The 72,089-nt window shown below is 32.0% G+C and overlaps 2 protein-coding genes and 1 long non-coding RNA gene across 5 annotated transcripts; 2 read left to right on the top strand and 1 right to left on the bottom strand.

The window, feature by feature from the left end:
- Window positions 1–17,298: 17,298 nt before the first annotated feature.
- On the top strand, window positions 17,299–18,055 carry LOC140872601 (uncharacterized). Its single transcript, XM_073275493.1, has one exon. It carries the CDS (start codon window positions 17,350–17,352, stop codon window positions 17,875–17,877), a length of 528 nt encoding a protein of 175 aa, XP_073131594.1. The 5' UTR covers window positions 17,299–17,349; the 3' UTR covers window positions 17,878–18,055.
- Window positions 18,056–33,760: 15,705 nt separating this feature from the next.
- LOC140872410 (uncharacterized) lies at window positions 33,761–35,371 on the top strand. 3 transcript variants are annotated; one of them, XR_012147820.1, is made up of 4 exons: window positions 33,761–33,852; window positions 34,110–34,212; window positions 34,685–34,788; window positions 35,221–35,371. It is a non-coding gene; the product is annotated as an uncharacterized lncRNA (long non-coding RNA). The 3 variants fall into 3 exon arrangements; XR_012147819.1 differs by having other exon boundaries at window positions 34,685–34,840; XR_012147818.1 differs by lacking the exon at window positions 35,221–35,371 and having other exon boundaries at window positions 34,685–35,210.
- Window positions 35,372–68,089: 32,718 nt separating this feature from the next.
- On the bottom strand, window positions 68,090–68,668 carry LOC140872507 (uncharacterized). Its single transcript, XM_073275351.1, has one exon. The coding sequence runs from the start codon at window positions 68,666–68,668 to the stop codon at window positions 68,090–68,092; it is 579 nt and encodes a 192-aa protein (XP_073131452.1).
- Window positions 68,669–72,089: the final 3,421 nt, after the last annotated feature.

The raw sequence follows: 72,089 nt of genomic DNA, 5'->3' as shown, positions 1-72,089 counted from the left end.
AGAACAAAAGTTTAAAATTTTAATTTATTATAAAGTTTATTTAATAATTCTTTCGCCTTATATAGGAACGAGAGATTTTTGTTTTGGCATGAAATCGAACTTACGCCTCTCTTTTTACCGGAAAAAAAAATTATGTCACGACAACATTAAAAGTGTTGACAACTCAAAATATATTTAATTTAACATATATAAAAATATAGACCATGAATTTCAAGTTCGTTAATCTCAAATCTCTTTCAACCAAACATATTCTTGCATAGTGGGGATTCACCTAACCTGAGAGCCCGTAAAAATATGCGTGATTGAATATTAAAATATTTCGTGCCTTTATTTTTGTGTATATTTAAAGAAATTTCAAAGATTTGTCATTTGTGTTTGCAAGTTGGGACTGCAGACTGCTGGGATAATTTGGCCACTAATATCTGCTTTTTTTTTTATTTTCTTTTTATTTTTTTGTGGCCACCCAGAAAAGGAGAAGCAGAAGATTTTATTTGAAATAAACTATCAAATAATTTTTAACCACATGTATTTCTCAGTATGTGTCATTATAATGATACAATTTGACAATTTGTTTACCTTTTGTTACACTTGCACACATCTGTACTTGGGAGATCTTTTTTCCCAGCCACAAGTGGCTACCGTGAACACTCGATGCAAGTGTTGAAGTTTAACCATATAAATAATTTTTCGTTCTACAAATTTGTTTATTTTTTTGGTCTTGGGCTAGAAAGTTTTAAAAACATAGTTTCGATATACTAATATATAATTTTCGGTTAATTTGATGAAATTATTAATGTGATACTAGAGGGAGTAATTAAGTGGTTTTGTACATGCTGCCCATGGGATAGTATCCCATATACTACCCCATGGGCAACGTGGCCCTCCATGATTGACCTAAATCAGTGGGTCTCACATGCTTTTATGTGGGACCCACTGATTTGGGCCAATCAGAGCCCTCCATGCTATCAATGGGTAGCATCAAAGCTTCCGTAATTAAGTTTAATGCTAGAAGTTCTCATATGTATTTTTTTTGTAAGACAGGTCAACTCAATCCGTATATAAAGTGAAAACTAAAAATTTTAACATAAAAAATTAATACATTTTCATGAGTCGAGTCTAATAGAAGATTCGACCGATCACATAATTAAACCATGAGACAATCTCACAAAATTTTTTGTACACTAGAAAATGTTAACATGACATCGAAAAATATTGATTTGTTCTAAAAAAATTGCTGGCTTTTCATATGTCACGTCATCCGTTGTACAAAAATATGTGTGGAATTTTTTAACATGAATTATCTCATTTGCTCTCTTAATTCTGATTTTTCCCCCTAATCTCTTTTATTTATATCATTTTCAATAACACTTCTTGTACGGTTATTTCAAAATAATAATGATAATGATAGTTATTATTATTTTGTGAAGTAGTTTAAATAGTTTTGAAGTAATCATAGACATCATGTTCGTGCAAATATTTATTGGATATAACAAAAGTAACATTTATTTTATTTCAGTTTTATATATTCATAGCCCAAGTCGATTTGAAATATTTTTAAACCTTATCTTGAAGAGTGAATCATCGGGACTTTTTCCCCAAGTTTTCACAATAAAAAAATTTAATTAGGTCTCATGTGATATTGTCTAATGGATATCATCTAATATTTATAATGAAAAATAATATTTTTCATCAATCTGGCCATGTGGTCCATGTCAGATATCCGTTTCACAAAAATAATCAGTGAGATGATTTCATAGGAATTTTTGCGTAAGGAATTAGGCACGATATATGCATCACTACTGTGGAATATTTTTCCCTAATTTGATTCACATCCATTTCATAAAGAAAAACCATAAGTAGGGAACTTTCACTGTTTAAGGATGTTTTATCCACTTCCATTACCAGTTCGAGAACTATTACCAATTTAATGCATCTATTCACTTCTTTAAAAAACAAAAAATGTAGCACTTTAAATAAAACAAGGGGAAAAGTATGCAACATTATTATCGAAAACGCATATTGTATAATATGTACAGTTTAGCTCGAAATATTCTTCTTCGTTTTTTGATTTTCCTACAAAAGGGGAGAAGTTGGGGCCAAATCAAGAGTTGAAAGAATAGCCCCCAATTAAATTTAATATTTACGAATATATAAGTTTAGCTTTTTCTTGCATTCCCAAAATTCAAAGTTTTTCATGTCATGTAGCGATTTATAAATTAGTTTAAATTGGTTTATCAGAATATTGGAATCATATGAAAAAAATGGGTAAATTTAATAATTATATCCTTATAGTTTGTTTTTATCCCCAATTTTTCCATGCTAATTACATCATCAAATTTTAGATTATGTCTCGACTTTGTCACAACGTCCTTGATCCTCAATAACAAGTAATTTTAACGCTTAAACTAGGGGTAGGGATGCATATTAAAAAATAGTTTATAATTGATTGTGAAGTTTTGTACTTGTTTGGGTTTGGAATCAAGAAAGTTTAAATGAATTCAAAGTTTAATTATACGAAAAATAGTTCATTTAGGGGTTAATTGTCAATCACTTCCTAAACCACTTTATAACTTATTTATAAATCCCTACATAAATAAAACTTACTTTCAACTCCCTGGAGATAGAAACTTTTGTTTCTAAATACCAATTTTACTCTTATCTTTTAAAAAAAATAAAAAAAATAAAAAATGAGAGAATGGATAATAAAAACAAAACTAATCCAAATAGTATATATATAAAAATTTAAATTAAAATCAAAGAACATAAACCATATCATATACATGCTTATGTTGATACAGGAGCAAGTATGTGTTTAGGAAGCAAGCATATACTTCCAAATCATTATTGGAAGAAATATGATAAAGGATTAAAAGTTCGAATAGGAGATGGATCAATAATCATGCTTAATACAGTAGCAGAAAAATTAAAAATAGAAATAGAAAAAACAAAATTTGTAATACCCATTATATATCAAATAGAATCAGGAATGAACATTATAATAGAAAATAACTTTTTAAGAGAATATCTTCCCTTTACACAATTTGAAGATCACATAACTTTAAACAAAGGATCATCAATGATTTACATTCCCAAAATACGAACAGCATTTCGCGTAGGAAATGAAGGATTTACAAAGAATTTTCATAAACGAAATACAAATCCAATAGAACTAAAAATAAAAAATATTTTAACGATTAATCCTGAAAAAGAAATCATGAGGAAATTTCATGATATTTTTTCTGAAAATCCTCAGGATAAAATTAAGAAAAGAAAACAATTCATTGCTTCAATAAAACTCAAAGACCCTAATATCACAATCCATGAATCACCAAGAAGATGTAACATGGATGATGTAAAAATATTTGAAAAAAAAGTTCAAGAATTATTAAAACTTAAGATAATCATTCCTAGTAAAAGTCCACACTCTTCACCAGCCTTTTATGTCACTAAGAAAGATACTGATAAGAAAAGAATGGTAATTGATTATCGAAAGATGAATAAAGCAACAATTATGGATGGATATTATATCCCAAATAAGAATGATTTACTATCTTATATAGGAGAAATAAAATATTTTTCCAGTTTAGATTGTAAATCAGGATTCTGGCAAATTCAACTAGAACCACAAACACAATTACTTACAGCATTCAGTTGTCCAAAAGGACAGTATCAATGGACTGTATTACCTTTCGGACTTAAACAAGTACCAGGTATCTTTCAAAGATATATGGATGAATCTTTTAAATCATATATAGATTTTTGTTGTGTTTATATAGATGACATATTAATTTATTCAAAAACACTAGATCAACACTATAAATATCTCATGACAGTTTTAGATATTTGTCATAAAGATGAAATTATACTTTCTGAAAAGAAAGCACAATTATTCAAAACAAAAATAAATTATTTAGGATTACAAATAGAAGATGGAAAATATTGTTTACAACCGCATATACTTAAGAAAATTCATGATTTTCCTAGTGAAATCAAGGATAAAGATCAATTAAGAAGATTTTTAGGATTATTAACTTATTCTGGAAATTACATTAAGAAACTTGCAGAAATCAGAAAACCTCTTCAGGTAAAACTTAAACAGGACTATAAGTAAAAATGGTCGAAAGAAGATACTAATTACATAGACACTATTAAAAAGAAAATAATTAGTAATCTTCCTGAATTATATTTTCCTTCAAATAAAGATATAATAATAATTAAAACAGACTCTTCAGATGAATACTGGGGAGCATGTTTAAAAGCTTATACTGGAGAAAGAAATTTAGAAGAACTTACTAAAACAGCTACTAGAAATAATGAAGAATTATGCAACTATACATCAGGAACTTTTCAAGGTGCACAATTAAATTATCATTCGAATGAAAAAGAATTATTAGCTTTAATATTCACAATTAGAACTTATGAAATTTATTTTATTTCTAAACCGTTTTTAGTAAGAACAGATAATATGAATTTAACATATTTCAAGACAAGGAAAATATCAAGAAATGCAGGGAGAAATGCAGCAAGGCTAATTAGATGGCAATTGGAATTGAACCATTATCAGTTCGAGATCCAACATGTCAAAGGAACGGATAATTCATTACCCGATGCATTAACCAGAGAACTTCATCCAAACTATACTATCCATAGTAACGGAATAACAAAGGAGATCCTAAGTGATCCAGAAAATGACTGTTAGTCATCCGAACATGCCTCAGAAAGCATGAAGAATATAAATTGATGAAATGAGATTTATATTCAGAAACATGAATTATTTTATGACTTTCAGTCATCCGAACATGCCTCAGAAAGCATGGGGAATATAAATTAATGAAATGAGATTTATATTCAGAAACATAAATTACTCCTTGAGTAAAATAATCAATTTAAGATTGATTCAATTCTTGCAAAAAAATTTATAAATGCAATGATACGCATAATAAAACTATCCGAATTACTCACAAAAAGAGTTATTTTACTAACCATTATATATATAAATATGTTTTCTTGTGCAGAGTATAATCAAGATGGAGCAACTAAGTCAATTAAAAGAACAATTGATTGAATTGCAGGAAGAAATTCAAATTCTTCAACTAAAAGAAAGGAATTTGAGTAGAAAAATTCAAAGGACAGAAGAAAAGATGATAACTTCATCATCATCATCATCCTCACCAAGAACACCAATCAAAATGACAACTCCATTTGACAAAATAATGGAGATAAAAGAGAAACAGTCAGTGGTCACAGCCAACATTGACAAAGAAAAAGAAAAGAAAAAAGAACCGGTGGACACAGCCAGCATCGAGAAAAATAAAAAAGAAGAAAGGACGTTTAAAAGTGCCCTTGAAAAAAAAGAAAGAAAGATGGTCAATCTGCGACCACAAAAACCAATTTTTGAAAAAATAAATTTTCCAGAAAAACTCAAGACTGAATTCTTTGAAACACTAAACTATTTGAGAATAGCCAAACCATCTGCAGAATCTTGGCTACAAACTTGTGACACACAGAGCATATCAAGAGCAAGAATACTGCAAGGTGCTCCAGTCCATGAAGTCGCAAGATTCTTTTCAAATGGATTATTAAGTGGATTGGAGGTCAGTCCCAACAATTAAGAAATAGAACTATTTTCATATTAGTTGAGAAATAGTATCATCCACTTCAAGAAAGCAGTCTTTAAGGACGATCCAGTATTAACATTGAGTATTCACTCAACCCTTCAAGATTGGGATGATAACAAATTTTATCAACCAATGGTATATATTCAATGTCGAAAACAAAAAATAAGTTCTTATTCGAAGGATCAAATGAAGAGAAACCAGTAATGGATATCTCAACACTTCCTGAGATAAGAATAAAGACATTGATTAATATGATCTCAAAGACAGAAAAGATTGATGGAAACTCAAAGGTTAAAATAAATTCTGCAATTAGTAAAATTTTATTAATCACTGGAAACAAGGAGACAATCCAAAAGAAAGAACAAGCCATGTTAGCTCAATTCGAAGCTCCAATCTATGAAGCAAGAGTTGATATGACCCGAGAAACCCAACAAATGTTATGTCAAAGACTAAGAACAATGATTTCCACTCACAAATATGGACATTGCCAACCCATTCAGACAGAAGAAGCAGATGTCAAAGAGGACAAACCAGCTGTCAAAGAAGACAAACCAATAAAGAAATGGTCCGAATGCACCAGTGATTCAGAGAGTAACACAATGTAAAAACAAATGAAATCGTGGACCACACCACATGTTAAAGGCATCCACTCAGATGTAAAATGAGCTGTTTTCATTATGTAGTGTCGAGTGGTCCCCCTTTTTTCTTTTATTTTTAATTATGTATGCATTTCTCCACGCCTATAAAAGGAGATGTTTTGTGCTGTAAAAAAGAAGTGAAGTTTGATTATCTCTCTCTTCTTAAAGTTTCTTACAATCTGGTTCATACAAGACGTATGAAAACTATCAGAAACTAAGAAACATAAAATCAGAAACAAAATAAGCCTTATGGCTAATAACTAAACAAGCAGGGCGTAAGGAGGATAAGGTTGAAAACCAACCATTGAATATTCATGGTTAGAGTAAACCTGGAGATCCATAGAGCAAGTACCAGTTGATCAAGTTATCTTTAAGGGAAAGCAAGGATTTGGCCTCTGCTCAAAACCAAGATTCATTCAAACAAGGTAACCTTCCTAAACCTCATGCAGCCCTTAATTCAAAGAAATAGTCAAAATACATTAATCATGTCATCATCCTTTATAATAAATGGAAGATTAATAATAAAAAACTGGTTCGAAATAGAAGATGATCATGAATATGATACATTTCATGAATATCGTTTAAATACTTCTGATTTAACCATATTTGAATCAATTTATCAACTAAAATTTGTATTAATAACCCATGAATGGAACCAAACTAATATGAAAACATTTATCTGTTATAAATGAATCACATATGTAAATCCATGAATCAGATCTGTAAATCCATGAATAAGAAAATTCATAAGAATTTTAAGAATTCCGCAACCTGGTATCAAAGCTTAAATAAAGCAGATTATTAATGCCTGGATTAACTTTAGATATTGAGATTAAAAATTTATTTGATAAAATAATCTTACTAAAAGATTTACGTCAAATAGATCAATTATGGAATAAAATAAAAGATCTCCAAACCTTTTATTTCAAAAATCATAAAAAAGAACATTTTTCAAGCAACTGGAAAATGATAATTCAAATTTCTGAAAACGATGAAATTTAAGACATAACAATATGTTATGAATAAGAACAAACTTTGTTATCGAAATCCGATCAACAAAAATAAAATAATAAAAGTAACAATTTTTACTAAATGAAAAATGTATGAAAATACAAAAATTAATATCTTTAATTTATATTCTCAAAATATAAATTTTTATATAGAAAATTGTGAAAAAAATTTGAAACATCTTAAAAATTGTCAATCTTCAATTGATAGTTTTGAAGATTTTCAAAATTTATTAGAACAGATAGATTCAACAAAAAGGCTTTTAATAGCCTTAAGAAAATTAAGAAGTTCTATCATCTGTTAAAATGACAGAAGTAACAATTCCAAATCAAAACAGTCAGATCGATGAATATGAAGAAAACCAAGAGTATAATTTGAATATTATATTCAATCAAAGTAAGTTTGCTGAAATACAGAAAACAAGGTTTTCTAATTCAAAAACAAATCTAATAGACCAACCAGGAATACTAAGTAAGATTTCAAATTTTATTAATCCCAGAAAAAATTAAATTTATTATTCGATTCGTACAAAAGAACGATCTTGTAAAATAAATAACAAATCAAGGTCTAATACTCTGAAGTTATTAACATCTTAAGATATTAATACCATCATGGCAAAAGCCAGTGAAAAAGAATGATCTGAACTGAAATATGTTCATATCGGAGGAATTGAAATAATAATATCAGCTCACTACCGAGAAGGAATAGATACACCAATTGAAATAACAGTTCGTGACAAAAGAATACGTAATTTCGAGGATTCTATCCTTGGAAAAATTGAAGGAAATTTATGTTACAAAAAGATGAAATTTTGTATTTATCCACAATACAATATATCTCTTTTTGATAAAAACATAAATGACGTTTTAACATTAGATTATTACTTTTATAGAAATAATCTTATGTTAACAGAAAACCATCCGATCAATATAAACTATGTTGTCGGTTTAGCAATAAGTAATAATTCTCAAACAGGAATAATTTCAACAAAACCAACTATTTGTGTTGAAAGAATGTTTGAAAATATTACAAGAATTGAACACCCTCGAAAAGCATTTATTGAAGAAATAAATCCCTATAAAAGATGGAGTTCAGATGACCTCCAAATCACAAAACAGTCTATACCAAGAAGATCATTATCATTTGCTAGAAATGATGAAGATATTCTTGATAAGATTGGAACCATGAATCAAAATATTCTTAAAATTAAACAAGCTATTGTTAATGAGTCAACCTCATCGCAATGACGTCCTTAATAAAATTAGAAAAAGATCTAGGAGATTTAGAAAATAATATTAATAAGATCAATCTATCAATACAAGAATTAGAAAAGAATTTCAAAGAATATATTGATTTAGCAACGACTAGATTAATAATTGAACAAGAAAGACATAGTAATGAAATATTAAACTATCTTAAGGAAGTTCTTCCAATAGATAAAGGAAAAAGAAAAATGGAAGAAGAACCACCATTCAAAATTGAATCATGATATAGAAATCCCCTTAGTTATGACAAACATAAGTATGGAGATGTTTAGTGAAACCGACTCATCTGATTTTGAACAAATATGAGTAAATACAGAAGAATTATATCATTAACATCAGGACTCAGAACAATACAAAGATATGGATATTTCAGAATTTGAATCTGAAGATGATTCTAGACCACGATTAAATCTACGAACGAATGTAGAAGGTAGTGGTGGAAGAGATGATGAAAAATTTAAATATAACAGAGACCAATACTCTGGATCTTATAAAGATGTTAGAGATATTCTTAGAGAATCAAAAACATCAGGATTTGTGAAACAGAATATCTTAGATTTAGGTTGTTCAACAGCCAAAGAAAGAAAATCAAAGATAGATCATTGGGCAAATGAACTATCAGTACAAATTCAATTAACACCATTATTAGACAAAAGTGAGAATATTCAAGTTTTAACTCATGGGATGATAAAAATGACACTGGTAGGAGCAGTAAGAACTTGGGCTGAAAACCTAGTATTTACTAATCTATCACAAGGAATGACAGGAAATCGATATTTCGAACTATTTGTTGATGCCTTGTACCAAGAATTTTTAGGAGTTTCTAATAATAATGCTAATTTGGTAGCTAAGAATATAGAACAAAATAGAGCAATCTTTATATTAGATAATATTAAATTATGAAATTTATGTTACTTAGAAGAATTAATTGTGATTATGAAACAAACTATTATCAATTAATAGATGCTGATAAAAAGGAACATTATAAACTAAGTATCTTTAATAAGATACCTAATATACCTATACACAGTAAAGATGAATTCTTAACTAGTTCTTATGCTAAAACTTTAGGAGGAGCTATTAAATTCATCAAAACATAATAACAAAGAAATATCATGAAGTAACACTAAATAAAAGAATCTCTAAATCCTACAAACAAAACAATAAACTTTGTTGTGACAAAATAGAATTCACAGTAAAAGAATACGGTTGCAAAACAAACATGTCACACAAATATTTAAAACGACAGAAACAGAATAAATTTAATAAACCTTATAAATCTTTTAATAAGAAATTTATTCTCTATAAGAAAAAGAAATTTAAAAAGAATTTCTTCAAAAAACCTTATAAAAGAAAATTTTATAAAAAGTTTGATAACAAAAAACCACCTTGCCCAAAGGGTAAAGGAAAGAATTGCACATGTTGGTTGTGCAACGAAGAAGGACATTATGCGAATGAATGTCCAAAACGAAACGAAAAAAGAATAAAATTAAACTTCTTGAAGAAATATATACTATTGGATTCTATCCTGTAGAAACAATTGAATTTTCATCCGACGATGAAAATATTTATTATCTTGATGAATCAAGTGAATCAGATTTTGAATCCGATTCCACATTTGATAATTCAAGAAATAATAATGATTAAAATAAACGACAAGAGCATTTTCGGAAAGACAAAAATGGGGAGTAAATTGAAAGTTATGTTTGATTTAGAGAGTTATCTACAAGTTGCCCTTCATTTAGTGATCTAATTTGTCTTGTTTTGTTTACCTCATCTAACTGGTCAAAATTAGATCTTATTAGGGAAATAATGTTGTTTAAATTTATTTTTTAATTAGCTTTATTTTTCTCCCAAAACATTAACAATTTTTCGTTTCAATTGTTAAAAAATAGACTTGGACCTAACTCAACCCCAAAAGTTTCTTGTCTATATAAAAACTCTCAGGATATTTAGGGGGGTGTATTAGTTCTAGACTTTTATTTACTCCATAAAAGTTTAGTGATATTCAATATGAACATTTGCAGAATTTTAAAAAGTCACGTGATATTCAAACCTGATTTTTAAAAACTCTACAAAAGTTTAGAGGTATTTAAAATGTCAATAGACTTTTAAAAACTCCATGTAATTTTATTAAGTACAATAATTAATGTCTAAGGTACAACAATAAAATGTCCATAATTTTTTTTGGTTCAACCTAAAGATTTGGATGGACATTTTCACACACTTTTTTTTTCATTTCCATTAAAATAGTCTATACACTAGCCTCATAAATACTAGTTATATTAAAAATAATATATATAAAAACATATATTTTTTATTTCTAAGAACCAATACACCTCCCTAAAATAAAATTAAAAATTTTATCATTCATAATTTTTTGAATTTTAACAAAATCTCACGAGATTTAAAATCATATTGATTAAATTTTTAAATAAAAAATTATTATACTACACGACAAAAACTTATAATATTTTATTGATTATAAATTAAAAATAACAATAATTATTTTTTACGATTAATTAATTATTTATTATATAAAATTTGATGTTTTAATTATTTTTTATATTTTTAAATATTTACGTAGCTTAATTTTTATTATAACTCAAAATTTACATTTTATTCACTTTAATATACATATGTATATACACATATATATATAATAATAATAATATGTATATGATTGATATATTGACGTAGTTTTAAAAATTTATTAACACGAATATATATATATATATATATATTATAAATAATGATACTATTTAAAATTAAATATATTAAAATTTTATAGAGTTATATTAATTTCTTAATTACAATAAATTTAATACTACTTATTATTTTTGTAAACCAAATTGATAAGTAAAAATTATTTATATGATAGATAAAAATATTTTAAAGAAATAGAATTATTTTAAAGAAATATAAACATAAGTTATTGACACTCGATTAATAATTTTAATAAATAAATCAAAATCATGAATTAAAAAACACATATGATTCTACAAAAAGTTTACAAATGTCAATAAAAGTCATGAAAAACAAATCTGCAAGATTCTGTGAAAGTCATTAAAAGTCTGTGAGACGAGGGACGGATCCAGAAATTAGAATTAGGGTGGACTTGAACTTAATTTAATAAATTATATACTATTATAAGAAAACATAAATATTTTATTTTATAATATATTTTGAAACTCATTTGAAAATTTCATGAATTTAGAGTAATAAAACAATAAATAAGACTCAAAACTTTCCTTTTTTTTTAACCACTACAATTTATTTTAATGCAACAACAAATAATTTCATTATTCAAGTAATATATTTTTCTCTCAAATCATAAAAAATATCACTTTTTAATACATTCATGACATCACACAACTATTATATGTTAAAAATTAATCTGAAACAAAAAAAAATATTTCATTTGTATTTGTATTTAAGACTTGAAAAGCCGAAGTCATAAGCTGAATTTTATAAAAAAATTTTAAACAATAAGCATAAAAGATTTAAAATTAAAAAAAAGATGGGTTGTGCTATAGCCTAGCACAACCTATACATAGATTCGTCCATGTGTGAGACAATTAACACGCCAACATGTCCTTCTTATAATATTTACTTGTCTTTGTCTATATAAAGAATAAAGAACTTCCAAAAAACACGCCAACACGTTCCTCTTAGAATATTTACTTGTCTTTTTCTATATAAAGAACTTCCAAAATATTTACCGAACCGATGTGAGATACAATTAACGCACCGCGTGGAGAGGGGGTGATGTGGCCCAATTATGGGCGGTCCAACACATAACGGTGGGTTTGGGCTCTGATAGCATATTAAAAAATGTGACTTACATATTTCAACCCAAAAGTTAGCTCAAAGGGAGAGGATTGTCCTTATCTATATAAAGAACTCCCAAAATATTTACTTAACCGATATGAGACACAACTAGCTAACCAACATTTTTTAACATTTCTATATCAGCATTTTTCCATGAAATGTTATGAATTTCCAGCATCACGTCAATAATCCGTTGAAATAGAACTAACAAAACTAAAAAAAAACTTCGGAAAATTAGATAAGGAAACCAAAAACATGACACTTTACAGAACCATTTTACGATTCCCCTCAAACCTTTTCACATTATATTTTTTTTATTAATTATCTTAATTAGAGAATATTTTTCTTTTGTATTGTGGAATTTATCAAAAATCATGATTCATGACAGATATCAAATATACATCTTGATGTAAGCAAAGCATAATTAACCTTCCTTTCACGAACAAGAATCAAGATGGAAATGAATCAATCCAATGTTTTACAAGAATATTTAAGTGTGAACTCGATCAGAAGTAGGAAAACACATGATCAATATCTAAGCCGTTGAAACATACTAATTTACTAATAACTATTGGTGTTGACGAATCGAGTGAAGTTGAATATTTAAAAACGAATTCTTGAATTCAAGCTTATCAAATCGTTAAAAAATTTTAGTTCAAGATCAAGCTTGATTCGAAATATTATTCGAACATGTTTGCAAACCATTGAAATTATTATTCATAAACAAAAACCTGAAAGGTTGGAAAATTTTTTATTTGATATGTAATTATATTATATTAATAAAATATTAAAACTCAAATTATATTAAACAGAAAAATTTTGGTTCGAAAAATATTCGAACACATTCGAGTTCACTGGACAGATGAGGCGAGGATAGAGAGGGTCATCTTCTTCATTTTCTATTTTTTTTTATCAAAATATTTTTACGCATTTTCTATTTTAAGTAGTAAATAGTAAAATTATATTATTATGTAAAAAAATATATATACACAAGAATTTAAATTCTCTCACTTAGTTAATGGCCATTAAAAAGTCAAAGTTAAATGATATAGAAGACACAACTACGTTTCGAGAATTATGCTTATATTTAAGCTATCTTACATTCTCTTATTTTCCACTAGCTATTTTACAAATCAAATCTCACCAATGTAATGTTGCCAAAAAACATAAGAAAGTGGGAGCATGATCTAAAGTTGAGGTATACATTCTATTGTGGCCCTTTTATTTATTTATTTATTTATTTATTTATTTATTATGTGTTTTTAGACAAAATTGTTTGGAGGTAAGGGGGATTTAACTTCCGAAAAGACCAAACTATCCCTTAAAAAAAAATTAGTTAAAAAAAGTTGGATAAGCCTAAAGAGTAAAGGTACCTCAGCAAGAATTTTTTGTTAGGTGCATTCTTAATTAGGTCATCTTCTTTCAATAGAAACTGAGAAAATGACAACTATTTTTTCATAGCAAGTCAACATTTGAAATTACGTGACCAAAGGGAAGAGGAAATAGAAAGAGCGTATTGTATAATATTTTTAAAAATAATTTCTTTAGATTTAAACACACTAAAAATATTTTGTTAACATTAAAAATTATAATAAAAAAATGAGATGCGTATTGTATAAAAATTTTGCGGGAAAATTATAATTTTAGTCATATAAGTTAATATGTTTTGGGTTTTAGAATTTTAGTCATGCAATTAATTTGTCAATATTTAATTTTCATCAAATAAATTGATTTTTGTCCTTTTTTTCCCCTGAAGCCTCTACATTTATTAACTTTATTTATTTGACATCGATACTCTCTTACATGACTCATATAAACATTATAAGCAAAATTAAAGAATATCGACATGTTTTCTTCCTATTATTTTGAAATATTGGTAGAGATGACAATGATCCGACCCCATATTAAACCCGCTCAGACGCGGCGGGTCCAGATCCGGCCAAGCGTGAGAGAGGGTCCTGGGTTTGGCCAAACCCACACCCCGAACCCGTCTCGTCCCATAAAACTGTGTGTATATATATATATAAATAAATACATATGTATATATTAATAATATATTATTATATTTTTATACTAAATAATTAATATTTTATCCATAAATTGAGATATTATTTTATTTTATTATGAAATACATAATATTAAAATACTATTCGCATCCACAAACACATTGCGTGTGTTGTTAAAATATAAATATTAATATTTTGCTGTTATTATATTTTTACTTCTAATATATTTGAATTTAAAAGTAAAACGGAGGCAGAAAAAATGGAGAAAATTATATACACGCGCGTGAAGTTTGAAATAGAGATAGAGATTTTATTCTTTTTTTTGCAGTGTATTTTAGATACTTCGTTTTAGCTTCACAATTCAATTTTAATTCGATTACTAAGTGATACTCTTCTTTAAAAATATAGTAAGATATCATTATATATTTATTATTATTAATTATTAATCAAATAAAATTTGATAAATTTTAGCTTGTGAGAATATTTTTTTTGTCATAACTATTATGAATATTGAAAATTAAATTTAATTATTTTTGTTTATTTTAAAACTTTTAAATTTTTTATGTGGTAGATTTAAAAATATATAAATTTTGACTGATCCAATTAGTTTAACCCAGATAATTGGATCCGTGGGGTTCTTGGGATGGGACGGGTCCCAAGTTTGGCTAAACCCGCCCCATATCTGTCTCATTGGCATCCCTAAATATTAGATATCCTTCTGTTTTATTTTTTTCCTTTAATTTTGTTTAGATTTATTTTAATATGCATTATATAGATTCTCACTACAAGAGCTACATATGAGAGTATTTGTATCAAATAAACAATATGGATGAGGTTTGTGGCGTTTTGGGAATGTTTTTTTCGAGTTATTAGAAGAAAATCAAACATTGACAAGTTATATTATTAAAATTCGAAACATACTAACATAGCTGACTAAAATGATATTTTCCTAATTTTGCATTAATACATAAGATAAAGGTGAGCACTTGTTCTTCCTACTGGGAGAACGATTGTGATACATGACACTTGAGTTGTTGCATGATTTTCAAGATTGGAGTTACACTCTTATGAAAAGCTATATAAGTTCAAATGTTCAATTATCATGGATTGCAAGAAATACAATTTTTTGGATGAAATTTGTTGAGGTGCAATATTATTCACCTGCTGGAAGAGCGATTGAGATACATGGTACTTAGGTTATTGTACAGTTTAAATATTGAAGTTAGATATATTTTTTGATAAAACTACAGAAACTTGATCTTATACATTTGTTTGATAATTAATTTTTTCAAAAAAAAAAATAATAGTATATTATCTACCTATTAACACAAATTTTAAATATTTTGTTCATTTTAGTTTATTATCTTAGTAAACAAACATATGTGACATGGTCTCATAGGTAAATTTTGTAAGATAGATATCTTAATTGGGTCATCCGGCTCACCCGTAAAGAGTACACTTTTGCATATGCAAAAATTTTTACTTCTTACACTTTTAGCATATGCAAAAATTTTTACTTATAATAATATGAGTAAGATTGACCCATTTCACAATAAACTTGCTCTATTTTAATTATCCAATTGCGTGAAACGAGTTTAAATTATAAAATATCTCCACACATGTGCACTAGTTGAGGTTTAAAAAAAAAAAGTTCTTCTACCACATTCAACACATCGACTCAATTCATGCATAGAATAATGTTATTATTTATTTATTCATCTGAATTTCATCTGAATTTAGGTACGAGATGGTAATATTATATACCATAAACTCCAAAATGGGACCCTTCTATCCCAAATCCAAGTGCCCATTGAGTCATCAAATAATAATAAAAAATTTCAGATCTTATTTTCATGTCCTAAAAAATAGATAACCTTACACCTGACCTTAGATTTCGTCACCAATCACAAATGCATTCTTGATTGGTATTGATATTTTTTAAAGTATAATACAATAATATAATTCTTGATTTGTTCTCTATTTGAATAAAGACTCCTAAAGCTCATTGACTTAAAGTAATTGGTTCAATTTTTTTCTCCTTTCTTTACCTCACAAGTCACAATACTCCAATGAGATTATCGATAAATTTTATGACATAAATTTTCGTCCAACCCCACTCATAAAAAATATTACTTTTATGTTAAAAAAAAAGTATCATTTTTAGTACAAATATGAATCGATCGATCTATCTCATAGATATATATAAATCCGTGAAGCTGTCTCATAAATGACATGCTTTTCTTTCTTTGACAATATTAGACTTCGTTAATAAGCAATTACATCCCATTATCACAATTTTTTTTTTAAAATCCCATTTTCACATTTAATGTATAATAATATACAAGGTTCTCAAATAACATCTAATTGTCAACAATTAAACTAAAATAATCAAAAATTAAAAGTTGATGTACCTCAAATATTTTATTTTATTTCATAAATTTCCTACCTTCAAAACCGCTTCAATAATAATAAAAGGGGTGTCCAAGTTAGTGGAGTAGGTGAACTCTTGGCCAGAGGTCAGAAGTTCGATTCCTCCTGCCAACACTTTCTTGGACTAGCCTGTCGCACATAGTTTATCCAATATGGTTTATCTAACTAAAATAGTTTGCAGACTATTGCGTTAGTCCGGGGTAGTCCGGAGGTTTACCCAGAGCGCACTGAAAGGTAGCGGCTGCGGGTTACCATGTCACAAAAAAACATTATATTATTAGTTTTTTGGAAAAAATACATGCCTCCAATCATTATATAACATACGATAATATATGCATATATCGATCGATCATCCATTATATTCTATCATGTTTCCCTTTAATGGTTTGTTTCAATATCTCTGCTTATGTAAGACTCCCCAAACTATTCCTCACTGAATTTTTCTTGTCCCATACAACAAACCTGGCCTCCCCCTATAAATTCCCTCCCACACTTTGCCCATTGTCACCCACAAAATAATAATAACAAGCTTGGAAAAAGAACACTTTTCAAAATGGATTATTTGGCTCATGACAACTCCTCAAACTTCCACTTGACAATGCAAACCAATTTCACACCATTTGATCATCACCTCATCAACAAATTCCCAAACCACTTCCCCAACCATCAGACGACTCTCCCCATGCCCGAAATCGTCCCGAATTCTTCTTCCGTCAGCAACAACTCAACCTCTGATGATGCTGATGACAGCGGCCAGTACTTGAGCAGCAGCAGCATCATTGATGAAAGAAAGAAGAGAAGGATGATATCGAACAGGGAATCCGCCAGGCGATCGAGGATGCGTAAGCAGAGGCACCTCGACGAACTTTGGTCTCAAGTTGTTCGTCTCAGAACCGAAAATCACAATCTTATGGACAGATTGAACGTTGTGTCCGAAAGCCATGGTAAAGTTGTTCAAGAAAATGCCAGGCTCAGGGAGGAAGCTACGGATCTTCGCGATATCGTGACCGAACTACAAATCTCCAATTCTTACTCCATTTTCAGAGATTTTCATGAAGACATCCCATGCAACACGAACTAAATGAATGTATATCGCTGCAAAGACTTGAGCCCGTGAAGCAAACCATGTTATCCACCTATGTACCTTCTTTTAATTTGCATCACTTCGTTTTTAATATTTTAATGTCAACCATTATTTTCTTTGAGTTTATTTCACTCTATCCCGCAAGATTAATCGATCGCGTAGTATTTTGGAGATCTTTTAGTAAGCGTTTATCAGTTTTTTTTTAACAAAATTTTGTTAAGAAAAAACTGAGAAGTATTTTCTAGAAGCTCCCCAAACGCTATCTAATTTGTGGTCTTTGGAAGAAGATATATGGTACCAAAGAATGAAGAAGTGTGCCATCTCCATTGTTTCTTCCAAGCGATACCATTTTAGGTGATATGTATGATTCGATGCTCGATCTGGGTATCTTTTAATCAATCATCTCATCTCACGAGCCAAGCGATACACAAATCAGAAGAAACTCTGATGCCCCGGCCATAAGGCCGGTTTATGTTATGCACTACTAAAAATCGAGGAGCTCTTGGAATATCCATTAGCAAGAAACAAAGGGACAAATGGTGGTGGATATATATGGTGGCGATAGTGGATCATACATAATTCAAGAAGCTACCGAAACAAGAGAAACACTTGAAAAGGCAGCGCACTATCGTTACGCTACCTACTGTTTTTCACTTTTAATTTTTGGGGGAGCCAAACAATATTAATTACGTTTTGGGTCGCATATATATATGCTCGCACAAGCACGATTACATAAATTTAGCTAGCTTCATCAGTAGCAGCTACTTCGCGTTCGTTATTATTAAATCTGTATTATAACACGACTTATTTACATATAAATTCAGACACCTTTCACGAGTCGAAGTCGATGTTACGTAGTCGTGTTTCGTACTGATGCTGTCACGCTAAGTGAAACCAGGAGCATCTTATTCTATCTACTTTAAAAAGAAGGAAAGATGGATTATTTCATTGACTTGTTATGTTGAGGAATCAGATGTTACATACTCCTCCATTCTCGGGCAAAAGTCTTTTCATATACCATACTAAAAATTCCTACCTAAATTATTACTCGATCTATAAAAAGAATATGGCTACTGATTTGATTGCCTTGTTAGATTATTCTAAAAATAAATAATAAAAGAATTGAATATCGACTTTAGTTAATATATTTTCTTTTTCTATGTGTCGGTTTTGTGAGAGATATCCGATCCGATTCGAATAATGAAAAATTACTATTTTTTATGTCAAAATTATTGTTTTTCATTGAAGATATGAATTGACTTACCCCATCTCATTAGAGACTTAATCATATTTTATTTTCCACATTCAACGATTTAGATAGGGATGTCAGTTTCATTCGAACCCGACTGAAAATCCGATATTCGACCCGAAATGGAGGATGATATAGAGAGATTTTTTGGACCCGATTAAATAATGAGTAATTAGGTATGGGGATTCTCGGGTTAAATATATGTATATATATATATATATGCATATACATTTAAGTTAAAAAAATTTAATTCTAATTTACTTTTGTTGAATGACGGTAGTTAGGGATGACAATTTTTCCCGCGGGTTCGGGTATCTGCGGAAAAAACCCAAAACGAGGCGGATTCAGGGGAGTATTTTCGGGTATGGGTTTGAATTCGGAGATTTTGAAAAATTTCCGCAACATATTGGGGCGAGCGAGTATGGGAATGTTATCCCCATCCCTGAACCCGCCTCAATAATAATAATAATAATAATAATAATAATAATAATAATAATAATAATAATAATAATAATAATAATAATAATAATAATAATAATAATAATAATAATAATATAGTGTACAAATGTTTTATCAAATTTTATTAAATCTAAAATATTATAAAAAAATTAAAACTAAAAGTATTATTATTTGGTTTATATATATTTCATGCATTATATATAATACATCCGTTTATGATAACATAATTTTTTATAACATAAAAATATTATTTGAATCTCATTCATGTTTAACTACACATATAAACTATTTATATTAATCTATATATATTTTATTTATTTATTTTGATAAATTTAAAAACAATATATAATCTTAATAAATTTTTGATACATAGTATTTTCTTTAAAATAATAATTTTTATTGATAGAAATATTTATTATTTAAAATATTTTTATTAATTTTAAAAGTTAATATAATAATAAAAAAAATTTACCCAAAAATTTTTATGTATTTTATCATAAAATTGAATAATAATTTTTATATTCTTATATAATAAAATTTACCAATATCATATATATATATATAAATATTTTATAATAAAATTTATTTATAATATATAGATTTTTTCTAGTATGAAGACGGGGATGAGGATTTGGTCCCCATGAAGATGGAAGTGAGAAATATCCGATAAAAAAATTATGGGGATCGGGGCGGGTATAAGGATAGAGTTCAATTTTGGGGATGCCCCATTGCTATCTCTAACGGTAGTTGGATGGAATTAAGAAAATAATTACTATAAATGTAACATTATTTTTGTAGGATAATTGTATTGAAATAAAATTTTTTATTATATTTTATTATTTCATATATGATGTTTAGTTTGTTATTATTTATCTTTAATTTTTTTACTTTGTTAGAATTTATCTTTAATTTTTCTGAATTTGGTAAATAAGAATAATTTTATCGAAATAATTCAAATTTGAAAAAAAAATACAATTGTAGGTGACAATATGGTATTTGAGTATAGTATAGATATCCGATCATCCGATGATATGAGATGATGATGAGGATGAATGTTGAACACTCAACGAGGACGATGATGAATATGTGATGGATACAATAAATAAATGAAGATAAGGACGGATGAATAGAATCCTATTCGAACACGACCCATAGTCATCCCTAGTTTTACATTGAATAATTACAAATGTTGGACTTTATATTTATGTTGGCCCGTAAACATCAATTGCAATCCTCTCCTACACTCCCTCCTACATATTTAATTTAGGTAAATAAATATGCTATACAATCTATTAATTGATTTATCAATTAATATATATTTCACATCTTACCTTTATTACAATAAAAAATATATAGTATTTATGGAAATATTAAAATATAATAAAATTTTTACTTTAAATAAATTTTATTTTAATTAATTAAATGATATTGAGTACATTGTAATAATATATATTTTTTAATATCCATATTTTTATACGTCTGTGTATATATATGTATTATTGATAATGAAAATATTAAAAATTGATTAAAAAAATAATTAAACATTGATATTTAAATTCAAATATAGAAAAATAATTATAATATAATCAAAAATATTTAATTATGGAAATATTGAGATATAATAAAAATAAATTATTTTATATACACGTATATATTCATATTATTCATAATAAAAAATTTAAGGATTTATTAAAATTTAAGATGAAAAAGTTTTAACAATACTAACTTCTAATACAATTTAAATTTATACTAAAATGTTAGAAGTTCTGTTTGATTATGGATATCGAATTTTTAATTTTTTTATTAATTTTTTTTAGTTTTATGCTTAATAAAATCAATTAAATTATTTAGATGAAACACAATTAATTCAAATATATGGAAAAAAACAAAGATATAAAATTCATGAATATCACGTGTCCACTCATTGAGTATTTTAAAACATATATACTAACTTAGGGAATCCATGAATATTACGATAAATATAAAATATCATTTTAAAAATATCATTTATGTTAATAATATAATAAATAAAATACATCAACTACGGATGTGTTCTAATCCATGACATCTTTTATTTTTCAGGCAAGTATTGATTTATGTCTTGGTTTCTGATATCTTTTTCTTGGCCTTCAGTTGATGAAACGTTCAAATCCAAAAGTCCAGAATTTCGCCGCTGCATGTATACATATCATAAGATATAAATATGCAAGATAATTAATAATCTACAAAGGTGATACTTGTAAGTGAATGAATCAACTGAAATGGTTGTGTCAAATCTACTCCAGATATGCTCCAACTGGAAAAGTGAATTTGAGAACTCTATCATTTCAAACAAAAAAGTTACTTCAAAACGAATGCAAATGATTTAATTTCATGAAATAAAACTGTGATTACTGACTAGATATCACAACAAGAATTTTATCTGTTCAATATTGATGTCAGTATCATTTATGAATGATGCCTTGTCTTTGTTACTATTTGACTTCCTCTTTTTTTTTGCTCTTTTCAAAGCAGATTTTTGCCGTTTTCCAGATTTCGTTCTTGAATTTGGTTTAATTTTAAACCCTTTTACTACAACTTCATTGCAACCACTCTCCAATATTTGTTTTTCAGAGCTTACTTTGAGACTGGGAGTTTGCTTTGGTGTTCCTCTATTTTCTAAACTCATATCTATCTCCTCAATCGCCTTAATAATAACACTTCTTGTTTGTTCATATGTCTCTTCTGTCAATGCAACATGTGTCACAAGTTGATGATGCAATCGACATAGTTCTTTGTAACGCATCCCAATTTTTACCTTTTCACCTTCTTCCTTTATCTCATCCAAAGATTCTTCTATTTTATCATTAGGTGGTGAAGATGTTCCAACGATCCATTTTTTTTGCCATTTTGGTCCATCTTTTCTTAATATAAAACTCAGGAATTCTCACAACATTTTTATAAGTGAATACTTTGAGGACATGAGAACATAATACGCCTGCAAATTCAAACTTTTTGCAACTACAATAAATCTTATCATCAGAGAAATCGTATATAACAGTGTGTTGATACTATTTACTAAAAGATGAGATCTTATAGTGGGATGTAACTTCAGATTCAGTAACAACTTCTAACTTTGAATCATGAGCCTTGCTCAACTCATTTTGAAATAACTGAAAGGTTTCATGCGTGTAAACACTCACTGCATGCTTTAGAATTTCAATAGGAAAGGAAAGTACTGGTGTACTATGGTTTGTCCGCAAATCAGCTTTTAACTCTTCATAGCGACGATCATCAACCAATCTCCGAAAATGTTGAAAAAACTATAACAAATCATTCTTATAATTTACATATTTTTTCAAAGCACCATGCATACTCTCGTTGCGCTGAGTAGTAGTCATATCTGCACAAAATGTTTGTCTTCCGTATACAAGCGCCCATTTTTTCTTAATTTTAAACATCCTTTCGAGCCATGGATTAGTTTGGAGATCATATTTATTCAGAATTTCTTGCCATGCTGTTAAAAAAACTCTTTCCTCCTCAAAGTCATATATGCAAGAACTGAAATCTTTTGAAAAATCTTTAAATTTTGAGAAAACAGAACTAAGATGAGTAGTTGTATTTTGATAGATGTGCCAAATGCACAAGCGATGGTATGTTTTAGGCCATTTTTCCAATAAAGCTTTTGCCATAGCTGCATCTTGATCGGTGAGAATAGTTACGTGAGTTTTTCCATTCATAGCCGCCTTAGCAAATGTATCAAAGAGCCACATGAAAGTTTCAGCAGTTTCGTCATATAACAATGCTGCACCAAAAATGACAGTTTGCTTATGATGATTGACACCAACAAATAGTGCAAATGGTCTTTCTTCTTTATTTTTCCTATATGTTGTATCAAAACAAACCACATCTCCAAAATATACATAGTCAGCCATCATTTGTCCATCTGCCCAGAAAATATTGGTTATAAGATCATTACTGTCAACTTGAATCGCATAAAAAAAATTTGGATCATCCGATAGCATCTGCTGCAAATATTCAAGTACACCTCCTGTATCTCCTGTTTGAATATCTATTGTTCTTTGTGAGCGCAAATAATTCCTATAATCCTCAAGAATAAACCCGACATTTTCACGACCACCAACTTGACTAGCAATATAACTTAAACCTGCTTTTGGTGCTATTCATGACTTGTCGATATTAGATATTTGTGATGCTTGTCCGTTATTTATGCTTCTTTGAGATCTCAATATGTGTGATTTATTCGGACTAACCAAATTATGTCCACTATGAGAAGCAATAAAACCAACGACCTTCAATTTACCCGTCTCACGTGCATTAATTTTTATTTCTGCATAACAACCAGTTCTTATTTCAGGGCGATGAGATTTGACACGCACATCTCGTTTATCTTTTCTTCTTTGAACTTGACATGAGCAAAAAAATGTCCTATCAATAATATTCTCATTGCTATCCTTGTGACATGCCTGTCTTCTAATGCTAAAATCGAGTGCCCTTGCATAATTATTGTAAAATTTATATGCCGCTTCTTCACTTTCGAATTCCATACCAACTTGTGGAATTATATTTGAAATATTGGTATGAAAATCATTAAGGACCTTATCATAAACTTCTTCATTAATATTTTCATCTTCCTTATCATCATAAATAGTGTCTAATATATTATTTTCTTGATCAAAGTCCAACCTACGAGATGTAAGATTGTCTTTCACGATAGTATCTCTATCCATTACTCCTGCACAATTATATTTAATAGAAATATCATCTACTTATATTTTTAGTTCATAATTATATATACTCCCTTTATTATTATAATTAAAAATAAAAATTAAAGATAAATAATAAATAAATACTATATATCTAAAACTAACAAATAAATTAAAAAAATTATCAAATAAACTTCCGATTTTTAGTAAAATATTCGAAACTTTTATTTCAATTATCAAGAGTATCTTACATAATATTCAATCATTCAATGTTGATATACTATGGAAGAAAATTGCATATATATATATATATATATATATATATATATATATATATATATATATATATAGATATCCATTATACAATTACATAAAAAAGAGTTGAAAAAAAAACTTGGCACGAGTATTTGCGATGAATTTCAAAAAAAAAATGGTTAGATAAACAATGTACCTTAATACAACAAGTAGTAGCAACAACTTCTTGGGACGTTATTTTACTTCAAAAAAAAAAAGACTTGCTTGATTTTTTGTAAACCGAAAAATACATATAATGTTTCTTTGCTTTATAATTGAATAACATATTTCAATAATTGTACAAGAGGTTGAAATTTTATGAAAAAAGATTATTTAACGTTTAAATTGAAGAATAAAAATATTGATATCCATAATTAAATATTGTTTATTATATTATAATTATTTTTCTATATTTGAATTTAAATATCAATGTTTAATTATTTTTTAAATCAATGTTTTAATATTTTCATTATTGATAATACATATATATACACACACGTATAAAAATATGGATATTAAAAAATAGATATTATTACAATGTATTGAATATTATTTAATTAAAATAAAATTTATTTAAATGTAAAATTTTTATTATATTTTAATATTTCCATAAATACTAAATATTATTTTATTGTAATAAAGGTAAGATGTGAAAGACATATTAATTGATAAATCAATTAATAGATTTTATAGCATATTTATTTACCTTAATTAAACATGTAGGAGGGAGTGTAGGAGGGAATGTAGGAGAGGATTGCAATTGCGTAAACATGGTCATTATAATTGCTTTGATAATTTATTTTGTTCGAAAATTAAGTTTATTAGGTTATAATATTTAAAGTATTCGTCGAAAAGATAATAACTGATATTTTCGTCGGAGATATTGATTATTGACGCACATCTAAAGAGATTTGTTGAGATAATAAATACTCCTTATCTTTTCGGTACGAGATCATCAAATAATATGCAAATAATTGACTAGATTATTGACATACAATGATAAACAAATATCAATTAATAATCAAGAGCGAGAAATAAATAAGTTCATCGAATCAACACCAAACATATAACATAGACTTATCTCAGTGCTGTCGTGATCCCAATTAATTAAATTAAAAATAAACTAAAAGTTTCGAGTTTTTGGGATCTCAATCTTTTTATCGTTTGTATTTGTATTTGTATTTCTCACACCAAAGATCTCTATATTTTTTCCTTTCTATATTTCTCCCACCAAATATATATAAGTTCTCGAGAAAGAAAAACTAACGTACAGTCAAGGACGACTTCATTTTTCCGCTGTATAATTTTTGCACTTACTATATATATTTTTATATTGAAAGTTATATACAAATTATAAAAAGTAAACTAACGTACAGTCAAGTACCAAACCTAAAATGCTGTGTTGGCGGCTCACGATCGGCTCGGTCTTCTGCTCTTCCGAATAATAATAATTATTTTTTTTTTTGGTTAAGGATTTCGTTTGTTCGATCCAGTTTTTTTGTTTTTTTTGTTTTTTTGTTTTTTTAAGATTCCTCAAGTTTTCGGAATCACCGTTTACGTGTTAGTTTTCAAGTTAAAAGACGATGATTTATCCTTCAATTTTTCAGTATTTGCGAAATCTTGATCTGCCAAAATATCATGTCAATTCATAATGTGAATAAAAACCTAATTTTGTATTCTTTTTTTTTTAATAATAGGTCCTGTTTGCTATCTGTTTTTTCGGTTTATTCTCTATACATTTTGTGTTCTATATTTGGTTTGAAACTTTTGAAGATCATGTGTGCATGCTCCCTCAACGAATTTTTTTTACATTTTTTTTTTTGCGTGGAATCAAGAATACATCAAAACGAAGCTTTATCAAAACATGTCTTTTTTCATCTTGTTGAACAGCATAATTTATTTCCTAATCATCTCTCAGCTTTGGGATGTCACTATAAGTGCAACATTTGCCAGCCCAATTACAACTCTCTCAGTTGCTATGTGCTTCTCCTACTCATGTCATCTCAAGTTGTCCAACGTTAATTTTATGTATATTGAGTGTGTGGATGAGTTGGACTTGTATTGTTCTGATATCACACATGATGGTTGGTTTCAATGGGATATTCGGAATCGGTTCGTTGGGTAGAGGAAGTAGTTAACTTTAACTTGAAGCATTCATAATGGTTTGAATCTTGCACCATATTCTTGAAACAAGGACTAGTGATATGCAAAACATGGGCTTGTGAATGTGTTAGATAGCCACAAAGTGTGTATAGATTAGATGTTCCCTGCCTGGGAACATTTTCTGTTTTGGTATCTGCTTTTTGTAATTTCACAACCTTGTTCATTTGTAACATTTTCGCAGCTAGATCAGAAGATCAATGCCTGAAGCGAAAAAAGAATGTTTGTTTTCATTCCCCTTCAACTTGCATTCTCAGCCTTTATGGAGCAGAGAAAGTGCTAGGCCTTTTTCCGAGTAAAGCACAATCATCCGACTGTAGAAAAGATGGACTATTCTATTCTTACTGAAGATTAACGAAGGGAAGGGTAAATTTAGTTTTGTTTTGGTCTTTCAAATGGTTGTTGCTATGTGGCCAGCGAGGAAAATATGTTTTATGATCAGAACTTGTATATTTATTTCCAAAAACTTATGGGGCACTTTTGAGCCCCTCATCGATGCAAAATGTGAAATTTCTAAGATGTCATAAACTTGTTTTCTCGCATCCTAGCACTTCCTTGTTCTTTCTCACTTCTGGGAACTTGTTGAAGCATTTTCTTGGAAGTGATATGTACTGATTCTTGATGACATAGAGAAAAAAAGGAGGCTAAAGATTTCTTATTGACTTGCATAATGAATCAGAATACAATAAAGAGTATTTATAACTAGGGATTACAATGAAAAAAAAATAGACTAAAATACCCTTAAACACTAATAAAGATAATATTATAATACAACTAATATCCCCCCTCAAACTCACGATGCAACAGCGATAAGCATTGAGAGTTTGTCAGACAGGAAACGAAAGCGTGAAGCCGGGTGTGCTTTTGTAAACATATCAGCAATCTGCAGAGAAGAAGGAACGAATGACAATGTGATGGTGCCGATCTGCAGGTGGTGGCGAGTGACATGACAATCAATCTCGATATGTTTGGTTCGTTCATAAAAGACTGAATTTCGTGCAATCTGAATAGCACTCTGATTATCACATTGTAGTGGAGTAGGGTGACAAAGAGAAATACCCATATCAGCAAGCAACCGACGCAACCAAACAATTTCACAGGTAGTTGAGGCCATTGCACGATACTCAGCTTCAGTAGAAGACCGAGAGATGACATCTTGTTTCTTGCTCTTCCACGAAATAAGCGAGTCACCGAGGAAAATACAAAATCCAGTGGTCGACTTGCGGTCCGTAGGATCACCAGCCCAATCCGCGTCAGAGTAAGCCCGCAGCTCTAACAAAGACGTAGAAGGAAACAAGGGACTATGAAACTGACACTACAAGAAATATATAAATCAACAACAGTAAAAAAGACAACGGTTTTATGCCAAAATCGTTGTCTTTTACTTTCTAACAACGGTTTTAACAAAAACCGTTGTCCTTTAGCGCTTTTTTGTTATCAAAGACAACGGTTTTTGCAAAATCATTGTCTTTCAAAGGTATAAGACAACGGTTTTTAAAAACCGTTGTCAATGAGCGGTTTTTTATGGAGCTACAACAACGGTTTTTTTAAACGGTTGTCTTTGTACAATGATTTATTGTGTTTAAAACCACGGTTCTAATAATACGTTGTCTATTTGCTTCCTTTTTTATAATAGGTTTTGGCTCTCGATTCCCCCATCATTTTCCAGATCTGGAGCTCCGACCTCGAAGCTCTGAGTACTCGCTCATCATGGCGGCCACTAACGCTCCAATTACCATGAAAGAAGCCCTCGCGGTAATTGTTTTAACTGATTGTTAAAATTATTTAATTTTTTTTAATCGTTTAGCTGTTAATTTTGTAATTTTTATTCGATTTTTTTTTATAATTGGTTGATGCGTGTGCCTATAGTTATCGCGACTTGACGTGAATTGGGCAATTGTGCCTTTTTATTTGTATTGTTTAGTTCTATTGTACATCTGTATATCTTGTTATGATTATGAGTTTTTTTGGTGATTTGAGATTGTGATTTTGGGATTGGATGTTTAGTGTTTTACGGTACATATTCTAGGATTTTGGTTAAAGGTAAATGAATTGTACAGAGCGTTCTAATTAATTTAAGTTCATTGTATGTGTTGTTTGCGACGAATCTCAATAAAATAAGATAGATAGTTGAATACATGAAAATACATGGTTATCTATTCTGACCCGAGTTTGCGTGGATGAGTTACTGCTGGAGCATTCTTTTGGGTCCTTAGCAACACGGCCTCAAGAATTCTATATGCATATAACACCTTTATATATGAAATTAGGTGGATATTTACTGAAATTGTAATTTTTTTACTTGGATCTATTTTTTAATGCATATCACATTTATATCTGCAGTTGATGGGAAACACCAGATGTTTCGAATTTTCAGCAAGTACTAGATGAGGTGACCCGTCAGAAAAATAAACTGGAAGAAGAAGTGAGACTTTACGAAGTCAATTGGACAGCTGACCATCGAGGCAAATCAGGTGTGTTTTTATTGTTTATTTTCTTCCATTGGAAGTTTATATTTGGATGAATAAATATAAAAAATCCTATATATCAAAAAATCATTTCACGTTTTTAATGAACCTATATTAGGTTTTTAATGTTCTTGACTTAATATAAAAAATCCTTTAACATTTTACTTTCTTAGAATTTCTTCTGCTCTATATCAGAATGTTTGTTGTATTTCATTTGAGGTCTTTGACAGTGATGTAACCGTTTGGTCTACTCATTGATTTGTTAAGTGTTTGGCTTGAAGCATTAGTGGTTACAAAAGGTCTGGAAGAAATGAATTCGCTTTCTGTTATTGTACCTCTTCAGAGTTTTCTACAACACAATTTTGCAAAGCATTAGTGCACTGAAGATAGCAGAAATTGATAGTCATTTTCTCTGTAGCAAGTAAAGAGGCTCGAGATTACACCTAATAAGTGCGGCCTATAGTTAGGTTTTGAAGATAGCACTGTAAAGATTTGGGGCTTGAGGTGTCTGAAGTTTTTATATAATATATGTAACTTTCCATATTCAATATTTTCTCTTTTCCCTGCTCATCATCAAGGAGAGACTGTTGGTCTTGAGCTTTTCAGTTAAGAGTAATTCTCATGGATTTACTTTCATTCTGTGGCATATGGCACCAGGTTGCCAGAGGTTGCATAAGAGCTTTTCAGTTAAGAGTAATTCTCATGGAACATCATCATCTGGAAAGTAATCTGGATGACGCACAACCAATCATGGACCTGGCACACCTGAGTTTCTCGTCGCCTCAGCCAATGCAATACAATGATTTCCAGGCAGGGGGCTACAATCTTCCTGCAGGTGGACAGCTCCATCATCGTCTGCAAGGTAATCCAGGCTTTTCTTGTTCGAATGATATTATGATTTTTAATTCTAATATCTTATCTTTTGCATCAGATAAAGACATTTGAAGAGACAAACACAGAATCTGGTTGTGTGAATAAAATTATAGGATTGAAATCCAACTAAAATACGTAATTAGTACGTGCATAGTTATTGGCGTCAACATTTGACGCCTTTTTCTATGATTAATTAATTCTATTAATTTGGCTCAGCCATTAAAGGGAATCTCGGAGATCTTGTTGGGTAGTGGTTGGCTAAATTTCTAGCACGACACTTTTAAAGAGATGTGGTCTACTAATTGTTTATTTCCCGTCAAAATCAAATTTTTTTTTGTTTTAGCAAAATCAGTCACTGCTAGTTAGTTCTTATAGGTACATGATATTACCTCTACGAAATTTGGTGCAAGAGAATGATACAAGATAAAGATAGGCGTACAGTTAGCATTTGTACACCATAGGACATCTGTAACGCCCAGAAATTCGGCACGTAAATCCGCATGCATAACTAGGGGATTTAATAATTTTAAAATAATGTGAAAATGTGTCAAATTGTTTTTATGAGTGATTATTTAAATTATATGATTTATTAGCATGTTTTAAATATTTGTTCGGCATTTAAATAGGTATGATGTGATTTATGAATTTATCTTAGAAAGTTTATTTTATGATCGCGTAGGCGGGACCGTGGACGGACGAAATATTACTTTTACACCCAAAATATTTTATGATATTTTTAGGAGCCTTAAAATATTATTTTATGGTATAATTTGAAGAAAATTAAGGTATTTAGATATATATTTAATTATGTGCTAGTTTTTACCCGAAATAAGTCATTTTAATGACTTTTAATAACTTTTAAAAATCCCCTATTTTTATATTTCGGGATTTAAGTTAAATATCAGATTTAATTATTTTGTATTTAAGAGTTTTATTTTATTTTATTTTATTCAATAATTACTTAATATCTTAACCATGTTTTATTAAAGATTTAACCTAATCCTACCCCTTTAAAAACCTACGGTAATTTACCTAGCCGCCTCCTCCACCTCTTCTCTTCCCCATCTCCACGCTCCTCATCAGATTTCTAGACACCATAACCGACCTTTGGAGTTTTATCAAGTTTTGTTCGTCGTTCGTCGTCCGGTAACCGAATACGCGTCAGTATCAACGCTTTGATCAAATATTCATCAAGGCACGTTTGATTTCCATTCTTTAACACCATTTAAATCATATTACAAATATTTTATGCTTACAAGATCTGTTATTGCATGTGCTATGATCTAGAAAAGAAAACATTGAAGTTCATGCATGTTCCTCACGTTTTTGCACTTCATGGCTTGGTTTTGCACTATTTTTGGACATGTCTTGGTTCGAACTGCTGGCTGGTCGTTCATGGGTCTAGGTGGGTCCTTAGGGTCGGGTTTGGAAGGCTGGTTCAGGGCTGGAAGCAGCTGGAACCATGCAAGAAGGGGCCGTGACAGCAGCTAGGCGAGCAGGTTGTAGTACGGGATTTAGGGGCCTTGGCCGAGCCATGCATGGCTTGGTTTGGGACAGGGCTAGGTCACGTGTTGTGGCTGGACCCTGGGAGGGTCCAGTCGTCGGGGCTCCGGCCGGTGGTGGCCGGAGCTGGTCATAAAGTTCCTGGTTTGGGGGCTGCGCAGTCTGCACAGAAAGGGGGAAAGGGATGGGATCGGGTTGCTCAGTTAAGGGGGCTGGCTGGACCAGGGCCTGGTCTGGTCGGTCCGGCAGGACCCTGGGGAGGTCCTGCCGGCGGCGCTCCGGCCATGGGTGGCCGGAGCCGGGCAGTAGCAAGGAAAAAAAAGGGGAGTCTGCCGTGAGGTGTTAGGAGGGGAGAATGGGGAGATGTCGTACAGTGTGGGTTTTGGGTTTAGGCGGGCCAGGTTTTGGGTCCGGGTCGGGTCTAAATTTATGGGTCAAATAATTTTAGTCCGAGTCTAGATTTTTATTAATTGGGCTTGTTTTTATTTTTATTTTTAATTAATTAAGAGTTTAAGTTAGTAAATAAATGGGTTGGGCTTGATTAATTAATTAATTAGACTAATTTAATGGGCTTTAATAATTATGAAAGTGAGCTCACTAATTTGTCATGGACCGTGTGATCCATGAGAATTATTGGGCCAAGTGTAGTCGGGTTTAATAATTTTATCGGTCTAGTTTATAATTAATAGTTAAATAATACTTTTATTAATTAAATTTTTATTTAATTAGTTAATGGGCTTAAATTATATTTTAAGTGAGCCCATTAGTTTCTCTTGGGCTTGAGGGCCCATGAAGCTTAATGGGCCAGGTCAGGTTGGGCTTTTGGATTTTTGGGTCAGTCTAAGAATTTTTGAGTTTAAGTCTAGCGGTCAGCAGCTCGAACAAGTCATTGGAAAAAAATAAACGTCCGTAAATATATATTTAATTCATGCATGCATTTTTATTAGATATATAATTATTATTTTTAAGAAAATAAATTAAATATATATTTACGGACAAATTTTCATGAAATAAAGAAATATTGAAAATTTTAAGTTCATGCATCATTAAGAATTTTCATGATAAGTTTAAGAGCATGTTATGAAAAATATTTTTATGGAAGTTGAAGTGAAGGTGGAAAGTGATGTGGTTGGAGGCCGGGATACCTGGGCCCGGTGACCTTCCTAATGATGTATAAGTATGATGAGCTTATGGATCCAGCTGAGAGGGCTGGTGAAGTGGCAGCACAGAGGTGGAAACCCCACCGCCGCGTACGTTGGTTTATAGATTGATCAATCGCTCAGTATGATGCCACCGACATGGATACGACCTGTTGAGAACTAAGAAATTATGATAAGACATTTTATGGGATTTATTAAATGTGATGTTTATGTTTAGCATGATGATGAAGCATTATAATTATTTATTCATGTCTATATGCATATATTTTTAAGATCATGCACGTATATTTATATTCACGTATTTTATATGATGTGTGCTTGTGTGTTGTTTCATTTTGTTATATAAGGATAGAACGTGCTGAGCCTCTAGGCTCACTAGATTTAAATGGTGCAGGTGAGCAGAATATTAATGAAGTTAATGTGTTCCCGACTGGCGGCGAGGGCGTATGAGTATCCAGCGGCTAGAACCCGTGACCATTGCTCTAAGATGAATTTTATGTTGAGACTAGAACATTTATTTCCGCATATGTTTTATTATTATAGATTTTCCGTACATGCATGGATTTTAGATTTAAGTATTTATTTTTTAAGTTTTCATTAATCTTGGTGAAAGAAATATTATTTAGGAATTTTATTATGGCAATCTTATGAATGATTATTTAGTAATTAATTTTAAGTATTTAATTGCATGCGAGTACTTTTATTGTATTTATTGTGTATATGTATTTTAAACTAAGTAAAGTATTTTTTTTAAAGTACAATATATATATGTATGGGCATATATATATATTTATATTTATTATTTTATAGTTAGAGAGTTATTTTAAAAAAAAAAAAAAAATTCACAAGAAGTTCTAGGATGTTTCAACATCTTTGTAGAAGAATCCCCTTTAAGTTTTTTTCATTTTTGGCAAGCAAACATAAGAAATGTTTTCCTCTATGGTTTTCTGATTGGTTTTCTGTCATTCTCATATGACATATCCTAATTAATAGTTCTATTTATATATGTCGTGACTTGGAAAATGCAGTCCTATACGCTGGAATTGGAAGCAAAAGTGGCAAAGTTCCGAGAAATGAACCCGGAGTTGTAGAAAAACCAGGTACATCTACTTTGAGTACATTCAAACTATGGCTGTAATTGGTATTGATATATATATATATATATAGATATATATATATATATATATATATAATCCCATTATACATAACTTTTTTTATCTTCTCAATTCTCTTCCAGCTTCAAGAAATGGTACCCATTGGTGAGGCCGTATGTAATCAAGAATACGAATCCGAATTTCGATATATTTCCTTCCAAATCAAGCCATCTTAATTATTTATGTGATTTTATGATTTTCAGACTGGAGTTGGTTCCTTCTTCGTGTACCCGGAAGAACTACATAAGCTTCTAGTCTACTTCAAGGATACCTACAACGAGCCAAAAATTAATATTACAGAAAACGGTAATCTTTTGTGGCGGTGATTTCGTATTCGTCTTCATTTTATGAAAATTTCTACATCGAGAATGTTTTATTTTTACATCTCCTCAAGTCATCTTAGCCTTTTATTGTTGCATGCTGATCATTTTAAGATCCATGTAATGACTGGAGATTTAGCACAAAATTTGGAATTTATTAAGCATCAGCGGTAGTGTTTTTAATAATTAAGATTCAAGCGATTGCATCAATCTCCTGATGTGGGCATTTATTTTAGTCATGGACTATCATTTCATTCTCATCCTTTAGCTGTGAAACGAAATAATTTTCGAACTGTTATGTGTACAACAAACCTTTAAGTGATGGAACACGTATATTACTGCGGATCACCTCATTATTCTGTGGGATTGACTTATCAAATTGTTCAAATTGACTGAATAATCTAGTTTCTTGATATGTGTCTGATTATTTCAATGCACTTCACTGTTCTTATCTGTAGGTTCTTTGAGGTTAATTCAAGCTGTAGTTCCTCTCATGGAATCTAGGAAAAAGGGGAAGTAAATTTTGGAAGTGTCACTGTTTTGGCCCTGCCACCATGGGGAGGTGCATACACTTCATCAAAAGCTTTCATACATGCACTTTCTGACTCTTTGAGGTGTTCCTAATTTTTTCTCAGTTTCCTTTCACATGATATTGGTTGTCCATTTGAACTTCTTTGTTCTTGGACCTTCTTTTTCTTGTTTCTCCTGCAATTGAAATTTTTTGTTGCTCTTGAATTGTAAACAATTTATTTTTGCTAGGTTGATTTGATTGTTACCCCTTAGTTTGTTATTTAGTTAATTGGTACATATTAAGTACTTATCCAAGTTAATTCTCTACTGTATTCTGGGATATTGCGAGATGCAAAATATATTTCAAAAAAAATTCTTCTTTACAATGACGTTAATTAGTTTCATTGTTTCTAGATTTTCAATACATATGTGGCTAAGCTGACAATTTTTTTTTTGTCTTTTTCTTGGATTTGTGTTGTTCCAGAGATTGAGAACAAGAGGTTTGAAGGCTGTAATGAGGCAAGACGTCGGATACTTCGATTTGCAGTGTGTATTGAATTAGAATTTTAATTTTGAGTGATTTGTAATACTAAAAAAATTGTATATTAAATTTTATTTATGAAATTTTAAATTTTGGATTATTTATAATATTAGAATTTATATAAAAAAATCTATTTTTTTTTGTTTTTTATATAGAAAACGACAACGGATATAATCCGTTGTTGTAGGGGTCTAAACCCGTTGTAACTGATGGTGTTGTAAAAGCTGCGCCCCTACGACAACGGATTTATCCGTTGTCGTTCTTCTCAAAGACAACGGATAAAATCCATTGTCTTTGAGAGCAACGACAACGGATTTCATCCGTTGTCGTAGACACAAATCCGTTGTCTTTGAGGGAAACGACAACGGATAAAATCCGTTGTCGTAGGTGCGCAGTTTTGACAACACCATCAGTTACAATGGTTTTATTCCCCCTACGACAACGGATAAAATCCGTTGTCTTTTAGCGTTTTTCTTGTAGTGTGAGTCCCCCGAAGGTACCTGAGAATACGAAGAACGGCAGCCCAATGAACTGTAGTAGGGGCAGTGACAAATTGACTAACCACATGAACAGCATGTGCAATGTCTGGGCGAGTCACGGTAAGATAAACCAGGCTTCCGACAATGGTACGATAGAGACTGGAATCTGCCAAAGGAGTGCCATCCGACGGAGAGTATCTAGCATTGGTCTCAAGGGGAGTATCAACAGTTCTGTTGTCAGTAAGTCGAGCACACTCAAACAAATCAGCTATATATTTTGATTGAGATAAGAGATAGCCTTTTGGAGAATAGGCAACCTCAATTCCCAAAAAATAACGTAGCATAACCAAGTTTTTCATAGCGAAGCAACGTGCCAACTCAGATTTCAAAGATGTAATACCATCATAATCATCACCCGTAATGATCATGTCATCAACATACAAGGATAAGAGAATACGACCTGTTCTTGTACGCTTGACAAATAAAGCCGAATCATGGTGACTAGAAAGGAAGCCAAGTGAAGTGATCACCATAGAAAACTTCTCAAACCAGGCACGTGGTGCTTGTTTGAGACCATAAAGAGCTTTGCGAAGCTTGCAAACTTCACCAGGCTGATGAGCGACACCAGGAGGAGGCATCATATAAACTTCTTCATGAAGGTCACCATTCAAAAAAACATTCTTGACATCCAACTGAGATATTCTCCATCGGCAAACGGAAGCAACTGCGATCAGAGTGCGAACAGTCGTCATTTTTGCAACAGGGGCAAACGTTTCTTCATAATCCATGCCATACTCCTGGGAATAGCCTTTAGCAACAAGTCGAGCCTTGTATCGCTCAATGGATCCATCTGATTTGGTTTTAATCTTGTAGATCCAACGAGAACCAATGGTATGTTTTCCAGATGGCAGCGGAACCAAATCCCATGTATGAGTCTGGTGTAAAGCAGTAAGTTCCTCAGCCATAGCAGCCTGCCAAAGGGGATCAAGAATTGCCTCTCTAAAGGACAAAGGCTCAGAAAGACGATGAACACAGGCAACAAAGGAAACAAATGAAGTAGAATAAGAGGAGTACTCAAAATCGGGGAGTTTAGTAGACTTACGAGTGCGAGTGGACTGACGCAGAAGAGGAACATCCGCAATCGCATCCAACAATTGGGTGGTCGTAGGAGCAGGGGCATGTGAGGTGGATGCCTCGTGAACCAAAGTATCAGATAGAGCTTCATCAGGTTCGACATCGAAAGGATCAATACGAACTAGATTTGGCAGTGTCATATGATGTGAACTAGCAGGAACAGAGAAGAATGGAATATGCTCTAAAAACATAACATGACACGAGACATACAATTTTTGACTAACTGGATCAAAACAACGATATCCCTTTTGACCAACACCATAACCCAAAAAAACACATAAGGCGGACCGAGGAGACAATTTATTACGCTCAACTTGTGGTCGAAGAACAAAGCAAGTACAACCAAAGACGCGCAACGAGGAATAATCAGGTGAATGACCATACAACTTTTCAAACGGGGACAAACCTGAATTATGAGATATTAGAATTCTGTTGATTACATGAGCAGCCGTAAGTACTGCTTTCCCCCAATACACACTAGGAACCTCGGCTGACAACATGAACGAATGAGATGTTTCAACAAGATGACGATGTTTTCTTTCAGCAACACCATTTTGTTGAGGAGTATCTGTACACGAGGTTTGGTGGATAGTCCCATCAGAAGCAAGTAACTGAGAAAAATTGTTAGAAGTGTATTCACCCCCCAAATCACACCGAAAACATTTAATGACAGATGAGTGTTGGGTTTTCACAAGAGCTCTAAAGTTATGGAATATGGTAAGGAAATCAAACCTGCGTTTCATAAGATAAACCCAAGTATAACGAGTGAAATCATCAATAAAGAAAACATAATATCTGGAACCTCCTTTGGTGTATACAGGAGAAGGTCCCCATACATCAGAATGCACAAGATCAAATGGCGCAATTGAAAAAGAAATGCTTTTATAAAAAGGCAAAGCTGAAAATTTAGCCAGTTTACAACCACTGCAATCAGAAATATCATGACTGTCCAAATGACCCAAAACTCCTGTAGACACCAAAAACTTTAAACGAGACCCAGAAACATGACCTAAACGAGAATGCCAAAGATAAAAATCAAAAGACGAACGACTCAAACGAAAAGACAACAAATTCACACTAGATGCATCAACATCTGATACTTTTAGCTCATTCAAGACATAGAGTCCCCCTTCCCTACGGCCTGTCCCAATCACCTTCTGAGATCGCGTGTCCTGAACACAACAATTAGTAGAAGTAAAAAAGAACTGAGAGACCCGAATCACACAATTGACCAACAGATGCAAGATTTAAAGTTAGACTAGGAATGTGATATACATTTGAAAGTGATAAACTAGATGTGTGAACAGAGCCAATTCCTGCCAATGGCATTGGAGTACCATCGGCGGTCATGACAGACAAAGATGGAGCAGAATTAACAGATGCAAAAGAATCAATATCAGGAGACATATGATGAGAAGCACCTGAGTCTAAGATCCACAGGGGAGACGATTTACCTGAATTATCGGACAAGGACAAACCTTTATGAGAGGAGGCAGACATGGCATGAGGCTGGGAAGCGAGGAACTGTTGAAACTGCTCCAACATATGTGGATCCAAGGACGGGGCAGCAACTGCATTGTTGGCCTGAGGTGGGTGATACAACCATGGAGCAGTCTGTGGCGGGCGTGGTGGTTGAGGTGGTCGTTGTTGCTGTTGTTGTTTTCCTTTACCCAACAATCTTAGACACTGAGCCTTCCAATGACCCTTTTCTTTGCAGAAAGCACATTCATCCGAAGAAACCTTAGGAGCTGGTCTATTTTGGTTGCTAGGCGGAGACTGTCGTGGAGCAGCAAAGACAGATGGAGTTGTAGGTGTGACAGACCCCTTATCTGCTTTAGACTTAAGTCGAATCTCCTCTGCTAACAGTTCATTAACCACAAAATCAACAGACGGAAGAGGAGAACTATGTAGAATTGTCCCACGCAATCCCTCGAAATCATTTCGAAGAGCCATCAAAAACTGTACCAGACGTTGTTCTTCTCTACGAGCCAAATATGGTTCAAATATTCGCAGCTCTGCAAACTCAGTGAGAGCCAACTGATCCCAGAGATTAGTCATGGCAGAATAAAACTCCTGAACATTCATATCATTCTGCTGAAGTGCGCGAATATCGGTCTCCAACTGATACTGCTTGGCGAAATTAGACTGTGTGTACAATCTAGCCAGATGATCCCAGACCTCTTTAGCCGTATCATACTTAGCCAACTGAACGCCAATGGAGTGGGTAACAGAATTGTTAATCCATGTAATAATCTTCGAATTATCAGCCTCCCAACTGTCGACCAAGTCCGCATAGTTGGTTGCCGTCTCGTCTGTAGGTTTAATACGTACACCTGTAACATAGCTCCACAGAGATTTTCCACGAAAGAAATTCTTCATAACGTAGCTCCAATACGTATAGTTTTTACCATCCAATTGAACACTAATCGACTTAAGTGAATCATCCTTACGACTAACTATGATGAAAGAGGCACAAATACAAAAAAAACCCAAAACCGAAATCAACGGATTCGAAATTCCCAAAATTAACCGAATCCAGACAAACCAAGGCATTGATATCATGATGACATAGAAAAAAAAAGGAGGCTAGGAATTTCTTATTGACTTGCATAATTAATATAATACAATAAAGAATATTTTTAACTAAGGATTACAATGAAAAAAAATAGACTAAAATACCCTTAAACATTAATAAAGATAATGTTATAATACAAATAATAATTCTTACCTTATACTGCAGAAGAATGCCACTTGTGCTGCACAGCAGACACAACACAGTTACGAGGCAATCATTCTTGTAATGGATTGAACTCGATGGTGGTGGAACCGGCCTTCCACCACTTGACGACGATGGCTGCGGTGGCTGGGACTGGTCCGGTGGATTTTTCTTGTTCGCGTTCCTTGCTTTCTTGGGCTTTTCTTGGAGGACCAAGAAAGTACTGAAGAACCTTACCCCGAGAAGGAAAGAGAAGATGCGGGGTTTATTGATTATGATTATCACCGCATATCTTCACTCTTTGTAAATTTGAGATTAACGAAGCAAACGGCAACGATTTATTTATTATGATTCTATACTATTTATTTCTAGTGCAAGGCCAAGCACATGCTGAGTCGAGTGGGCAGAGCAAAGTTGAACTTGGTTTCCCGAAATTATAGTTGTAGTTGGCTTCCATGAACAAAGATGAAAGTTGTAGTAGGCTTCCAACCCCGGATCGAAGAATTTGGGAGACTAGCCGGGGCCGGTTTAGTCTCTTTAACCTACGCCAAATGAAAATATTTGGTTCAGATGATTCAGATTAGCCAAAAAATTCAAAGTTGCGATCTTTATTTGTTATTTTCGGGTGCGAAGCTGATAAAACAATCAGGCCATTGTCTCATACAAACTAATTAATATGTTTGACCATGGAACCATTTACAGCTTCCAGGCTTCAGCAATTACCCTGCCTACTGTAAAATAAGCTAGCTTCTATGTTGTAATTCTATCCTTGTAAGCTAGCTAACTGTTTGACCATGTTTTCTTTGTTTGCATTATAAACTTGCTATATTATTTCCCTATTACATGCTTTGCATCGGGTGCTCAAGGATTTATGAACCCTCCTTCGCGCGAATGAAATCATAAATTAGGGAGAATAATTAAGATTTTCAGAACATTCTTTATGAAATTTTGAACTGCAGGTGTCACTTCAAATTTCTGTGGCTGGTTTAATCTCGAGCCATGTATTCCCATGGAAGAACTATTTTCCATCTGAGGTTAAGTTTATTTATATTTTTTGGTAAAGACATTTACTGTCTTTGTTTTGCTATGTTTAGCATTGCCATTGGATGGTAAGATAAATATCACACACATAGACATGCATGTTAAAATGTCTCAAGTGAAAATGTGAGTGAGTGTGCTAAAATAGGCTCAAAGAGGTACATATATTGTGTTTAATTTTAGTTTTCTTACATATCCCAATTCATTCAAACGTCGGTTCACATTATGGTGTTGTTTGTTGTCATATGACCAAGTTAAAACATACGTCGTTTTCGCCAATGCAGCATCCAGATACAACGTCGTTGTATATATTATCATATGAACTCATGTCACTGTCCTCTGTCTAGCTGTCTCTATGGAGCATATTAATTTGCAAAGTCCATTAGTTCCTGGAGAGTGCACAAGTGGAATTAAACAATGAAATTTTCAATTTACTCCTCAAAGATATTTAAATATGATGATACAGTAGTACTAACTGTCCTAGGAAAATGTTTCCAATACGGTTCGAATTAATATTTTCTTTGTTTAAATGTTTTAAGTTTTTCGGATGAACGAACTCGGGTTTTTTGGCAGTTGAAATCGTATTAGCTTTTTTCGCAGAATATATATATATTTACATTCTGTTAATATGCTTATTGGGAAGTTGGTTGATAGTGAAATTACAATGCGTGGCCATGCTTGTTTTATGCATTTGTCCTGCAGTAAAAGCCTTGGTTAATGTCGGCAAACATTCTCTCCAAGATCCAATTTTTGAATAGTTGGTATGGCCCATGAATCATTGCATTTAGTTTTAATATATGCTTTGGTTTATACATACTGGTCGCATGTAAGTAGACGTTTCTCGAATTTCATGAACCAATCACCATGTCATGACCACCATAGATTGTGATTTTTCGACCTTTTTTTCGCTCATTCATCCACCTCGAAACTTTTGTTTGGAAGAGATTAGAGAATGCGTCGATATAGCTCTCCTTCAACATTTCTTAGGACTATGTGGGATCCTTGTTCTGAATATATATGCATGTTAATATGGATTTACCCATCTTTCAGAAAGTTTGGAGGCATGCATAATTTTGATAAGTAGATATCTGCTGGTAATATGATATAAAATGTGATCTCTACTAAAATTTATATATATATTGCTGGTAAGTGAGATTTTTGCGAAACTCAGAAGTTACAGTTGTACATTTTGTTTCCCCAGCATACAATACACACACAAGCTTGCTTTAACTTTTGACTCTTGATATATATTGCATTAAAGATGGAACAAACATATATTAGAAAATCAACATGCGGGGAATTAAATCTCACTTGATCAAAAGTTACCAATTATATGTGGCACAAAGACGACAAGCATATATCACTTGTTCTTGGATTTCTTGACACCGATTTTCTTGCGTTCCAACTTATCTTTCCCTGCCTTTATCTGCTCAAAATGTTTCTTCTCCTCTTGTTTATGATTCTTCTCGCCAACTTGTTTGTTTTCACTTTTGTTCCATGCATGGCCGAATCCGCGAAACCCGTGGACAATCTCGTAAGTCGACCGGCCTTGATAACTCGGGCCAGATGAGGCATCAGAAGCCATCGAGTCGTCGCTATCTACATCTTCATGATGATGAGCATCTCGCACGTAGATTTGCTCATGACCGGTGCTACAATACTCTTCATCTTCGAAGTCGTCGTAATCATCAAGCTCATGTGGCGCGGGTGAGGCGATATACATCGTCCAACCCGACTCGTTGCTGCTACACTCTTCCATGTCTTGAAGAATTTTTGAAGAATCCATTAGTCGCTGGCTAGTGGTGAGAAAGAAATGAATGAAAATTGGATACTCTATTTATTAAAGAAAGTAGTAATGGAGGGACAGTACGTACTAAGTGACTATTGGACGGGTCTTGAATCTTCTTGACTGTAGGTAAATGCCCGGCCCTCTATCTAGTTGACTCTTTGATGCATAAAAAATCTTTATCATTGAAGAGAAAAAAAAAAAAGGGTACTGCTTAGCTGTCTTTGCACAATAAATTCTCTGGCCTTTATTACAGAAGCCACTGCATTTTATAGGTGAACTAACCTCACGTCAAATAATTTTAAGTCCCTTTTTAAAAAATTTGAATCTTTACATGCACCTTTAAATCTTCTCCTATTATATATTTTAAGTGATTCCTTCCCAAAATGAATATGTTTGTAGAAATCGCACCTCCTTCGGCCTGGACAGCGAGACCCCGCTTGTCCCATTACACCTAACTGGATGTGTCGATGATCAATGTTGGAACATTACATAGAGTCTAAAACATTGCACCCAATATAAGAATTGTGTTGAGATCCTTTTCTTTAATTACTTAATCCCATATATGTCTTGTTCATTAATTATAAAGCTGCTTTTTGAAATGTGGGGGGATGTAGGTAAGGTCCACTTCTCCAAATGGTTAAGAATGCATAAAACCAATGATTTCAAATAGCTAGAAATGACCTCTTCAGTACAATCTTTTATGAAGACCTTCAATTCTCTGTCTTGTCATCAACAAAGAGCAGACTTTCATGTGAATTATGCAGTGAATCCAACTGTGTTTTTGGATTCTTTCATGGGGTTAAATTTGATAAGCCTTTTGTCATTGCTGTAACAATTAACATGACCCCTTACTCCTTTGCCAGTCCATTTGACACTTAAACGATCTGTTTGAAGTTTATGATAAGTGCATATTGTCATTGCTTTTTATATTCGATAATCTAATGTTTGGGTTGCAAATTTTCCTGGCCCGTTCGACGGGGGTTTATGATAAGTCCATCATCGTATCCTTCACTTCAAACGATACCTTGGTAAATACAAGATCGTTAAACACGCACAGAGTTCTTACTTAAAAGTAACTAGGCATTTGAGATTCCGGAGATAAATTAACTCACTAGTAATAGTGATAGATATATCAGCTCGTGATCCGGCCGGGGACAAGAAAATGTTGGAACCATTGTAACTTTAACATTTGGTTGATCCAATTTTCCCCCAATATATATTTATGGTCACATTTTTTTAAATATCAGCCGTTCCCCAAAAGGGACCTTTGCCTTTTCTTTTATGATAGAATGTGCTGCCTCCCACATAGATAACACATAGTTTGATTGCATATTTGCCTTGGTTGTATTCTACCATACTTCCCTACTATATTTTCCATCCATTGGCTTATCCTTTGTCTGTTTTCGGACAAGAGATGCCCTTCAACTATTGCATTCCTACTCATTGTCTCTTTAAAAACTTATATTATATTCGAGTCGATTGCTCCATCTGTGTCATATAACTTGACCCGATCGATACTCAGCCAATTATTTCATAATAACAAGACAAATTCTTCGCGTAGATCCGATCACCCCGGGCCGCGTCTTGTCAATTTTTTTGTTTAACACATATATAATATAGTAGTACTACATTGTTTGTTAAGCTAACTGAACATCATATAATATTAATTTTTTTTTCTTGTCCTGTTGTTGTTTTTGGACATGGATTTCCATGTTGGAAGTAGGCTCCATGACAATTCTTGGATGGTTTCCTTTTTTGTGCTTCTTTAATTTTTCCAAAAAATGGGACAAGTTCACCTTTAGTTAGAGATACGATATTACAGCATCTTGCTGGGGTTTGCATGTGTGCTTTGGAACTCACTTGGCTATGGCGGATTGGGATCGAGATGTTGACATTTGATGCTTTTTTATCTGCACCTTATTTTATCAACACCTTCACGTGCAACTGTGCATTATTTGTCGCAAACTAGTCTTAAAGCTAAAAACAACAAATATCGTCTTGTGAATTTATTTAATTATTTTATTTTTTTCAGCCTATTATTCTATATACATAAATTATTTGTATAAATTTTTTTTTTTTATGTGCAGATAAATTGGGAAACAGTGGATTTAAATAATTTGAAACATGGGATGTGTCGGAAAACCGAGTGTTCTTGACGGGGATATTTTGTTCTCGTTTCTGATGATGAAATTCATTGTACGTTAATTAATTAGCGTAGTGTGTAATTTATTTATTTGTCAAAATTGGGGATTTTTTTTGTCTTTGCCCTTAACGAAGGTTTGAACATTAGGTTCGTTAGAAGAGATGATTATGGTTTATGTCATTGTTCCACACGGTGGTTATTGAATTGATAGGAATTGGGATATTAGTTATACTCTTTTACAAGGTTTGTTAATTGTTAATTAATTATACTATGGTTCCATTTGATTCTATGATAAACAAAGGAAAAGAAATAACTGCCACGGTATTTTGTATGATAATTAGTTGCAAAAGTATCTTTGAATTCAATTTTTTTTTTATGACGTGGAAATCTGACGTCGCTATCTTTCGATGCGCACTGGGTAAATTTTTGGATTAACGCAATAGTTTGCAAATTGCACTGAGTAAGTAAACCACATTAAGTAAGGTCAAATGCTCATCTACTCCAAGTCTCCACCGCAAAATGAAATATACATCTAGGTAGCATGACTCTTCAGTTAGTTAGGTTTTTTTTTTTTTTTCAAGATAGATGTTCATAAATTTCTACGACTTGCCATTAATTAATAATATAATTAGATCATATTTCATTACTCATGTTATGGGCTAATTGCATCCACACTCCTGTGAAAAATCTAAAAGGCATAAAACCCCCTGTGTAAAATTAATAGCATGTTAGACCCTATGTTTTAAAAAAATTAGCATAAAAACCCCTATGAGAGGGTATAAATGTGCCCGAGTTTGAATAACATAGGAGTGAAATGTGCTACATTTTAAAAAACTGAGTGATGCATTAGCCTATTAATATTTTTCAAGGGGTTTTATGTCTTTTACACTTTTCACAGGGGGTGTGGATTCAATTAACCCCTCATGTTATTAATACATTTGAAGTATCTGTATATAACAGTTAATGGGATTTTGGCATTATATAATCGTAAAAATTATCTAGGTAATTTGTAGAAAAAACTAGAGAAACATTAGTAAGAATATGATAAGTGCAATTTGTGTGCCTTATTTTGTGATAGGTTTATGTCTATTTTGTGTGCTTTCATATTATTTTTATGTGTTTTTATGTGTTTTGAGTGCATGTGTGTGTATTTCACTCCACGGGTTAATTTTTTAGGAAAATGAATTGTTGAAAAGTGAATTACAGAGCAGCTTTGTTCAAAAACTCAAATTTAATTTTAGAGAAATTCAAATCCGATCTTCACAGTTCAGATTAAATTTCAAGACGTTTGGAAGCTTTTGTCCAAATTTCAGCTCGATCCGACGGCTAGATCTCGAGATATGAATTTTTGAAAATTGTCGCTCGGAGCAGAAATTTGTACTGCGCGCGAGTCGGAGTTCCAAACCTCTGTTTATATGTGCTGCGCGCTTGCGAGACCTATTTCGCGTGCGCGCGCATGTTTCGAGGTCAGTTTTGTTCCGAAAAGTCCTATTTTGTGAAGGAAATTAATTGGTACAAGTTCCGGACCATATAAATAGAAGATATAACATATTTTTGAGGGTTCCGAAGTTCCAGAAGGCAGACAACACAGAGGGAGGCGGCTACAGGCTTGGGAGAAAAGATTTCTCTTTTTTTTTCTTCTTCTTATTTTTATTTTTGAATTATTGTTTTTAATTACTGAGTAGTTTGTTTTCAACCAAGACGGCGTGATTGGGCCGAACATATTCATGTAGAAAACTTGGATGTTTGTTTGAGATTTTTCAGACTTGATTTTATTTTATTGATTGTCAGATTTATATTTGTCTTGTAATTAGTCTGATCAACTGTTTGCTTGCATGTTAATCGATTCCATGTCGACAGAGGAGGTATTGATTTCGATCACTTTGATAATCAACATATTGTAAAACCGACTAGAAATAGAATTCGGTTTGAGTGTGCGGTTTGGGTGTAAACTAAATTTTCACAAATATTTAATGCATTCAAATTTGATTAGAATTACGAAAGATTAATCCGTCAATATTTGAATAGGTTTGATTGTTCTAAAAATAGTCCTTTGAACAAATTTGGAGAATTCCCGTGAACTAAGATTAAATCTGAGTCTTGAATCGACTACATGTTACATGATTTGTTTGGTACCTACGTGTGTCTTGGTTGTCTCGTTTTAATTATTTTTATCTTCAGTTATTTTAATTCTTATTTCTTTAGAAGTTTTTATTTTATTTTCTTATTTTATTTAAATCAAATTTCTTTTTATGATTTTGTCTAGATTAAGCTAAATAATTAATTCTTGAGAATTGACTGCAGTCCCTGTGGGATCGATACTTGGACTCTCTGTCCACTTTACTATTACTTGACCTGGTGCGCTTGCCAGTTGATTTTTATCAAACCTATTTAGCAGGTCATGTTTTTGGCGCCGCTGCCGGGGACTGTTCAGTTAATATTAGGATAGATTATTTGCTTGAGACTAGACATTTTTTTTCTTGCATTATTTTTTTATTTTTAATTATTAATTTTTTTTTTCTTACTTGTGAGGTACTTGGAGATAGATCATCGACAGGTGTTCACAAGGTTTGGCCAACAATACTCGGAGCCCTTCTATGCTGCTTGGGGGAAATTCAATGATTTGGCTAACAGGTTTAGATGTCATGATTTTTCGAACTACACTCTAGTTCAAATTTTTTATGGTGGTTTGGTTGAGCTAACAAGACATTGAGTAGATTATGGAGCTTTGGCCACTGGCAGTCACTTGTTCAGCAGAGATGAAAACAGTGCGATGCACTTGTTAAATGATATGGCAGATTTCGACTATCATTGGCATTGTGATCCTTCACTGCAGGGTTGGAGTCACGAATATCCTCCAAAATTCAACTCCACAAATTTTGTGAACCAACCACCGGAGCATCAAGAAGAATATGTAGGGTATTTTGAGGATCATGTGGCTCAGTTAGAGAATTTTGTGAAAAGGCAGGAAGAGACAAACCAGTTCTTTGAAAGCCGCATCAAATTTTTGAGTCTTTTGGATGAACAGATTACGCTTCATAGAGAACCAGTTTTTGAGATCTGCCAAGAACGTGAAGTAATTGAGCCAGAGCATGAGGAAATATTTTTTGAGAAATCATCTTGTGATGATAAGCCAACAGTGAAATTGGAGGAGGAAGACACATACAAGGCTACAGATTTTACCTCGTCAATGGTCGTTCCATGTACACCGTTAGAAGATTCTTTCTTGCCATTGACGCCAACTCCACAGTATTCCATCCTCTATGAGCTTCAGCCTTCCAAAAGAAAAAAATTCATACCAAGTATTGTTGGACCGACGAGCTTTCCATGTCAATATCACGCCAAGCTTGAGGGCGTAAAAAATCAAGACCCATACGTAGAGTCGTATGATTCATACTATGGGCGGCAGTCGCTCTTTGATGGTTACTTCTGCATAGTCGGGCTATAAACTATAAACATAGCGCTTACTGGGAGACAACCCAGTATTCTTTCCCTTGATCTTTTAGTTTTATTTTTGGTTTTTGTTTTTTTTTATTTAATTTTTACTTATTTCCCATTCCAGTTTGCCGAGCCTGCCGATATACACAGTTTGCTGCTGCTGTTCCAGCTGATACTGTCAAGAAGGAAGACGATGAATCGAAAACCAGGGGAGTGTTATTTTTGTTCTCATTGTGTTTTTTGTTCGTTTTTGCATTTGTGTGTTTGTTATGAATTATGTTCATTGTTCTAAAGCATTGAGGGCAATGCTTTGGATAAGTTTGTGTTGTTTGCATTCATTTGGTCTAGTTTATTGAATATAGTTCGTATTCATGCATATTTTTATGTTTTGTGTTTATGTTGTGTGAATAAGTAGAATGATGAATGTTGGCCGATGATGATAGAGTTGTGAAAAAAAAAATTGTTTTTGAAAAATAATGTTACTTTTGATTGAACATGAGAAACTGTTGGTTGAATCGTGAATATTTTTAAGCACACAAACACAGCGGGAGGCGGCTACAGGCTTGGGAGAAAAGATTTTTCTTTTCTTTTCTTCTTTTTATTTTTATTTTTGAATTATTATTTTTAATTATTGAGTAGTTTGTTTTCAACCAAGACGGCGTGATTGGGCCAAACATATTCATGTAGAAAACTTGGATGTTTGTTTGAGATTTTTCAGACTTGATTTTATTTTATTGATTGTCAGATTTATATTTGTCTTGTGAATAGTCTGATCAACTGTTTGCTTGCATGTTAATCGATTCCAAGTCGACAAAGGAGGTATTGATTTCGATCACTTTGATAATCAACATATTGTAAAACCGACTAGAAATAGAATTCGGTTTCAGTGTGCGGTTTGGGTGTAAACTGAATTTTCACAAATATTTAATGCATTCAAATTTGATTAAAATTACGAAAGATTAATCTGTCAATATTTGAATAGGTTTGATTGTTCTAGAAATAGTTCTTTGAACAAATTTGGAGAATTCCCGTGAATTAAGATTAAATCTGAGTCTTGAATCGACTACATGTTACATGATTTGTTTGGTACCTACGTGTGTCTTGGTTGTCTCATTTTAATTATTTTTATTTTCAGTTATTTTAATTCTTATTTCTTTAGAAGTTTTTATTTTATTTTCTTATTTTATTTAAATCAAATTTCTTTTTATGATTTTGTCTAGATTAAGCTAAATAATTAATTCTTGAGAATTGACTGCAGTCCCTGTGGGATCGATACTTAGACTCTCTGTCCACTTTACTATTACTTGACCTGGTGCGCTTGCCAGTAGATTTTTATCAAACCGATTTAGCCGGTCAGAATCCAATGATTAGTTTTTTTTTATGCGGTTAATTACTTAAAATTTTAAAAAGTTAGGTTCTTTGGACATTAATTTTAAAAACATTTTTATAAAAAAAATTCAAAACTATTTTATAAAAACGTTTTAATAGTAAAAAAGTGTTTGGACATCTATTTTATAAAAAAATGTTTTAGAAGTTAAAAAGGCGTTTGGACAATTATTTTAGAAAAATAATTTTAAATTTAAAAAAATTTTGGACAATTAGTCTATAAAAATATTTGTATATACACTATTTGGAAACATATCAAATGCTTTTGTAGCTAAGAGTAGGGGTGGAGAAAAATACCGAATTTTCGGTATACCGAAGTTACCGTACCGAAAAAATACCGAATTTTCGGTACAGTACATTATAGTAACGATACCAAATTTTTTCGGTACGATAACAATATGAAATTTAAAAATTTCGGTATCGATATACCCAAAAAATATAAAAAATTTAAAAATATATAATATTTTAAACAATAAAATTTTAAAAATATATGATTTTTTTCGGTATAAAACGGTATATACCGATACCGTACCTATACCGTAAAATTTCGGTATGATCGGTATGCTATTTATATCGAAAGTTTTGGTACGGTATTGGTATAACATTTTTTATACCTTAATTTTCTGTACGATATATGATTTTCGGTACGATATATATCACCCCTAGCTAAGAGCGATGCCAAAGCAAATCTATGTAAAAGCAACAACAAAATCCCTAGCTCTTCCCTACCCCCAATCCACTCCAGTGTTTTAATAAATATAATAAAATCAAAAGAGTTGTAGAGCCAAAAATAGAGTTCATCAGATCTTTTCTCATTGATCATAAGATTATAGCAGAAAGAACCAACTAAAAAGTAAATAAATTCTTCAAAGCTTGTGCCGATTTAATTAAAGAGTCGATCACTAAAATCATACACTAAATGAGATTAGTACCGTATAATAGACATTGAAAGATAATGAATTTTGATGGAAAAAATGGAAAAAAAGAAAAAGGAAATGGATAATCAAGAGATCTGTACTAGACAAGCTAGTTATGTTCCAAACAAGTTATAAAAACAATCCAGAAATATCGATGAACTTCACAGTGTAGTCATTTAACACACAGAACAAATTAAAGAATTCCGTGTGGCTTATAACATAACATAAGTCGTCTTTACAAACAATGGCATGAAGTCTTGAGAAAATCAAATATGACCGTTAGAACAAGCTAGAAGAATTCCCAATATGTCATATTTAATAATTTTGAAATAAAAATATAATTAGCAATATATATATATATATTTGTTTTCCAATATATAATAAAAGGATTTGGGGTGGAGATAGAGGTGGGAGAACGGCAGGCGGCATCAGCTCAGATAATTTCGTGTTGATATTTGAACAATGAATTTAAAAGAATATGAATTTGTTATGATTCCTGTACGTAGAGACTTGAAAATACTTTATTTAAAGTAATTTATAATTAAAATTGAATTATTCAAAATTTTAAAAATCAAATTTGGATTTAATAATCAGAGTATTGAATTAGAAGTTTAACATATATGCAAACTCAGCCTAACATTAATTTAAACTGGCTAGAGTGGTAATGTATGAATTTATTATAATCATTTTATTTTAAAATAAAGTATCAAGAAATAAATTTCTTCATTAATTGTAGTCTTTTTACAGAATTTTCTTCTAGCTAGGTCACTATAAAGTTAGTTGCTAGCTCTGTAGATCGCAATGATGTATCAATCTCATTAATTTACAATGTGAAAGTCTACCCCGGCCCAAATCCTATTCAGTCCGAGCATATTTTAAATTTCATTTATAAGACGATGATTTATTTATTTTAATATTTTAAATATTTAGGAATTACATATAATTTTTTTAAAAAAAATAATGTCATTTTATTAGATATAATGTTGGGTAAAGTAGGTGTCCCTCTTAAGAGAGAGGAATCGAAACTTGATGATTGAGTTGTTGCACTGTTTAAAATATTAGTGTTTCACATTTATCATCCGTTATATTTTTTGATATGCGACAAAACGGTTAATCCTATAATTGATATCAGAGATAAGGTCACATGTTTGATTCTCATTTATTGCAATGAGTTTAACTATTGGGGGAATATTGTTATGATGTAATAATTGTCTCTGTTTAGAGAAGAATCGAAACATGGTGTTTGAACTGCAGTACATTTGAAAAGATTAGAGTTTTAACGTTACTATATCAACTATAGCTTTTGATAACTCAACAAAACACATTATCTTACATATAAAATTTATTAAATCGTTGGATGTGTGAGTCTGAGGTTAGCTGAAAAAAAAAATATTTTGATTAAAATGTTTACACTTGTACCACATGAGTTAGAAAAAGATATTTAATTAAATGGTTTATAATTTGATACAAACTATAGGGAAAACTGTAAATTTGGTCATGTATGTTTGTTACTTTGCGATTTTGGTCCTCTATGTTTTCATATTTTAGTTTTAGTCCTGCATGTTCTGATTTTTGGCAATTTTTGTCCTTTTTATTCAAAAATGCTTACGTGGCACTGTACACGTCAGCTCCACATCAGCACTGAATTGGTGCCACGTCAGCGCCACGTCGAAAAAAGGACTAAAATTGCCAAAAAAAAATAAAGATAGCGGACTAAAACTGAAATCTAAAAATATAAATGACTAAAATCGCAAAGTGACAAACATACAAGATCAAAAAAATAATTTTTCCACAAACTATAATATATTACTTTTACATCAACTTTAGTTAATCATTTTTATAAAGCGATGATAAACACGAAGTAACTGTTATGAAGACCCATCGTACAACCATGTTAGTGTTAGTTTGGGCAGGGGGTGTGTCATATAATATAATATTATCTATGTTACTACCAGTGTGAGCTTGACCGATCGAGTAGGTGTTGTTGGATCATTTAGTGTGTGTAGATGGGTGGGAGGGGGAAGAGGAGTTGAATACACCACTTCAATTTTTTTCCCTTCAAAATTTTTTTTTCTCAAATAATAAGCTCAGTTATGATGACAACTGAACTATCAGCTCTTTCTTGACTGTCGATGACAATCAAACAACAAAGTTGATGTGCGGAGGGAGATCGAATGACAGATTAAACACAAGTGTCATAGCTCGGCTGAAATAAAGATGGCACACGATATGTTTCTGGATGTTCGGAGATTAAAAACTCCTATGTCACATTTTTTTTCTTTTGGGAAGGATTCACTAGAAGATTTAAGTATTACAAGTAATTTGCAAGACCTTGATTAAGTTAGAACTTAACGCTGCCTCAACTAAAACTCCTACTACTTAACTTCACAATACAATACACAGTCCTCGTCTAGTTATACAAGTATGAAATTTACGCTATGAAAAACTTAGCACAATGTGATCCTAATTGATCAGATATATGGATTGAGTGAGTGTGCTATATATATAAGTTGCTTTAAACTTGTGATTTTGAATGTGCGACTGAAAACTTGATAGCAAAGATAGTTTCGAATGCGTAGGAAGTTGGAGAGGCTTCTTCAACTGATCTTCAAGCTTATTTATAAATATTGATTGAAACGGTCATAAATACATACAAAAGTATATGTTCTTCTCAATAAATATATTTTGTCTTGATTTTTAAGTTTTGGAGACTATTTCTGAAATATAGTACAATTTTGTCCACTAACACTGTTATGGCGTCTATAGTGCATTATTGTCATTTTCCAAAAATGGATAAAACCCAATTCTGAAGATTTTTGATAGTATTGCGAATGTTTAGGAACTGAGACTCACATTCTTGAATATCCTTGATATGTGTCATTCGTCCTTAACATCAGTTGAGATCAATTCAATTGAGCAGCCTTGACTAGTCGAGAGTGTCCTCCAGGCATGGTTCAGTCACGATGCTCAGATTAATAGTAGTCTCTAGTCGTCAAATGTAGCTACCCAACCCAGATCCACTACCTAATCAGAGTTTAGAGCATAATTAAGCATGCATTAAATAAATTGTTGCGGAAGAATTAAATAAAATCAGACCGGCAGAATACAATCGGTTAAATAAAATCAATATACAACCCAATCGAATTAAATAATCCTAAGGGCAATTAAAACATATAGCTAATCCTTTTGTCTTCACTGGTCACTGGCTACTCCAAGCTCCTGGTGCTCAACCCTGCACCTACACCTGCCCCGTCGAATGGGGTGTCCAGACATACAAAAACACTGGACGTGAGCTCTAAGATCAATACGCAAAATACGGGTAAACATACAAACATGATGCATGCAAATGACAGGGTATCCATATCTGGGATAACTGTATACAACTGCTCAAAATGGCGCCTAGGACATGAGTGGCATAACCCAGGAATCAAACCCTGCGTACACTGCTCATTCCTATCGAACGTAGACCATGTCTTACAGATGCCAGTGCCGGCTAACCCGTCGGTCGCGGGGCACTCAACATCGACCGTCCGAACAGGGCTGAGCGGCCCTACATGGCTCATCTCAAAATATGGATAGACACAATATGATATGCACATGCTGCAAAATAATATGGCACACAATGAAACACATAAGCATGCAACCCGCTGGCTATCTCAGTAAGTACTTACGTACCTTTAACATTGCAGACCAATCCTTGCACCATTGGTCTAGATCTCACGCCTACAATTCTGCTCTACTGCGACTACAATGCAAATACCCATGTATCATTCATTAAGCTCTAAAAATCTTAACTAAGCTATTGCATACTCCAAAATAATTTTAGGAAGCAAAAGCTATACCTGCATCCGTCATCAGCTCACTGATGACGACTGTCTCAAAACTCATCCACGGCTCCGCTATGACGCCGGGAACGCTCCGCTACTTCCGGATTTCCAATAGGACGCCTAGAATTTCCTAGATTTGACTAGAAAGGCTAAGAGCTAGAGAGAGAATAGAGGAATGGTGCACTCCAAATGAAGCCTCGGCACCCCTATTTATAGACGGAGTTCGGAGCGTCCGATCTTGGGTTCAGATCCTCCGAACTGTTTGGACCGTCCGATCCTCTCATCCGAACTCTCCCATCCAGGCATGTGTCAAGCTTCCTGAGGATGCTTGCTGACACGAGTTCGGAGCCTTCGATCCGAGTTCGGATCGTCCGAAGTCACCCCTATGACGTCAACAATAATGTATCTCTCTCGGACAGCTGGCCATGCAAGTTCGGATCCTCCGTTTAGAGTTCAAATCCTCCGATCCAGGTTCGGATCCTTCGATCCCTCCGAATCCTTGGAACCTTTCCGGCCTTTTTCGAGTGTTCTGAACCCATTTTTGAACTCCTTAGATCCTTTTGGAAACCTCTTAATCATGTTTTACTAAATCTAAATATGATCACTTGATTAATTACTCATTAATCGTTAATTTTGGATACGGGTCACTACATCAAATACTCTGTTAATTCCAATCTTGGATTCCTTCAAGGATTCGATCGTCTAGTGCAGTTGAGTAAATACAGTTGCGGTTCAAAGACTAGTCCACTGACTTCCATTGACTTTTCCAGTTGAGTAACTCAGTTCAGTTCTCTAAATTTGTCCAGTTGAGTTACTTGACTTAGTATCTTATTTTTGTCTTATAGTTTGTTTTAATAATTGGTTTCCCAACAATTTTTCTCATTTTTGGTGTTTGAAAAAATTAATCTTTAAATTTATTTGGCAAAAATTATTGTCAGTTGAGTGGCTCGACTGAATTACTTTGTTTTCTTTTTTGTTTTTGAAAAACACATCACTTGTCTGTAGATAAAATAAAAATGCTAAGTTGAATAAGATCAGAACTGATTGAATTTATAAAAATTAATTGGTCCTGAAGTGCATGTGTAGATAAAATAAGAACAACAACCTTATATCTTCTGTAGTAGCTGCGGTTAGAACTCTAGTCCTAATGGCCCAAACTAAAACTGCCTCGGTCTTGAGAGCCCTGATAGCCACTTCTCGATTGATCAGTCAGTGGTGCAGGAGCAGTTGTAGCAACTAAAAATTGTTGAACTAGATTGGAGACTGTTGTAATCTGAGCAAACACCATTTGATAGTTTGAATTCATGAAACTTTGAAGTAAATCCACATGAGCAGTCAAAACATCTACTTTGTGTTCAGTCTTCTGTTGTTACTGGATTAGTTGTGGTATGGATATGGCAGTTGCATTTACCATGTCCATAGCCTTGAAGAGATAAGATAGCTGAATTTGTGGTTTTCCCACTTCATTAGTCAAGAAGTCACAGAGACTACTGACATGAGCATTATTTTTGGATTGATCTCCCCGGGTGGCTAATATATTTGAAGTCAGAAAGGAAAGACTTCCTTCAATGTTATCCGGAATTGAATCGAGGTCATGCACATACTCTTTCTCATGTAACTCTTTATCAGTGAATTCAGCTGATGTTTTGGAGGGACCTTCCTTCCCAGAAGTACTGTATTAGCAACATCTTTACTCCTTTGTAAAATAACCTTATTAGATTCTACTTCAACGGAGAACTTTCAACTTCAGGCTCAGCTGACTGTTTCTCAGAATCTATTTTTATTTCTGGTTGAGATGTCTTTTCTACCTCAGGGATTTTTTCTTGATAAGTATCTGGCTCAGTCTCAGTCTCTGTCTCCTTTTCAGTCAGATCAGTTTTGAGTTCAAATTATTCTTGGTGGTTCTCACGCTCAGTTGATTCTTTATGTTCAACTACAGTCACTGTCGTAGAGCTGTCAAAGTACGTTGGGCCCTCTGGGTTGGCCCACCCCACCCCACTATATAACCGGGTTGGGTTGAAAATTTTCCAACCCGCCTATATAGTGGGTCGGCCCATCAAGTGGTGGGTTTGCGGGCTAAATCGCCCCAACTCACCAAATATAACTAAAAATTGGCGGGTTGACTCGTCCCGCACCGCCAAATAGATGGGTTGGTTTGATAATTTCCCAACCCACCTAAATCATGGGCCGCCCCGTCCCGCCACGCCCCGCCAACTAGCGGGTTTTGGTGGGTTACGGGTTGGCCCGTATTGACATCTCTAGTCACTGGCTCTTTTGATGCTTCAATTTAGTTTTGTTCCTCAATGGGTTCTGACTGTTCCTGTCTTGTCCTTGATCAGTTTGTTCATTTCCTGGTTCAGTCTCGGTTTCATCTAACAAATAAATGTGAGGTTCAACTCTTTATTTGATCAAATCAATAAATTACTTGGAAGTAGCCTCATCTTGAAAAACCATCCGAATCACTGGTTTCTTTTCCATGAACATTAAGGGTCCTTCCTCAATTTCAATCTCCATATAGGACTGTGATCAGTTGCATCCTTTTCAATTTCAGTAGTGACATTCTTCAAGATGGAGTCAATGTTGAGGAGTGAAATATCCTCAGGAGGATTAGTCATCTGTTGTTCTGGATTGATGACTATCTCACGCTCGACTGGCCTTTGTTCATCAATTGTCTTGGCATGGCCAGTTGTTTCTTTAACTCGCTCAGTCACAAAACCTTGTTGGGTGACTTTTTATTCTTGGAGAATATTGGAATTTTACTGAATGAAGTAATCTTGAAATTTGTGTTCAAATTAAGAAAGATTTCTCGCTTTGATACCATTTGTTGGATCGTTTAGTGGTGTATCCCCCCTCCCCTCTTCATAGTACACTAAGCGATCCAACATGTGCTAGCAAACTAGACCAATGTTCTCGAATTTTGAAGGAACTCAAGCAACTTTAAAATGAAAAAATAATTTAATAGCCTTCAATGAAGTTCTATACTCAGATCACAGGTAAATCAACAAGATAACAGAGAGTAAGGAACACAATAGATGTGGAAGTTCGAGGCTAAATCTTTTTACATCTCCCCTTCTTCCACATAAGAAGTAATTCACTAGAAGACTTTGGTTTTACGACTCTGTCGCAACCCACTTTAATATTAAGAATTATCCAATTTCTAATTCGGAACTCTTAGTGCACCACAAGATAAGATTACAGTTCTTATCAAACTATCACAAACACAGTGTCATTATTTGAACCCTTAGATCCAAGCTATCAAACTCTTCTTCACAAGATTTCTGTATGAATCGGTCGAGGAGCTTGAAGAACCCTTGATTGATCCTTGAAGACCTGATATATTTAAGATGAGTAAAGATTTATTTGAGCGAAGCAGATGAAACGTTTTTGAGGTCTCAAGAATAGTGAGATTGCTAACTAGGTAATCAAGATATATTCAAATTGTGGAGGTAAAGCTCCGGTAGTTTTTCTCTTCAAGCAATCTCTATTTATAATGACTTTTGTATGGAGAGACTCAACGTTCGTCGGAAGACCATTGATACAAAAGTACTGTTAACTCTGTACTTTCTTAAAATGTAGTACGTAAGTTTTAATAAATGCGAGATTTAACTCTTTCCAAAACAAGAAAGAAACGGTAGGAGACAGGTCTATGATCATAAGCACATCAATAAGAATTTGGAGAAAACAATCTGATTTTTTTGATATCTTGTTGGTTGTTCATATCTTGACAATATACTTATTCTAAAAAGTAAAAGAAAGCTCTTGGCAATGTGTAGCTTGAATCAGAAGACAACCCTTAAAGTCGTTGTGAAAGTATTCTCGTAACAGTGAACGATCGAGGACTATCTGGGATAGACGAGTAGATATGTATGGTCAATAGTCGGGTGATTTTATTCTTAAAGGTGATCGGGTGAGTGCAAGTTATTAATGTAACCAGACGAATGTTGTTTAAGGCGAGCATTTCAATTCTAAAAAACAGTCGAGAGATCTTCAACACAAACTGTCGTTAACCTGTTTTACAAATCAAGGCAACAAGATCTACAACAATGAAATATTGTTTGTCATTACTAAGGGATTTAACACAGTGTTTTCAAAAATTGATCGGACTGAACAGTTCAACCGAGAACCCGTCAAAAGTCAGGTCTCAAAAATTGTTTTAATGGTCAAACCGGTCAGAACCGACCAGTTTCAATTTTTTTTTTGAATAATTTATTTCATTTATTAAAACATTAAATTTAATATTTTTATTATATATATACATGATTATTTGGAATTTGTACTTCGTTAAAAATATTATTTTAGTAATGCTAATTTTTGTAATTATAATTTATTTATTATTTTAAAAATATATAACTATAATCAAAATCAATATTTTGAATATATTTATATAGTTATTTAGTTTTCAAACCATGATAAATATATATTTTTGTCCATTATATACATATTTTAGGTTTTTAAAATTTAAATTATATTATTCATTATATTATATTATATAAATGATTTTTCGGTTCGACCGTCCGATTAAAGCGATTTGATCGATCGGATAGTTTTTTTAAGATAGACCGACTCGATCACCAATCCAATTATGAAAATATTGATTACTACTACTATTTATGGAAGAAGATTAAGCTAAAACATAGAAATATCTATGGCAAATTAAATAGATTTTAGTTTTAAAAATATAAAATAATTAAAATATTTCGTACATTTCATTTAACATGCCGCCGAATAGCAATTCACGTCACCGAAAATGTGTTTTCTGACTTGTGCGTATTTTGCATTTAATTTGATAAAGATTGATGGATATTCACTGCGGGGATTAGGGAACTAGTGGTGTAATAATAACACCTAACTTCATTGTATTTAATTTCCATTTATTACACTATTATATTAAGAGAAAATTAAATTAAATTAAATTCCTTTTTTATATAAATTAATTCTCAAAAACTAATTTTGACGCCTTTTCATATTAACCCCAAATATAAAAGTACGTTATTCTCCCCCCAGAGTCCCTTTTATCAACTTGGTTTAAAATTAAAATAGATATTTATTTTTTTTTGAAAGGAAAATTAAAATATATATTTAGCACATTACTAAAAAGAATAATTTTCAAATAATTAGATGTATAATCCTTTATAAAATTGTTTGATATAATTAAATTAGTATAATTTAATATATCATATTAAAATAATGAATTTAAAAATATGATTAATATTTTATCTAACATATACTTTTGTAAATAAAAATAATATACGTGATTTAATTAACATTTTTTTCTTTTTTATGTATTATATATATATATATATACGATATTTAGATATTATTTGTGATTGTTTTTTATGTTACGCTTCTAAGGACATATAAATGGTTCATCTCATAAATTAATTTTAAAAAAAAAATTGGAAAAAGAAATGGTTTGAGATTAGGTCACCACTGTAGATGCATTAATGTTCGAGATTTTGTATGAGATAGCACGTTACATATATTATATATATATAATTGATTACATTTTGTGTTATTTACACTTCATTTTATGTGTAAAATGAAGTATAAATTTATTCACAAATGGAGTGTAAATAAAAAAAATAGAGTGCAAATATATATTGATCGAATGTTTTGGAATTGCATGATTTTTTTTTTATATATTTGAAAATTAAAGATACTGAATTTTGTTGTGTTATTTGTTTGAATTGAGTTACCTTGTGCAAATCTGGAAGATATTTGGAAAGAATATTAGATGCTTAAGTTGTAGTATAAATTTTGTATTCTGATAAGAAATAAATTCTGAATATATTTTATGCATGTATAATTGGTATCATATCTTTATTGATGGTAAGGTTTGTGTCACATTGCATACCCGAGGCGATGGACAATTGGACATCGGTATTGTTCCCATATTATTCATTGGAAAACAACAAATCTCAGATTTCAGAATTCATAACCAGCCTATTTATTTATGACAAAAACTCCTATGAGACGGTCTCAAGGGTTATTTTTTGAGACGGGTCTCTTATTTGGGTTATCCATTCAAAAGTATTACATTTTATGTCAAAAGTATTACTTATTATTATAATTATGGGTAGGGTTGATCCGTCTCACGGATGAGACCGTCTCACAGGAGTGTTACTTTTTATTCATAAACTAAAATATAGTCTTTACAAAAACAAAATAGTACATAAAAATCTAAAGCAGTGGATTAACATCATAAAACTGAACTGATACAAAGCACTGACAAATCATAATCAAAACTAATTAAACAATAGAATCCCTCACAAGTCCTAGAACTGGTTTTTTTCATCATCTTCTATTTCTTCCCCAGTCTTTTCTGAGATGGTGTTTGGTGGGTGAGTGATATGATCGTCACTCAATAAATGAGAGAATCTTATGTAGTGACCTGCACCCCGTTTTACGAGATTAAATGGTAAAACATGATTAAAGACTCTTGATCCTACTTAACTAGGTGCTTAATCGGATCAGAATTATGAAATTGAGTTTCGGAGCCACCGAAGAGTTCGGACCCTCCGAAATGGTTTCGGAACCACCGAACAAGGGCTACATAGTTCGTAGGCAGAGGGTCAGTTCGGATTTTTCGAACTAAAGATCGGAGCTTCTGAAGGTTAGGCCATGCGTACTAAGTGAGGTGTCACCAGCATTTGGACATGCAATCGCATGCATGAGATCAGAACGTCCGAATATGGGATCAGAGCTTTTGAAGAGGATCGGAACTTCCGAAGTGGATATCGGAGCTTTCGATCAGAGCAGTTTGGCAACGTGGCCAGCATGCACAGTTCGAACCTTCCGAACTAGGGTTCGGACCTTTCGAACTCTGCCTATAAATAGGCCATCCAAGGGCCTCTTTTCTTACTCTTAATCACCAACTTTCCTCTCAATTTTAGAGTTCATAGGGTGTTTCCAGCCATATAATCGAGGTCAAGGCAGCAGCGAGGCGCTTCCGGAGTAGCAGCGGAGTCGTGCCCAAGAGTTGGGGCCTTCGATAACAAAGGGCTGACGACTGATGCAGGTATAGTCCGAGATCCTTATTAGAAATTGAGAGTATCTATTAGTTTATTTAAGGTTTTTAGACCAGCTTTAGTGATATGATAATTATTGGCTTGTAGGCTTGGACCTTAGACTGGTATTGTTAGGACTGTCTTAGAGAGGTACGTAAATACTGACTGAGATTATCAGCGAGTATGAATGCTTATATGTTGCATTTATGTGATATGATCCACGTTTTACTGCTTCATATTATGCTGCATATGCATGTTCATGTTGAGCTGAATCTCCTTCAAGATAGACATTTGATTAGTGTCGCTCAGCCCTATATTCTTGTATTATTGTTGGACACCGGGAGACACCGTTTTGACGGAGACTGACGCTAGGATGATCTTCGATGAGTGTGGGGAGCTACCCATCGTAGTTGTCTCCATATGGTGCTACATACTCATTGGCACCTAGAACACACCTAGAACTGAGCAGGACTAGTTAATCGAACAGTACCTTGACATTTGCATGTATCATTTTAGGTTTGTATGCTCGTGCTTACGTTTTGAGCGTAGGCGCTCACGCCCTTGTTGTTATGTGCTTGGACACCCTATTTGACGGTGCAGGTCTCATGTTGGACGAGGTAGGTGGATCGAGGCAGAGTTGAGTTCCGGATCAGCGGTGGCAGTGAGTTGTTCTAGATTCAGGGTTTTGTTACAGTTATTTGATTTGGTTGCATAAAATTTTATTGCTTTGCATTTTAGTCACCGGTTTTATTCTGTCGATTTGGGTTCTAAACTCGATTTTAGTTTCCGTATTTTTATCATCTTACTTAAGTTATTTTAATTTCATGCTTCAAATGTTAGTAGTAAGTGATCCGGGTTAGGTCCTACTACATCATCCCAACTTTTAAAATCAATTTTTAACGTAAATAATTATAGAAACTCAGAACAAAAATCAGAGCAGAAATAACATGATTTTAAAAAATAAACAATAGTCATTTTATGCCAAATTCACTTATGAGTTTCATGGCTAACTGATATAAGTCCCTTATATAATGATCCTCTAAAAGTTGAGGCTAGAAATCAGTAACAATATTCAGTAGTATTCATAATATATATTTCTATCACTATTTCATAAGTTTTAGTGCATCCGAAGATATCAGAATCGAAATTCAGGCTTTGAAAACGAAACACACATGCTAGAACAAGTTTAAAAACATTATATCGGTTTTAAATTAGAATGATCACTTAACAAAAGTTTCTAGAAATGTTCGTTTGTCCTTGAAATTATCCTGCACTTGCTCAACTTAACTACTCGCTCAACTGACTGATTGTTCAACTGAACTGCTCAACTGACTGCTTTCTTGCTCTCAACTCACTCGAATTTATAGGTTTTTATGCTCAGAATGTGTGTAACATTTATCGGAAATCTGAGTATTATTTATAGGAAGAAATTTGACTGTTAGAATCCTATTTATTTCCCTTAATTAACATGATTTCGAGTTAATGCATTAGTTAAAACTTTAAAGCATCAGCTATGGCATAACTAAATGGTCTGTTGAACTTAACTCAACCTAATTTGAGCTCGACTGAAATTTGAGCTCAACTGAAATTTCGACAACTGAATTTGAACCTTGGACCTCAGCTTAATCCGGTCCTCAACTGAATTTAGGGTTCTAAAAGTTTGAGTAAGTATCTCCAAGATTATTATGAAATTAATTATCTAGTTAGGAAATAGAGGATATTTTGTGCAGATTGTCTTTGAGAGATATATTGTCGTAAATATAAGATTCAATCGTCGTTGAAAGATGTTATCATAATTTTAATTAAGATATACAAAATTAATAAAATTAACCATGCAAACTCGATGGTTTTTGAGTGGATCTAGCACATATTGTAAACAAGTCAAGCGACTAAATATCATATTTCGAGCTCAACGAGTTTTCAGTCATGGGGTTAAGCGTTAAAAAAATATAAGTTGAGTTTGAAGTCAAGTTTATGCCACGATCTTGTGAACTGGGATCTAAAAAAATAATTTTGTTCGTGCACTTAAATAACACTAAAATTATTTAAATATCTTCAAAACATAATAAAGTAGCCTGCAAGGGTTTGTAAGAGTTAAATTTAGCTGAACCATATATGTAATTGATGGCCCAATATTTGGAACCAAAATGTATCAGCCCAAGTTTAAAGCCACTCGTCTTTCTCCCTTACTCCACATAGGCCCAAGTTCGTGTTTTTCCCCCTTTTTCTCTTTTTATTTTTATTTTACAAAGCCTCTTTACGACATCGAGTTATTACACTAGTTCAGAGATATCAAAACGGTCTACAAGATGGATCGTTCCACAAATAACTATTAGACAATCACCAACCCAAATTATCTATTTTAAGTGACAGGATGACCAGCCTTGTGATCAAGCCAATTTTAAGTGTAATTTGGTATGTTGATGCATATCGACTCGAAAAACCTTGCCTATTTTGATATCTCTTGAGAAACCTATGGTGAGAATTCATCTAATTTGGTAACCACCAGAATTGAATTGAGAAAATTGAATTAACCAAAATTTTTTGAACAAAACGAACCAACTGAATCGGTTATCAAAAAATCAAATCAACCGAACCAAAAAAAAATTTAGAATTTTTTTTCAAACAAGATAGTTTTCATTTTTGACTTCATTTCTATGACTTGATAAAGTTTTAATGCTAGAATTTTGTGATATTTCAATTGTATGACCAACATGTTGGGTTAAAGTTTAAACATGTTTGGGTGAGAACTAAGAGTAACCTCATGGAGAGTTATCATAGCAAATTGGGTCAAACATTTAAATTGCTGACATTGTTGTATGATCTGATTGATCGTGTAAGCGTAAAAAGAGGTTATATGAAATATCGGGTCTTAATGGTTAAGACTGATATCTGCTAAAGATAATATCACCAACAATAAAAGATAAGATTGATTTATGTAAAATGACATGACAATAGCTAGCGACACTCCTCTTTGAACTCATAAGCCTAAAAATGTGGCGCATTGACACAAAATAGGTGTAATCTATCATATCTACATGTAACTTATGTGACTCTACACTACCACAAATTATATAATTCAATAAAGTTATATCTCAGCCAACGACGATAAAGTTTAGCCTAATTGTGAGGCACTACCCCTGACTTCCTAAAAATTCACGTAGATGGAGGGGCAAAAGTTTTAAAGTTAATATTGGATGAATGATGATTATGAATGCCAATAAATTGAATGAATAAGAAGAGATTGATGTGAGGTGAGTCAAAGAGTCACTTTACATCTATAAATATCTCATCAAAATTACATATAAGGATACAAAGAAAAACTTCAAGAAAATCTTGTATAGGACTCGTCAGGACGCAAAAGCCAACTTATTGAGCCTCATTTGGTATCAAAAGCCAAATCAAAAAACACTTTTTTTTAAAAAAATATTTTTTTAGTTTATAAGGTGTTTGGATGGTCATTTAGGGAGTGTTTGGTAGAGCTTATACAAAGTGCTTCTTAGCTTCTAGCTGCATAAAAAATGTTTTTGAGTGTTTGGGAATGTTAAATTCTGTTTTAGCTTCTACAACTTTTACCCAAAAGCAAGAAGCTAAAATTTGATGTTTTTTTTTTTTTGCTTCTCCTTTTTTGTTTAAGACATAAAATTACAAGTTGACACCTATACCCTTAATAAACTTATTATATTATATATGCTTTTATTATTTTTTAAAATATTTTTTTAATTTACATTATTATTACAAGTATTTTTTAAAAAAGTATTTTTTAATTTTACATTATTATTACAAGTATTTTTTTAAAAAATATTTTTTAAAATTTTACATTATTATTACAAGAATTTATTTAAATATATATATATTGCATTTTTATAAATTTTTGTACATATCTTGTATATTTATACAAAGTTTTTCATTTTTATATTTTTATTTTTATTAATCTTATATATTTTTTCATGTATTCATGTTATAAAAAATAAAATATTTTTGATACAAAATTCATAATGTAATAATAATATATAAACTCATTTTTTATAGTGTGAATATCAAAAATTAAATAATCAAATAAGGGTATAATTTTCATTTAGTTAAAAAATTAAGCTTGAAAGCAATTATTCTCCAAACACTAAACTTTAGCTTTTATTAGCTTTCAACTTCTCTTTTCAAACACTCCCTACTTTAATTAGCTTCTCACCAACTTCAAAATAATCTCTATTAGAATCACTTTTAAATAAGTAAAAGCTCTCCAAAACACCCCCTTAAGTGCTTAAAAAACATTTTTTAAGTCAAATTTAGAGTTTTTTCAAAAGCCCAAAATTAGAGATTAAAAAAGCATTTTTTTTAAAAATCACTAACAATACCAAACGGGCTCGAAGTACTATCGTGTTCCAGATAATTTCAAGGCTATTTAGTAACACTAAAAAAAATGCATGTGTTTTGCACGTGACAACAATTTTATTTTAAATAAAAACAGCTAATCCTATAAATAAAAATGAAAATTATATATTTTTTCTAAAATTATATTAATCACTTATATTACTCTAACTTGAAAATTTTCACATGTTTTCACATTTTTCTTTTAAATTTAAACTACTTTATATTTCGTTGTATCATTTTATTTGTTATATGTCTTCTTCTCTTAGCGAATAAAAATATTTTATCATTTTATTCAATCTCAATAGTTTTACTTTTTTAGTCATCAATGATTCACGTCCCTTTATAATTTTGATTTTTGGTGATTTTTCAATGATTATTATTTGATCTTAACATTATTCACAATGACAAGTAATAAATATATTCATTTTTTGTATAAATAGTTTTCAAATTTAAAAAAAAAAATGGGAAAAGTCGTAGTCAAATTTTACCGATCTTACACTTTTAATATTATTTTTAATTACGTACCTTTTATTTTATTACGTTTGAAATCACAAGTCACCATAATAAATTATTTGATTTTCCAATATTATCACTAATGTTGATATATTTTATCCATTTTTTGAACTTTTATTTAATGATATGAAGATAAAAAAAAAAAAATTTGTTTTATCTTACCACTCGTTTTTCTTAATTATTAACTCAATTTGATTTAATCCATGACACCTTGTCCATTGATAAAACAAGAAGAATTTGTTTCCACATGAAATTAGTTCGAGTTCACCGTGATTTCTCTTTTTTATAACTCAAATTTTCATCATCAACATTTGTAAGTTTTAATAATTTAATTTAATATTATATCATATATAGTACCAAAACGACATGAACTTTAGTTATAAACAGATATTTTTTACATAATATATTTCAATATTATTGAAGATTTTTATCAATAAATTTTTTTCATATAACTTCTATTAGACCATCTCACCGGCCAATTTACGAGATGGATTGACCCAAAAAATTGAAAACTATATTTTTATGTCAAAAGTATTAATTTTTATCACAAATTTGGTGATTATCAACATATCTCATGGATATAGATATAAACAAGTCAGACCGGTCATTACACAAGATACAAGATATCTCCTCAAATTTTATTTGTCCCTAAATATTTGCAATCAATATATTTGTTTCTTCTATTACTTGAGAAAAATATCACAAAATTAGTTAGAGCAATACTATTTGCTTCCATTTATAAACAAAGTATTATGCATATTATTCCATTTAATATAATCTGAATAAACAGTTACCATTCACCATCCTTTGCCTCACCGCCGCGATCCATTCACGCCCAAGCGCAAACACTCTCTGAGCACACATACTGGAGGTGGGCGGCGGCTGCGCTGGCGGAGAAGGAGCTCCAACAGGCAGAGCCACCCTCCACCTCCGCCGCAGCCCAGAGCCAGCTCTATGATGAAGGCTTTGGATTGGAACTCGAACCGCAACCATCTATTTTTTATTAAAAAAAATTTCGGCCGGTCGGTGTGGGTAGTCGGGCTTGGGGTGGCCGGTCGGTTTGGGTGGTCGGCGGCGGCTATAGCTGTGGGATGGGGTGGTCAAGTGAAGAATGGTGATTGTGACAATTGAGAAGGAAGCGTGAAGAACAGAAGCCAATTTTTTTAAAAAATAAAAAAGAAAAGAAAAATACACACTAGTGCGACAACTATTTTGGATGCAGGAGAACAAAATTATATTATATTTGTTTTTCTTAAAAGTTAAATAATCAAAATTTTATGTTAAAAAAAGTAGACTAAAAACATTGCGAGCTCGATAAAAATTAAATTAAGTTCACAAAATTAATAATTTTTTAGATTTATATTAGACAAAAAAATTAAGATAACTTTTAATTAATAAAGAAAGTGCCAATATATAGATATAGATACAAAGAAATAAAGATAACTTTTAGTTAATAATTTTTTTGGTTTAGGACAATTAATTTGTCTTGAATAAAAATAAATAAATGGACACAAAAAATGATATGAATTAAATATTAAAAATCTACCTTTAATAAATAAATTGACTAATCTATAAAATGACATGAAAAATCTTTAAAAAAATCTTAAAAATGACAAAAATATTAATTATTAAATGAAAGAATGAGGACAAAATAGTAAATTCATAATCAAAAGTGTCAATTTTAAATATAATATAGATTTAGCAAGTGGATTTATGTTTTAAAATGTATTTTTTGGTTAAAATTTATATTTTAAAAGTATTTATTATTCTAAAAATATGACTATAGATTAATGATTGATTTTTATGCATTGAGTAATTATATTCTGAACATGATTGATTATTGTTTACTAGTGATTACCGGGTTCACCCTATATAGGAGATTAACTCAATCTAACCATGAGAAACATAGTTAGTATTTTTTTTTTTTTGGGAATGGTAGAACATAGTTATTATTTTTTTAATGAAATAAATTTCGTAAAAAAGTGGATAAATGAATACAAGTACACTGAGCATCCCCAGCAGAATACAACCACACCTCCTATTCTAAGCCAAATTCATAAGAAAATATTACAAGGCATTGAAACACAACGTAAAACCATAAGCTTGATTCTACGTGTAGCATCATCAATGTTGAGTTTCTCACCTTCGAAAATTGTCCTGTTCCTCGATGTCCATACCCGATACACTGTGGCTGCAAGAGCACTCACCCTCATAGAGGCTAGTGTACTGGAACCACGATAAACTCCTTTGAAAGCTCGACCTATAGCTTTCACCGATCGCATAAGCTTCCTCATTCCCAGCCATTCTCGAACTCTATCCCAAATCGTTGTCGTAATCGCACAATTGAAGAATAGTTGCCGTACCGACTCCTCAAAGGCATTACAAAAGCCACACACTTTGTCTTCCACATGCCCAAGTCTATCTTTAGTCAAAAGCTTGCCATGTGCTAGCAACCAAAGTATAATCATGTGTTTCGGTAGAATGCAAGCTTTCCATAAAATTGGCTTCCAGTGCCACCTTCCCCTAGCTTCCAAGAAGAAATAATATGTGTTCTTGAGGCCTCTACCCTGCCCAAACCACACGTCCATCCGAGTCACCACCGCATCCCAAGAGCCTAGTCGATCTATAAGCATATCCCGAATAGAGAGTAGGTTATTGATTAACGGTCATTCGTCACGATGCCATCTCCAATCCCTTAACGAATTGAATCTCTTGGCCGTCTAATCACCCGCGAATAGCATGGAAACAACTATGCAAAGAAAAAGAAGATGGTGGCTTGGGCTTAAGGACTTATCAATGTGGCACAGGGCGTTATTGACAAAAACTCTTCGGAAAATACAGGTGAGGAAGGAATTCGATCTATAACATAGTTATTTTATTGCACATGCAAAATATGATTCCTGTTAATTAATGACTACAGAATTTTCGATTACGTACTGTTATCCAAAAAATTTTATTTTAGTCAAAATAATATATAAATATATATATATAGTTTTCGGAACTTAGATTATTCTCACTCACCTACTGAATGACGATAATATCACTCGCTCATTTCCAGTTGAGAATGAAAATGGCGTTGAAGAGGAGAACGGAAATGAGATCAAAAAGAGAGAACACATTAAAACCAATGCACTTACAGTCGTTCAAGCCTTGAACCAGAACAATCATTTCTCCATGGAACAGCAAATTGTGAAGCAGATACGTGGCCTCTGTTATAGTTTGGAAGCATCTTCAATTCAACACTGCTCTAAAATTGCCAATCAAGTTGCACGGGAATTGGCTAGAATCATCTTACATTTTAGAAGAAACTTAGCTTTTTTATCATGCAATTCCTTTGTGCATATGTCCTTATGTAAAAACCTATATGTTGTTTGTTTAATGAAATTAGGATATTTCAAAAAAAAAAATAATACTATGCTATTTTAGTTTCATGTCTAATATTTTTTTAAATTACGTTGTCACAATTATATTTATGCATCTGTATTTGCATTTAATATATTTTTCGTGGTGTAAAGATAATAATTGATGCTTTATGAAATGATAGACTAGTTTAATGTTTGTAAAACCTCGAATATTTTTTTGAATATTTATTTTGTAACAACGACAATGTCATCGACTCAAAAAGTGGGGCGTGGCACTAGTGCCAAACGCTTGGTCATAACACCAACAAATTTCAATTGTATGTCTTAAATAATAATAATTTTTATTAAAAGATTAAATAATGTTATATTTGATATTCGAAAATGATTTACTCGAATCACCCAAGGTGGAGTGAATAAATATTTTTTTTAAAATTTTCTCAACGCTATCAAATAATGCAACCGGTCTTGATAGAGTTAGCTACTAAGACCAATTTCTCAACTCTTTAAAAAGTTTCGGACCACAAATAGTGCGGAAAACAATAATTGAGATTTTTTATGCTTTGTACTCAACAAGATAATAACAAGATAAAAATGTGCAATAAAATAGGTAACACAAGATATATGAAAGCTCGAAGGCAAAATTCCTTATATGTCTCACTTTTTCTTACTTAGGAAGAAATGCACTATAAGACTTTGATTTATACAATTTTTTTTTACAACCCACTTCAACTTTAGGACTTATCCACTTCCTAATCAGAACTCCTAGTTAACGACTGATTGTCTTAAATTCTTAACACCACAAATAAAACAGAAGGTGTTTGAATCCTTGGACTCAAACTATCAAAAAACTCCTCCAATCTCTTTATAGAAGCGGTCGAGTAGTTGATGTAGCCCTAAGTTGATCATTGATTATCTGATATCTCTTGAGAATGAGGACTTAGATGAGAAGTATGAAGATGTAAAAACTTTTGAGTTCTTGGAAAATTCTTTCAAGGATGCAAGCCTTTTGAATTTCAAGTATGTGTTCTATATGTGAATTCTCTTGACATCCTCCTTCTATAGTGTTTTTTGCATTGTCTTATTTAACATTCGATTGTGGCCTCATTAATCTAAAAGCATTGTTGTCTTCATCATTTCTTGAAATATAGTACTTTTTAATAAATGAGAGTTTGATATTTTTCAGAAGTAGAAAGAAACGGTCACAAATAATACTTTGAGCAAAATTTGTGCAACACCCTTTTAAGGAATACATTCCGATATTCTGATTTCTAGTATATTGAGCATGATCAGTCAACCAACTTTTCTTGATAAAGTAGGTGAGATCCTTGTGAGTGTAGTTTCTATCAGAAAATAACTTTACTCGTGAACCGTTTTCATGTAAACTTCGAAAGCGGTTGAATAGCCTATCCTTTTGAGACCGGTCGAAAGATTTCTTCTAAATCTTCAAGATCTCGACCTGAAATACATGTAAGGACAACTTGATCTACTATATTGAGTTATTATTTGTTATCATCAAAACATTATGTTTACACAAACTTTTAAAATTTTATTGGAATAAATTTTATTGGTTTACAATTAAAATTTTAGGTACATATTTCATTTCAAGTAACTATTCTAACAATTTTGTTAAAAATTTTAATGCCGATCTTGTCACGCCTTGGCCTCAGCTCGCACAAGTGTGGTCGTTATTGTTCAATGAGTCTATATAGTAAATAGTTCATGATCGTATTCATTCTACGAAAATGTTAACCCAAATTTCTATACAATTTTATTAATAAAGCTTATTATAAGCCATTTTGAACTTTGATTTTAACTCATATGTGACAAGAGTATCACAATCACCCATCTTTCATAACACGACGTTCTAGTTGTGGTTTGACGTCCCTCGATACCGGCAATAATCTATGGCTCCTACAGGTTCAAGATGTCTCTCACACGATATAGAACTTTGTCTCACAGGTTCAAAAAGTGAATCCGATCAGCATAGCAATTTGCTCTGTATAACACCTTTTTCTCGGTGTTCCTGCATAATATTATCTCTGATGTCATTTTGTTACATCCCGGACCTAAGACCATGCAAGTGCGATTGCAAATAATAAGTCGGTATAACAACTGCTCTGTAATCATCATTATACAAATAATTAACCTAAATTGAGAAGTCTTTTGTAACCCATTATATATACGTCATGTTAAATTTTAATTTTTTTCACGTGAGAAAAGAGTATCGTACATCTTATCACTTGTTTTAATTTTTATATATCTCAAAATTTGATATATATATATATATATATATATATATATGTATTGCATATAAAATAAGTTTCATCTGCTGAATAATTAATAATTTCAATATTTTAATTTTATTTCTCATTCATGTTAAATAGTTTTATCTAAAAGACATAAAAAATATATCATATCAATGATATACAGCTAACCTGATACTTTTCAAATACAACGTTACACTCGCCCTACAAACAAATTAATTACTATACATCTTCATTTTGTATAAATCACTCCGTGAAATTTCACGTTTGCTGATAACCTCATGTCAAAGTTTTTTGAGCAAATAACCCATTGTGATTCTAAATTCGTACATACACCTTAACTCAGAATTTAGTCAAATAAAAAAGTAAAAATGTCGAAATTATCCCTACTTAAATAAATAATTAAATTAAATTTATTTTATAGTATA

The sequence above is a fragment of the Henckelia pumila genome, unplaced genomic scaffold, assembly GCF_033568475.1.
Source record: "Henckelia pumila isolate YLH828 unplaced genomic scaffold, ASM3356847v2 CTG_466, whole genome shotgun sequence".
NCBI classification, from domain to species: Eukaryota; Viridiplantae; Streptophyta; class Magnoliopsida; order Lamiales; family Gesneriaceae; genus Henckelia; species Henckelia pumila.
Note: the sequence above shows the minus strand (reverse complement) of the source record. Positions and strands in the feature narration are given on the sequence as shown.

What these genes read in the sequence shown, in the direction of transcription:
- LOC140872601 (XM_073275493.1), top strand. Translation starts at nt 17,350, where the DNA reads ATGGATTATTTGGCTCATGACAACTCCTCAAACTTCCACTTGACAATG.
- LOC140872507 (XM_073275351.1), bottom strand. Translation starts at nt 68,668, where the DNA reads ATGCTTATAGATCGACTAGGCTCTTGGGATGCGGTGGTGACTCGGATG.